Here is a 72089-nt window from a genome sequence, read left to right on the forward strand (position 1 = left end):
CCGAGTTGTTCGAGTTCAGATGATTCAAAAAATTATTTTTTTCGAGATTTATCGGGCCGAGAAAAGGCGGAGGAGGAGGGAGCGAGAAGTCATTGCAGGAGAATGAAGAACGGGGACGCGTACGTGCCTTGTTGATTAGTGAAGAGACTGTGACTCGGAGAATCGGCGCCATTAGAGAGACTTTGTGATCTCACAAACCCTAGTGTACGTATGGTTTTTTAGTCCTTTTATATAACGATGCGGATGTGCGAGAGGGGTTTTCAATTAAATTGTTTTATTTAAAAATGAAATAATAAAATAATAAAATAAGTAGTAGCTTGGCCTTGTATCACGTGTGTCTTCGAGATGAACATTGAGTTGTAGTTGTGTAATGACCAGAAAGTTTGGTAAATGAATCTAGACCAATCCTAACGAGAGCGGGTTTCTTTTAATAATTAAAAAAGGTAAAAAGAAATTGGGTAAAAAACCAAAAGTGAGGCTCGTGCCAAAATACCATTTGGCGGGAGAAACGGCTCTTTTTACCCGCTGAATATGCATAACTATCATGCGTATTCTGTTTTTTAAAAATTTTACAAAGAATACGCATGTCTGATATACGTATTTACTGCTACAGTAAACAGTGAATACGCATGTCAGACAGACATGCGTATTCATTGTAATTTTTTAAAAAAACAGAATACGCATCTGTAAAATGCGCAAATCGTTGGTATTTTGGACAGTTTTCACGCCGGTGGGTATTCCGGGGTGCGATCTTCTGAATATTTTTACAAAATACGGAATCAATCAAAATCAAAAACATATTCAACTAGTTGAATCGAGTTTTTTTGGTTGAATTTGAGATTTGATTCAGTTGCAAAAAATCGTATTTTTGTATTTTTTTTGAAAAATAATATTTTTGCAAATAAAAAGGTATTTTTGTATTTTTTTAAAAATGACAGTATTTTTATATTTTTTTTAAAATGACAGTATTTTTGCAAAAATATTTTTAGACTTGAGTATATTTAAAAAAAAACACAATTTGCAATTATTTTGGATAAGTTTAAAATGGAACAAAGGAAAATATTTAAGCTGGTTTTTTTTTAAAGTGATCTATGTAAGTTTCTCTTGAAATGAATTTAATCGTCATTATTTAATCGGATCCGAGTGCACAAAATTAAAGACTCGTTTAATTATTTGCAGCTAGTTTGATGCAAACATATTGCCAAAGAGCAAAGCCAGTTGTTTGGTGAATGTCAATGTCGAAGGCAATGGTGGAGTTAGATTTCGCAAAACAAAATTTGAAAAATTTTTAAATTCCAAATTTTACTTGTCACATTTTAAACAATGACAGTTACAAAACATAAATAAATGAGACTCTTAATTCGTTCAAGTTGTGACCAATTAAAATTAGTCAATCATATGAACGCGATAAGATAACTCAAGTGATTAAATGCTTATTTTTTGTCGTCCCAGGTTCTGATTTCGATTCCCGCGCATTCCCGATATTTGTTAGGACAAATACTCAATTGCAAGACATATAAGTCAAATTAGTCAAAAAAAAGTAGTCATCATATCATTTGATTATCGAATTTAAATGGCCTCGACTCGTTTAAACAAGCAGAGTTCGGCTTGAAATTTCGACTCGTTTAGTTAAACGAGCCGACTCGCTCTTTAATTGATTAAAGTTGACTTAAATTATGTCTCGCATGTTCGATCCAAATTACAGCCTAATCAACGCATTTCATTTAATTTTTTTTGACCCTAATTAGTTGTAATTTTTTTTTTGGTTTTCAAATTTACTAATTTCTAATTAAAAATTTAAATTTAAAAACTGAAAATTAAAATTTAAAAATGAATATGTACTTTCTAATTGATTTAGAAACTTTTTTACTTCTAAAATAGATCACCGCTCCACACGTGACACTTCACATGCCGTTAAACCAAACCACGTGCCTATAAATACAATTTATACACCACAGCAAGCAAATCCAATCTGCCTCAAAAATCCGACCGTTGCAAAATTTCAAACTCAAAACATTACCGTTTAAAACCGCTCCATTTCGATCACAAATCACATATTATTCTCCCCATCTAAAAATCCCCAAATGTCGAATCTCGAAGCCCCCAATTCATCACAACTCATCATGGACTCGAAGCCCCTCCACCCGCTCCACCAAATCGCGGAAACTCCGACACACAAACTCCTCCTCAAACAATGGCTCAAAGAGGAACAATTGATCCTCAACCGAATCTCGAACAAAGAAACTCACCTCGACTCTGTTCGTAAAGAACTCACTCAACTCCACTGCTTCTTTTTTCTGTTCCACTCAATTTCACTCACTCTTCTTTTCACTACTTCGACGTCTTTTATTAATAGTACTAGAGGCTGTCAGAGGTCCTGGATACCTTCTGTGTGCTCGTTGATTAGCTCGTTAGCGATAATTTGGGCGGTTCGATATAAGACCGATGTGGAGAACCATCTCGAGAAGCTGTTGGAGAGGGAGAAGGAGGACGGGAAGCTGTTGGGGAAGTGTGTGGAGGAGCTGAAGAAGAAGGGCGTGGAGTTTGATTTGTTGAAGGAAGTGGATGCGTTAAGAAAGGCGAAAAGTTTGAGAATCGAAACCAAGGGGGTTAAGAAATGGGAAGCGAGGGATTTTGTTACTTTGTTTTTTGTTGGTGTTTCGTGTGTGGTTCTCGGGCTTACTAGGGTCATATTGTGTAATTGAATTCGAGATTGTAAGGAGGGAGGTTCTGATGATTTGTTATTATATTTTGCGAAAAAATTATAGGTGAAGGGAGGGGGAAGGGGATAGTAGAATGCTTTATTCTCGGGCTTACTAGGGTCATATTTTGCGAAAAATTTGTATTTTTTTTTTCATATATGATATGAAAATTTTATTACTCTGCTTTCGGAATGTGTAACAAGTGTGATTGTGTTCGCGTAATGATACATTTTAACTGTCTCGCGTAATTTTCATCTCACTACGCAAGAACAGTTTACGACCTACATGAAAGATAAAATGCAGAATTGTATAGAATAAGCAAAACTTGTAGAACAATTAGATTAAAGGAGGATTTGATGTAAATTTTTCCCGTATCAATTGCTAACTTGAAAAATACATTGAGAAAAAAGATGACTTACAGGCTAACAGGCGATCGTCAAACGTGAACCAAAAAGATGAACAGATGATAGTAATGGCCAATTCATTCATAGAATCACCAACATTGTTTTTAACAAGGCAGATGAGGCAGAGACATGTAACGGGCTGTAGTTTGAATCAGTCTGCTGGCTCGTACCTGCAGATGAGCTGAATGGAGTGTTCTGATCAGTGTTTGAGGTTGAAGCGTAAGCACTCATAAAAGTTTTTGAATCTGAAAATTTCCAGTCCGCAAGGTAGCCAGGCTTTGCAGTGACTGCAGTTACTTCGATGTCTCCTGATAACATTGCCCCCACACGAGACATTGGAGGTCTTGAATTTGGTGATGTTTGAGTGCACAAGAGCGCCACATCTATTAGCCTTTTAACTTCATCCTCATTGAATGCAGACAAACGCGGATCAACAAGCTCAATTTCATGGTTATCCTCGTGCAATTGCCAAGCCTAAAAAGAGGTGAACTTAGTCAAGTAGATAGAGGCAGAGCTATAAATTTAAATTATAGCTCTAGGAATTCCAATATTTTTGTTTATTATAGCAGATGTTAGTACTAGCTATTATCACAGGGCTGTATTGAATGAAATGATAAGAAATCTTTATTAAACTAACCATCTTCTGAGCCTTAAATCGACCATTATACTGTCTCTAAGCTAGAGTCTGAATGCAAATGCATCACTAGATACTTGCAATTCGTGATTAAAACATTTATAGCTAGTCTTAAGAGTTACGAGCAAGAGGGGAGAGTGGAGCAGTTATATATACCCATTCGAGAAGATATACTTTATCATCTTCTAAGGTCGAGTCAGAATTAGACCTTCCACTTACAACTTCAAGAATTACCACACCGAACCCAAACACATCAGCTTTTTCTGTAAGGTGTCCACGCATGGCATATTCTGGTGCAAGATATCCACTGCAGTAAAAGAAATGTTTTATGAAACGCTACTTCATGCAGAGAACTGAAAATACTAAACGATAGCTATGCATACTGTTAAAAATGCATTGTATTCAAAATCGTACATAGTTCCTGCAACTCGAGTACTCATGTGAGTCTTTTTATCATCATATAGTTTGGCCAAGCCAAAGTCCGAAATTTTGGGCTCAAGATTAGAATCAAGCAATATATTGCTAGCCTTTACGTCTCTGTGTACAATTCGTACTCGTGATTCCTCGTGTAGATATGTAAGGCCACGTGCCACTCCAAGGCATATTTCATACCGAGTTGGCCAGTCAAGGAACAAACTTCCATTTCCTGTTATATTGACACAAATTAACTTTTGTTTGAATTTATCCCTGGCATTTAAAAAAATATGTGTAGCATTACCAAATAACGCTTGATCAAGACTTTTATTTTCAAGATACTCATAGACAAGCAGTCTCTTATCTCCCTCCATGCAGCACCCATATAATTTCACAAGGTTCCGATGCTGAACAGCAGATTTTGTTGCAATCTCTGCAACAAACTGACTCTTTCCATGTTGGGACGCTACAGAAAGTTGTTTAACAGCAACGGATCTACTATCACTAAGAGTACCCTGTTTATTAAGACATTTTAATTGCAACGCCACATCTTAGTCCTTATTACTACGCTTTTATCAGTGAAATGAAAAGAATGAAAACAACAGGCACAAGCATATACTGCTCTTAAACATTAATTTTCTTCTAGAACATATATCGAGTCAGATGCAGCACATTTTTAGTCATTAAAAAAAACGAAGACACTTTATATGCACTGCCACGAGCTGGTCCTTTTTACTACGCTCTATTTGTACAGGCATAAGTATTTGTACAGGCATAATAGAATTTTAGGATGTACAAGTTCGACAAATGGGATTCTTCCTACAGAAGGGCTAGAGTAATTATTACAGTTTGCACTTTTAGCCTCTCCGGTGCTGGCTCAGCAGGAAAGGTAGAGGCAGTTTTTCAGTCATAAGAAAAAAATCATTGTTTACACCTTAAGATCAAATCATAGAGATGGCAATAGCAATTTTACAATACAGGTTTCATATAATTTAATTTAGTTTTTTTCAGGGCGAAGAGGGATCTCAAAGTTATGAGTAGATATAAATTGTTTCATCAATTTAAAAAGGCTGTTCAATACAAGTTTGCCTTACCTTGTAAACAGGTCCGAATCCCCCCTCCCCAAGCATATTAGTGGGACTAAAGTCATCTGTTCCGGCTTTTAATTCTGCATAACTGAAGGTATATGGTCTGACATCAATCCCCAGGAACTCTGTTATTCAAGCGCAAATATTAGTGACAAAATAAAAGACCTCGTGATTCATATTAATAGGAATATGTTCAAACATACATATAAAACATAAGCATATTTATAACCAAGTTCTACGTTTACATATTATGATGCCAGAAACTATTATGATGTAGGACATTGGAAATAATTATAATACAGTAGAAAACATACCATAATTTACTTGGCAAAACAAAAACATAATATGAATTTTGTCAAGTAGCCTTAAAATTTCTGATGACTTCCTTGCAAACAGTCTTCCTAATATTGTTTTTCACCCTTTCTCTTGCGGCGTCGCATACAATCTAGTGTATTTAGCCCTACATACTGTATCAGCAAGTTGATTTCAGACAATTTAAAGTTTTGTTTACCATCCGAAACATTCTCAAAAGTCTAGCCACTTGAGAATCCTCTAGAAATTTATCCTTGAATTAGTTCATGTTGAACCATGCAAGATGTAGCAAATCTTAATTTGTGTCAACATGCAAAAAAAAATGGTTGAAGTATGGTGCAACTAGCATGCAAAGAGCTGTCTCAGTAAAAGAACAGAGATAGATAAGTAAATAACGATATCAGGCCATAAATCAATGTCAAAATATTACAAAAAACTTATTTTGATCGCCTTCCTTCTTTACCTTCATCTTCATAGGCACTTCTCTTTTTTCTTCTTCGAAGAAAGGTAAACACAACAAATACAGCAGCAAGAAAGCTTATAACAAGAGGAATAACAATGCCCACAATCAAACCAGTGCTCTTATTTTTTGACATCATTTTGAAAGAACAATACTGAAGAACGTTAGAATTGTAGTTAATACGGAAAATTCTAATAAACTCAAAAATAATGATTGCAAAATTTCCGAAGGTCTTGCATTCAATACTGAAGAACGTTTATAAAACTTCCACATTAGATATTTGAAACATACTCCTCATTCGAGTCATCTAGGTTGCCATTTACTCTTTAAACTCAAATTGTAGCCTCTATGGCCATTGTAAGATAATAATAGTTGATTTTATGTCTCCACCTTTAAACCTCTCTGTTGAGTAACCAGCTCATCTAAAACCTTAAGGTTCGATTCCCAGCCACCCCCAACATTCTCACAATTTAATGTGGACACTAAAGGCAATTGATACCCCAAAGATGGGTGCCGGTGTTTCCACTCTTCGGCCCATAAATGGGCTTTCGAGTGAGGGGGAGTGTTAAATATATGATCCTATTGGGGCCTTCCTCTAATACCTTAAGGTTTTAGATGAGCTGGTTACTCAACACTCTCAGTGACGGAGCTGCCCTCGTGTCTTCACCTATGTCAACCCAGTCTAACTGGATGGTCTGACCCAAATACCAGTCCAAGTGTCCCCACCTTCAGGAACCTGACTCAACCAGGTGGCCTGAACTAAGTCTGAAAGATGTTTTGAGGTGGAACAAGGTCTTATAAGATGTCACATGAATTAAGACGTAATGATTTCCAGCACAATTAACATTAACATTAGAGACAATCCTCGATGTTCGTCAAGATCATCTAAGAGTTACAACATAAGAACAGGCTTCCAAGAAATGAAGGTTGGGTTGGGTTATATGGAGAACTATGTTACTTGGAGAACTTAGAAAACACTTCTTGTTTTGTTAAAACTATCACATTTTTTAGCAAAAATACACGTGTAGTGTAAATAAAAACACAGTTATGAGAAAATTTATATGCATTTGGAAAAAAACAGTGATTTTTTTTACAAAATACATGCATGTTATGTACAGAACGTACTAGTTTCCCACTTCATGTTTATAAAATTATCATATGATCTTTCATAACAAAAAACATGTGTTCAATTAATAAAAACAGAATTATGAGAAAAATCATGCTTTTGGAAAACCAATTCGTCAAAAAATGCTTTCAAAATGCATACCTGTTGAACTAGTTCTCATTCGAACCCTGCCAATATTTGGATATACATATATAACCTTGAATATTTTAGTATATTATATGTGAAGGCAATTCCACAAAATCAGCACATCACTTAAATCACAGCAACAATTAAGTCTGTTCTTATTTGAATTCAAATATAGCTTTAGTTTAGGGTCTGTTTTGATTCTGTAATTACACCAGTTTATTTCACATATACTAGCTCCTGTAATAGTGTCCGTAATTATTCATGTACTCTGCTATATATTGTACAAACTATACATCAATGAAAGATAAGGAAATACAATTTCTACATGGTATCAGCCTAGGTCTAGGATCATCTTTCTCTCTCTCTCTCTTTCTCTCTCTACCTCCCTCCCTCTCCCATCATCTCTTTACTTTTCTATCATGGCTTCTGCATTTTCTTCACATGTTTCTTTCCCTTCTCAAAACACAGTTCAGTTCACCAAACTAACTGAAACAAATTACTTAATTTGGCTGAGACAAATCAAGCCCTACCTTCATGATGCCAAATTTTGGGGATATGTTGATGGCTCTATACCGGAACCTTCTCGCACCATAATGACTGCTGCTACCGACACTGCACCAGCAAAAGAAATTCCCAACCCAAAATATGAGAAATGGTTCATTGTAGATCAGCAAATAGTCAGTCTCATCACTACTTCTTTGTCTGAAAGTGTCTCCCAGCTCACAATTGGCTTTGATACCTCAAAAGAAATTTGGGACTGCCTAGGCAGCCACTTCTCTCAGCGTTCTGCCGCTAGTGCATCTAGCCTCAAGCTTCAATTACTTGAGATCAACAAAGGCTCACAATCAATTGATGACTATCTTCGCCATGCTAAGTCACTTGCTGACCAGTTAGCAACTATTAAAAAGCCAGTCTCTCATGAAGATTTAGTACTTGCAACACTACATGGACTTGGACCAGACTACCTCATGCTTCGAACGGCCCTCTCGCAACACTCTTCTCTTCCCAGTTTTACTGAGCTACGCGCTCGAATATTAGCCTTTGATGCCCAACAACGTCACCAAGATCAAGGGACATCAACTGCTTTGTTTCATGGAACTAACGCCCGTCGCGAAAATCAAGCTCAGAATAGCCGCAATAATAATTCAAATGGTTGAAATTTCAACAGGTCCAAGCGATATTATTCAGGGCGCAACTTCGGAATACAACAAAAGGGCAATTTCTCATCACCGCAATTCCTGTAAAGATGTTAATCATCAACCAAAAACTATCTACACCACAAGCTCACAAAAACTGAACCCATGTGGGTAACAACAACTGTTTGTCCAGTGGGAAAAGTGACAGTTATGGGTGCAGAAAGAATGTGCACATTATGCATAGAAGCTATATCACACCACATGTGATTCGTGGCCCCTGTATCAAGTACCCAAGCATGTGTTGATAATTGTGCAGAAGAGGAAAATGAGAAGATAGTACCTGCAATATGAGTAGCTAAGCTAAACTGATTCTCAGCAACTGGAGGATTACGGATATAGGACCAGAACCACCTTTACTTAGGCATTGCATAATTGAGTTTAGTTGAGACTGTAAAACATCCATTTTGGTAGTCAGTTGTTGATCACTGGGAGAATCAGTCTGCACAACTTGTGATTTTGCAGTAGCAGCAACTTTGGTATTGGAGTTAGAGTTAGAAAAACGACGTTTTCCTTTGTTGTTGGGATGATAAGGATGGTCCACTGGATACCCTACCAGCTTGTAACATCTATCTTTTGTATGTCCTTTAATGTGACAATGTGTGCATTCTTGCACTGGATGAGTTCTATCACTGAACCTGTTTGGAATATATGAGGTAGGACTAAACTGTGGCTTGCTCATGTTCACCATCATAGCAACAGGTGATGGAGAAGAATTGTGAATCTGACGCTGTCTTTCTTCCTGTTTTAACAACATGAAAGCTTGATTAACAGTGTACCATGTGAGGGACACGGGGAGCTTGCAAAAATTGACTGAGATGATGCACTGCATAGGTAATGTCTGGCCTGGAACAGACAGTGGTGAGATTAAAACATCATCTGCATCAAAATGTGATGCGGTAGGTGGAATAAAAGGTGGAATATGAAGACCTGGCAAGTCTGTAGCAAAAGGGAAATGATTTTCAGTGAAAGTAACATGTCTCGAAACATGAAACTGACGTGTGAGAGGATCAAAAAGCTTATAGCCATTCTGTGTCATGGAGTAGCCAAGAAATACCGTTTTAACAGACCTGGGTGACATTTTGTCAGGATTATGGACAGTCATATAGGTCAGACAACCAAATACTCGTAAATGTTCATAAGAAGGTGATCGATTGAACAGTTTCTCATAGGGTGTTATAAAACCGAGAACTGTGGTGGGAATGCGAGTGATTAGGTAGGTAGAGGTAAGGATGCAATCACCCCAGAAGGAGGGAGGTAAATGTGCTTGAAACATCAAGGCACGAGACATTTCCAATAAATTTCTGTGCTTGCGTTCTACCCTCCCATTTTGTTGGGGAGTGTAGGGGCAAGTGGTATGATGAATAGTTCCATGTTGCAACAAAAAAGAGGTTAAATCCTTGTTTATGGATTCTCCTCCGTTATCAGTACGCAAACACTTAACTGTAGTGTTAAATTGAGTAGAAATATAAGCAAAAAAATCTTTTAAAGATTGAACGTGTTGTTTGGTAGGTAATAAAATGGTCCAAAGAGCTATAGTAGAATCATCAACTAGAGTTAAAAAGTATTTACATCCAGTGTATGTAGGTGTCCTGTACGGACCCCATACATCACAATGTACAAGTTCAAAAGGAGTGAGAGCATGTGACTGACTAGAAGAGAAGGGCAGCTTACATTGCTTAGCCAATGGACAAACACTACAAGTAGGTAATGTCTGAGGAACATTACAAGAAGTACCGACAATAGAAATTTTAGACATTATTCGAGATGGAATATATCCTAAACGTTTGTGCCAAATTGAAGTGTCTGGAGAAGAATGAGTCACAGCAAGAGCAGAATTGACTGGTGTGTTTAGAAGTTGATATAGCCCTCCAATGATGTTACCAAGAACCAATCCCTTCTTCTGGTATTGGTCCTGCAGATAACATTCAGAAGGAGTGAAAAAAATGGCTGAATGAAGCTGTGTGGAAAGTTTACTAACTGACAATAGACTAAAAGTAAAAGCTGGAATAAAAAGAACTTCATGAATGTTCACAGATAAAGGATGTAACCAAACTGAACCCATGTGGGTAACAACAGCTGTTTGTCCAGTGGGAAAAGTGACAGTTATGGGTGCAGAAAGAATGTGCACATTATGCATAGAAGCTATATCACAACACATGTGATTCGTGGCCCCTGTATCAAGTACCCAAGCATGTGTTGATAATTGTGCAGAAGAGGAAAATGAGAAGATAGTACCTGCAATATGAGTAGCTAAGCTAAACTGATTCTCAGCATCTGGAGGATATAGGACCAGAACCACCTTTACTTAGGCATTGCATAATTGAGTTTAGTTGAGACTGTAAAGCATCCATTTTGGTAGTCAGTTGTTGATCACTGGGAGAATCAGTCTGCACAACTTGTGATTTTGCAGTAGCAGCAACTTTGGTATTGGAGTTAAAGTTAGAAAAACGACGTTTTCCTTTGTTGTTGGGATGATAAGGATGGTCCACTGGATACCCTACCAGCTTGTAACATCTATCTTTTGTATGTCCTTTAATGTGACAATGTGTGCATTCTTGCACTAGATGAGTTCTATCACTGAACATGTTTGGAATATATGAGGTAGGACTAAACTGTGGCTTGCTCATGTTCACCATCATAGCAACAGGTGATGGAGAAGAATTGTGAATCTGACGCTGTCTTTCTTCCTGTTTTAACAACATGAAAGCTTGATTAACAGTGGGCGATGGGATCATCATGAGTAATTGACCCCATGCTGCAGTGTAGCTTGAGTGCAGGCCCATGAGAAATTGTATTAATCTTGTCTTCTCAAGTTGCAACTCCCATTCTTTAGTTGCACCACACTTACAATTCACAACTGGTTCCAAAGCCTTAATCTCATCCCAGTATCCCTTCAACTTATGGAAATAGAATTCAATCGAGTCGTTGCCTTGTTCAAGTTTGAACAGATCTCTTTGAGTTTCATAGTACTTATGACCACTAACAGAAGCAAATCGTTCATTGAGTTCACACCAAACATCAAACGCACTATCCATGTAATTCATACTATTACTGATCTCCTCTGAGACGGTGTTTAAAATCCAGGTAATAACCATATCGTTCACTCTCTTCCAATGCGCAAACAGAGGTGAATCACTTGCTGGAGCAGTAAAATCTCCACTGACAATCACAAACTTATTCTTCGCAGATAAAGCGATCTGCATAGAGCGCTTCCACGAAGCATAATTCTCAGAACCTAACAATTTCTTGGAGATCAAGACCATTCCTGGTTGATCATTGTTGTGCAAGTAAAGAGGATGCAAATTATTGTCTATGATTTGCGAATATGACTGTGTATTAGTGTTTTGAGTAGAATTTGTGTTAAGAGGTGTAGAGTTGTGTGGAGATGAGGTGTTTGTAGAATTGCGAGTCATATTGTTTAGTACAGTGTTAACATACGACATTCAAGTACAGAAATGTCGATTAATCATCGAAGATCTAGTGAAAACGATGAAGATTACGAACGAATTGAATAACACAAAGGCTAATCAACCATGAAATCGTAATAACAATCAACAAAACAGTAGTATGAACACTGAATAACAGATCAAAACAATAGATTTGGCACAATGTCAAATCAATCAGTAGAGAAAGATGAGAAACAACAATTGCGATTCTTCAACGATGAAGATATGAAGAAAATACTTACAAATCGCAACGAGCACGAAGAAGACGAAGTTCATCGATAATTTGCGGAAGATATGCTCTGATACCATGTAAAGATGTTAATCATCAACCAAAAACTATCTACACCACAAGCTCACAAAACTGTACTTTACATTATTCTTGTTTTCATTGCACAGAGACTACAGAGAAATATTACAGAGAGAGAGAGAATTTGTGCAGAAAGAAAATTAATTTCAGGATTTCAATTTACAGCTAATATAACTGAATTCTGTTATGATAAGTGGAGTTATATGATAAGTGGAGTTATATGATAAGTGGAGTGGTGATATGATATGTAACTGAAACTCCTATATCCGTAATAATTCCATCAGCAACAATTTTCTACATTTAGACCCTACGCTTCTCCGAGTTGGGCTCCTCATCCTCAACCATCCAGTGGAATACTCGGTCCGGCTCCAACTTGGTGTTCTAATTGTCACACAAACCAGCACTGACAACAACAATGCCCCCATAGGTTCACAGGCCCAACCACTTTTGCACCCTTCGCAGGAGCTCATTTTGCTGCTGATCCAAATTGGTACCCGGATACTGGAGCGACCCATCATATATCCGCCATGCCTGTCAACAATCCAGAAGAGTATAGTGGTCCTCATAATGTTTATATGGGTAATGGGAACTCAATGTCTGTTTCCCATACTGGTAACCTACCAACATCCTTGGGATCTTCTCATTTTACATTACAAAATGTCTTTCACATTCCTTCTATTCATAAAAATTTGTTATCTGTTGCTCGTTTTACAAAAGATAATCAAGTCTTCTTTCTTTTTGCCCCTGATTTTTATCAAATATATTGCTTACAATCTGGCTGTCTCTTATTTCAGGGCCCTTGTAAAGATGGGTTATATCCGCTTAAGTTATCTCACACATCTTCCAGTCCACAAGCCCTCGCTGCTATACACTCTTCCATCTGGCACAATCGTCTTGGCCATCCCTCATCTAATGTCTTGTCACGTTTAAGTCCAAGTATTGATTCTAAAATTTCTTTTCGTAGTTTTTGTCATGAATGTGCTCTTAGCAAGTCCCATAAATTACCTTTTGAATACAATAAATCTTATGTTGATTCACCTTTTTATGTTGTTCATAGTGATGTATGGTATTCATCTACCTCTTCCACTCGTGGATTTAAGTATTATGTTCTTTTCACCGATGAATTTTCTCGCTATACATGGATATATCCAATGCATCGGAAAAATGAAGTACTCTCTCACTTTAAGAAATTAGTTGCAAAAATTCAAAATCTCTTTGGCATCACCATTATATCAACTTAAATATAGTATATGCGGTTTCCTAGTTGGCCTATACATGTATCTGTATAAGGACCTCTCATAAACTATAAGGACCTCTCATAAACTATAAATCACATGATAATAAAGTATTTCTTCTACTAATATTACACTGAATCAGAGATTTTACTTTCCTATATCCATCTCAGCTATATATAATACATTATAGTGATTTCAGGTCTTGGAGAAAACGATAAAATAGATCTTATAAATAACACTCCCACCAAGGGGCACGAATTTATTAAGGAACAATAACAGACTGTATTGAATTATGAGAACATTAGAGGTAAAAGGGTTTGAACTTATCTAATGCTATGTTAGATGACCAACTCTTCCAACAACACAAGGGTTTGGAGAGAGTTGATCATCTTAAAATTAAGTTTAAAGTTAAGAATACCATACACCACAAGCATGTTGAACCCTAAAAAATTTTACAATAAAATTGACATCAATGGAAATGACCCCTACACGTACCTGAATATATACATCAAAGATCCGCTTTCCGATACTCTTCCAAGTAGGAGGATTTGGAATAGTTAACTCTGCAAACTGAAGGCTCACATTATAGTTACAATTCTGAAGCCCTAAGCCAAAGTACCGCAGAGACCCAGCAGAAATTCGTGCTTTCTGGAACAGCTCCGGGTCCAATGTATTTGTGGATTGAGATGAAGTTGAGCTTCTATATTGTGGATTACTGTTATCTGCATGTCGGCCAGCATTACTGACTGCCCACCTGTTTGTTTTTGTAACAAAGTATGTAGCAGGACCAAGGGTCTCGTTTTCACTCTCGTATACAATCTGGTTCACAGTCGCGATTGATGGACCACCACACTTAATCGAAAAGTTATAATCTGTAAGATTATGTAACCAAAAGAATGAGTAGTCATACTTAGATATTAGAAAAAACGCATCTTGATAGGTTATTAATCTACCACCATATGTCAATTGTTTCTTTTAGGCCTCGAAGCTAAATTTGTTTCTCTTTGATTTTGAGTTGAATCCTACTCTTCCTTCATTATTTTTGTATTTAAACTTAAAAATATAACTTAATATCCCCAGATCTAACCGGGCTGCAAATTAGCAGTGGATCTGTTCTTCTAAAACTCTGTAGTAGCATTCGATATTTAACGTTGTATTTTTTGAATCTTTGAGCAGATAACTGATAGACCACTAGCTTTCTTAATTCATACTATAAATATTTCATATCATTCTGGAGAGTGTGTACTGATTTTTTAGACTTCAAATCTTAATCCACGAGATTGACATTTTTAAATAAATACTTTTATTAAAAAAATGTAAAATAAAATATTTGAAAAGATGATATTAGAAAAGGCTATACCCTTTTATCTGTATATGTATATGCTTTCTACACTTTTAAAATAACACAGCACAAGAGTAATAGATTTTAAATCAAAGTTCTAGCTTTAGGATTGACAATGGACCGATTTCAAGTAAACAAACAAAAAGGGAAGTTGGTCAAATTCCCACGAGACAAACTCAACAGATCAGAGTTGGGGATGAGAAACAACTGAACAATGAACTGATAAAAGAGTCAAAAGTTTGATCAACCAACAAAAAACACATAATAACCTAGGAAAAAATGTACTCGTGGAAGTGTTCAATGTCTATAATTGGATACCTTGAGCACCAACAATAAAATTTTGATAACTTTTCTGTTTTTACCATTTTTATTATACTCCAAATAAAATATAACGCTGAACTTACATCTTGGAGGATTGCGATTGCAAGGAAAAACCCTCTGCAGACAGTTCAATCCAGAAGGCAGAAATCTGACAGCAGAGAATGCAGGTCAATTAGTGATAACATAAATACAGGAATGAAATTTTAATCATAACACCAAGGGCTTAAGCCAAGGAAGTGCTACCAAATTTTTTGTAAATTGTGGCCACTAATATTGCAATATTCATGTTATGGTCCAAAGTTCTGCTTCTGTAGCCATAAAATCACCCATATCTAATCTGCGACTACATTTATCTTTTACTGGATTACAGACAATGATTTCACAGAAAATCTTTGCCTATACTCCAAGACAAAGCGTGTGACTAATCTCTAATCTATGCACACACAATTTTGTAATGCTCCGCAATGAGAAAAATTTTGATTCGCCAATTAGATTAATATTTTATATCTATGTATGATATGCTATTCTTATCAAGTATAAAACTGGTGCACATGGATTACTGTCAATCTTACATCTGTGGTGTTTTCCTCAGCATACCTAACAAGACACATTTAATCAACATTCAGCAACACTATGCATGCTGCCTACTCATACAAACGTACTTAACATGTCAAAATATAATAGTCAGAAAAAATATATATATATATCGGGAACATTAGTAATTAGTCCATAGATGTGTTGATCATAATATATTCCCAACATATTATCAACACTCTTAAATCATAACTATAATGCATCAGAAATAGCAATAAGATAACTGTTAATATATAATTGAGTAGGAGAAACTAGTGCATCAAGAGAATCACCTGCTATTTGATTCTTCAATTGTGAAGTTGTTGACAACCAAATTACTGCGTATTACACCACAAAGCTTTCGTAGTTAGTTTGGAACATTACATTTTCCGCGGTTTTTAAATATATCAATGGTAACTGTAGAGCAGCAGAAAGCTAAAATATGTATATATATGGACATACAGTTGTATGTTTGATTCCTGGATCCATGAAGGAAGTGTTCCAGATAGGTAGTTGTATGACAAATCTCTGCAGATATTTGAGGATGTCATATTGTCAATTAGATTATTTACCCACAGACAACTAACCTTGCTAATATTCTTGTCGACATACAGTTTGGTGTCTACCTAGATATTGTACTGACAATCATAATTTTTCACATAGGTCAACATGATCACACATATAACAATTTTTTTAAAAAGTCATTTTGCCGAATACAAATAACCATATTACTTAAGTTTCTCTCCTTCTGTAATATATTAAATGCGTAACACTTGCATAACAGACATGTAACCTACTAATGTAATAATATCTAACCATCCAAATATTTAATGTAGAACCCTGGGTTAATCAGAAGGGCCCTTAATCATCAAAGTCTATGAACCGAGGAAAAGAAGAACGCAATCAACCTTTTAATATGACCACTTGAGAGGCAAAGTGGCAAACTACTTTGTTGAAGCTAAAAGTTGATGTACACTACTTGGCAGAAAACAAAAGAAGTTGATCTGTGATCTTCTATAATATTAAACATGAAGCAGGTGGATGATATTTAAAATTGCACAAAGCACAAGAAGTCACTCGAATGATGATATTTAAAATTGCTCAGTAGTCCATTCTCTTCAATATTTAACACCTCACTGACACTTACTCACATATTCTTGAGTAATGCGCCCTTTTGTGAAGGTAGAGTGCCAGAAAACCTGTTGTTTCCGAGAAACCTGACAACATACAAACCAAAATATGCTTTAGTTCAACATATATTAGTGCAAGGTAGAACTCAACAATTTACTACAGATCATGTGACCAAAAAAGAACAAGTTGGAGATGCGTATTACAAGAATGAAAGTGAACCCAAATTATATAGTGAGTTTGGAATCCGTCCACTGAAGCTGTTGAAGCTTAAATCACTGGCAAATAATATAATAAGAAACATTAATTAAAAGATAAAGCCGTTCACGAGTATTCATGTGCACATATGTGATGCAATTTGATCATCAACACAATTTTTGTAGTTTGATGAATCTGGGTATTTTCATGTCATCTATTGACAAAATTTGATACACTTTCGCAGTTTATGTGTTTAGAAGCCAACACGAACATCCTAAGGAAAACAAGTCAAGTATGAGCACAAGTAAAGGGTCTCATGTCTATCTGGAGCTAGTGAAAACATGAATGAGTTGCATGACAAAAAGGAGTCATGGCCCTATGGACGACCTCCTAGGATTACTGTCATGCAATGAAAACCCCCTTCACAGATGCAGCTACATAGAGTCTAATGTTTAAGGAGCAAAAGGCATAGCAGTGAATTGCCACGGCAGTGACACAAAGCAAAATTCAAATTGGGGCTCCGTTTAACATATCCATTGGACTTTCTCGTTCAAATAGCAAACAAAGAGTTACAATAAGGAAGAGGGATATATACATAAATTTATATATTGTGAGAATTTCTACAGATATTCCTACTTTGTTAGTCAATTCCACAAAATGTAAAAGCTCAGGGAAAGGAAGTCTTCTTGAATCTCCACCAAAGTTTTATAGCAATTCTAATCGGAAGTTGTATTCTTCTATACTATACCCTGTAGACAAGGTTGAATTATATAAGACAGGTACTTTTTTTACTTCATTGTCAGTAGTTTATCTACAACTTCAGAAATTAGAATATAGTTCTTTCTTTTTCTGTAGTTCAATGGAATTAAAATCTTGAATGGTTTAATATAATCCTGTATTGACCTATCACTGGATAATTCATTCCGGTAAAAGACCAGTGAGTTGTGAATTTTGCTGAATTCATCATGACTTGTAAATGTTCAAAAGACGGTTCTATAATTACAACAAAAGATACTAGCTTTTGTTTTTCCATAGATCATTGGTGTTCGTTAAAGGGGTTCATATCTTCGTCCATTTTTCAGATTCAGAATGAGAATCGTCAGCTATGAACCTGTTGTCAGGAAAAAACCCAGCTTCAACTTGAAACTACTGGGCCACTAATCTCATATGAAGAATCATTCAACTTCAACAACTTACAGTTGCTCCAAAATTTGAATCCACCAATATCGGAAGGGATAGAACCAGACATATTGTTATTACGCAAAATTCTGCAGAAAGGAAAGAAAAGAACAAATCAGTCATTATATATGTTACAGAAGAGTAATTAGGAAATTCAGATAACTATTGCAAAGAAAATATAAGCACATGCACACACACATACTAGGAGCTAGAACAAATTTCCTTACAAGGTAGTCAGAGACTTCATTTTCTTAATAAATTCCAGGGTAGAGCTCCCATTAGCTAAATCACTTATTCTCCTGTGCGATAATTTTCCAAAGGTATCCACTCACAGAACATAAGCACATTATAATATTACATATATATGAATATATGTAAACAAACATCTACTTAGCTAGTACTCACAAGTCTGTCAGTGATGTCAAATTAGAAAGCGCCATCGGTATGGGACCTTCAAAAGAGTTTCCTTGAAACCTCCTAAACAAACACCAGGACATGTCTATAAACTGAGTTCGCAATAACATATTTACTAGTCGAAAATCACATTTTTATATAATTAAAAGAAATTACTACTTTCGAGCATGATTTGAATGGAATGAGAAGAAATAAGTCATACAGAACATTAAGCTTTGACCTTCTCGTGAACTGGATTAAAGAATCAGTTGACATGATAGTACTCTTGAATTTTTTGCTATTATATCCACAAATGAGAGGAAGATCTTACATAGTAGCCAAATTTTGTAGACTAGCGAATGTTGAAGGTATTGGACCGCTCAATCCAGCACTATCAAAGTAACTGACAATTTAAAATAACTCTAGCTCTGATATTAATATTCTCATAATTAAAATGAAGAGCAAACATGACCACTGCAAACAACAGAATGGTTGCAAACAACTCAAGATCAGCGGATAAAAGTAACTAAGATGATGGATTTATCTCTCCAGTACTTCAAAATGATGATGGTTACAATTAGAATGGTCAGTATCTGGCAGACGATGGTTAGTGCTATAGTACATCAGAAGAAATACTAAAGAAAGCAAACACTTACATATATTTAAGAATTTTGATGAGTTTAGTTTACAGAATTTTGATGTACATTATTTTATGTATAGGTAGTCTATATAACAGTTCTGGCCTATCTATTTATTAAAATATTTGAAACAACAAGCTCAAATGTCCTCCGATTGGATTGAAATCCTATATGATTAACGAAATCCTGACTTGTTAGAATTACTAATTGACTTAATAATGAAAAGTTACTTAACTAAAGAAGTGATTTCTTATAATCGGTGTTAATGATCAGTATTACTCTCTCTTCTGTGGTTGAGGATGAATTTCTGTGGTTATTTCACCCAACCTATCTTTCTATAGTTTTTCCATTACAATGTACCTTCTTAATCCTGGTCCTACACCCTATCAAGGGTATAACTACCAAGTTCCAGATCCCATGGTCTCGTTACAATCAATACCAAGGACTTTTACTCTCTAGAACATCCTAGATCTTTCAATCTTAGAATTTTTGTCTGGCTTCATGTGAATATGAACTTGAGTGTTCTTTGATCACCTGTCAACGCATTGCCTACGTGTAAAACCTCAAATATTTTTTTACAACAAGAGTATAGTTGTCTTTATTCATACAATCAATTTAAAGCTTTATATAACAAACATTCACCTAATATGGATGCTTTGCTAATTCCTTAGTTCCTCTCTAGCTATCTTTCAGGATGCAATGTGGAATTAGTACTTAAGTGAAACACAGCCTTCTGACTTCGAAGTCCTAAAGTTTCCGCATTACTTGCAAATATTATCTTCCAGGTCGTCTAGTTCTTCTCAGTTGTATACCACACATAAAGATTTTTATATAGTAGAATATAACACCTTCAAAGAACCACAACTATTTAGGTGTAAGGAGCTCTGTCTCAATCGTCTCTAAACAATTCCACGTGATGGTAACCTATGCCTTCTGTAGCTAAATATACTCAATTCTAAACCCAAGCCATCAGATTTCTTGTTTTATATTCATTAGATCTATAACCAATTTAATCTTCTAGGATCGGGTAAAAACCTCACTCAAAGTGATGTTCTGCTGCTTGTGATACCATAGCATAAACTGATCAGCTCAGAACTGAAGTGAAAAATATTCAAGCCATAATAAGACAAACACAGCCGTAATCTGAAAATTGGACTGGTTTTCGATGCGTTGAGAAAATGGATTAAGCACTTACATCTGGTCTAACTTTGTTAAACTCCCCAGCTCTGACGGCAGAGGGCCACTGAAATTGTTTGAGCCAAATGACCTGCAATATGAAGAGGCAAGTAAGAAAAATTTCACAAACAAACATAGTTTAAATATATTAAATGATCACTAAAAATTGATTTTATATAATACTGTTAAAATGAACAAAACCATACAATGATCTCAAATCAGTTAGCTTCCCAATTTCCTTTGGAAGCTTCCCTGACAGTGAATTAATGCCCACACTCCTAAAGACGTCATATAAGGTATCAGAGTTCTATAAGTTTATCAAAGACATAAATCTATAAACCAATAAGGAATTTGCTTACAAGTATTGCATGCGAGCTAAATTTCCAATGAATGCGGATAAGGGACCTGTCAAATAATTTTGGCCCAAATTCCTGCAATACATAATTGAATAAACTTTACAATGATTCACACCAAAGAGATGCCACCGGGAAAATGTTCTAGTGCATGCACTATAGCTTAATAGCTGTCGAATAAACCATAAAACCGAAAGAAATCTTCACTGCCTAGGTTTTAAAAACATACAGATTAATGAGGGAGGTCAAATTCCATAGCTCATCAGGGATGACACCCTCGACATCCATTGCAAAAACCTTCCTGTCAAAAACATAGTAGAATAACAAGAAATTTACTTACACACACGGTTGTCTTGGATCATATGTCAAACAGTTGTAGTACTGGCAGAGGTTCAACTGAACTACGAGATTATAAGTGAATCATGATGATAAAACACTTACAGCTGAGTAATGTGGCAAGGACTAGAGCTGCAGTCGCATTTGATGCCAGGGTTAAAAGCTCCGTTACCATCCATAGTGGTCGAGTCAATAGCAGCTCCGCTACATAATTCACCACTAATGTTCCAGTTACTTGATGCTGATATTCTCCATTTTTGAAATATTGAATTTAATATTCTTCCTGCAACCACAGGACATATCAAAACGTTTTGGTTGCGGTAAGAACTTAAAAACAGTGCGGATCAAAGGCTTCGCGCTACAAAATTCGCATAACTGGCTAATGTACAACCTCGATAAATAAATATTTTCCTTCCTTTAATTAATAATGTTTACGGATCCTAACGTAATACCAAAAAAAATTCTCAGGTCACAAAGAAGATATTCATTTATCGAAGTTTAACTCTCCGTATAGAATTTCGAATCCTACATACATACACTCTCGGAGTCTCGGTCTCGACCAGGGGAGGATTAAGGAGCCCCGAGGGACATGTGTCCCATATAAAATTAAATTTTACGTTTTTTCATCATTAAATTTTTTGAAAATATATGAAAGTGCCCCTCAAAATTCAAAAATATAAAGGGTTTTCTCAAAATTTGTCCGGTATCCCCCTAAAATAAAATTTCTGAATCCGGCCCCGGTCTCGACTATGGAAACTGAACTAATCAAACTATTCTTTTTCGTGATATTCCAAATGACCATAAATTATTTCTTTTGGCGGGAAAACAAAAGCAATTTATTAAATTATGTCGAAAATAAGTTTGAAAAGATGATAAGAACAATAATTATTCAACTAAAATTGATTAAAATAATTGTTTTCAAGGCTCGCAACTAATATTAACAATTGGGACAAGTAATTGTGATATCCTTCAGTAAAGGGTAAAATGGGTATAAAAAAGAGTAACGCTACATATCCCGTAAAAAAATCCAAAAAAAAAAATTTCTCAAATGACACCTAGCATCATTTGAAAAACGCTTTTGGGGGACTTAAACATTTTCTATAAAAAAATTAGAAAGTATTACATAATTCATCACTTATTTTTCACGTAAGAAGTGTTGGATAACTCACTAACAAGTATAGCAACATAGAGGCAAGTGTATAAAGAATTTAACAAGTTTAGGCCAAGACCACAGTTAACAAAACAAAGCATGCAGGTAAACAAAATCAGTAACTGAAATAACGAAGAGAGAAAGAAAGATGTACCCGAAACCATAGTTTTCAACAGTGTCTGAAATAAAGGTTTACAGATACAAAATGCCAAGAAAATAATCACAGCTGAGTCACCAGGCTTTGCTCGAAGTCCTGGCTGCTCTTGAAGAGATTATTGCCCCCTACCTGCTGCGTTTGGGATGTGCGCAATATCTCCACCAGGATAAAACAGCTCGGAGTTTATGTTAACAGCAGCAACAAAAGCTCCACTTCGACCAGCACCTCAGTCGCCGGAAAATATCAGCACTTCAGGACTTGTGGGAGAGAAATGCAGAGAGGTTGAAGAGAAGAGATGAGAATGTAGTGTGTTGTATATTATTCATTCAGTTTAGCCTCTATTTATAGGAGAGGAAAAATGAAACTGTCAACCCACTTAATGTCTGAATTAAACTGCTCCATTAATGAAAAAATCAAAACTGATCAGATTTTTAAATTCATTAATGAAAAAATCAAAACTGACCAGCTTTTGAATTTAAATTATTTGTAACAGCTTTTCACATTAACACCCACATTATTATCAGAACTTAAGTTAAGTTCTGATTTGACTCATCAGTACTTAAGTTCTGATTCTGATATCAGAACTTGTTAAGTTCTGATTTTATTCATCAGTTCTTAAGTTCTGATTCTGATATCAGAACTTGTTAAGTTCTGATTCTTATATCAGAACTTGTTACAGATCAGATTATTTGCAGGACTTAGCCTATTTCAGTACCCAGCCCAATAATCCAGTCACCGATAAATAAATTCGAATTAAAATAATTCTCAAATAAATCGCCCTTCGACCCGACCCGGTCCGGTGCGTGGCGGGGCGCGCGTGTGTGTGTGCGCGTGAAGCACATAACAACACAATGGACCATCACACACCTTAGTAGTTGTATACTACTCATGTGGGTAATACCATATAAAGCACACAACCCCCTTTATTTATTTCAATGTGGGACAAACATTCTCAAATTTTCCAAGCTTTTACAAGCTACTTTCAACTCTCATTTCATATGGATTTCATTAAGAAAATTCTTAAAACCATACATGAAAATTTAAGTTCAAATATCATTGAACAATTTCCAATCATTAGATTTTAGGATTAACATCAAGAACATAATTAAATTAAGCTCTAAAATCCTAATTTTCTAACAAGAAGTCTGCAAATTTGTGTCCTCGTGCCCATTTGGGAAATCTTAAAATAACTTATAACTTAAACCGAATAAGTGACTGATAAGTGATAAGTTGATAAAAACTTATAAGTCATACAAGTGTTTGGATAATTTAACTTATAAGTCATTTTTTTTAATTTAAATGAACGAAAATGAATATTTTTAAATATAATTATCTTAATTCTTATAATTTAAGTTAGATTAACATTTTAAAAAATATATTTTAAAACTAAAATTGATAGAAAAACAAAAAATCAAAAATAAGTTGAGAAAAAATACGTCGTTACTAACATTCAACTTATAAGTTGGGTCGACGAGACACTCGTGAATAAGCTGTTGCGGACTTATAAGTCAATAAGTTGGGTGTAAACGAGCCAAACTGTTCGTGAGCTCGTGAGCTCCTCGAGCTCGGCTCGTAAAAAATTCGAATTCGGATCGAAAATATAATCGAGCCGAACTCGAGCTCGAGCTATTCGAATTTTTAACCGAGCCGAGCTCGAGTTTCAAATTATTCGGCTCGTAAGGTTCGCGAGCCTTATTGAGCCTCTATTATTTTTAATTTTTTTTATTATAAATATATTTTTATGTAAATATTTAATATTTATTATATATTATTTATTTATTATCGAGTCGAACTCGAGTAGAATCAATCATATTTCGAATTTTTGTTAACATTTAGTGAATTAATTCGAGCTTTCGAGCCTGCCGAGTTTAAAATTAAAGGCTCGATCGAGCTCGAGTTCGAGCCCGAACTATTTTAATCGAGCTCGAGCCTGACAGTATTCGACAAGTCTCGGCTCGATTACACCCCTTGGCTTATAAGATTTGCCAAAGAGGCATCTCGTCTTTTAGCATACTCATGTTTGCCACTTTTCATTTAACCAAGTGAAAGGCTATTATATTACAGATAAAAACATGTTTATGCATTTATAAGAAATTGGCATATATGACGGCCGCATTGGAGGAGATAGAATTACAGAGAGAGCGGGAGAGAGGGGGAGAGAGAGAGAGAGAGAGAGACGTATACCTTGAGAAGGATCGACGGTAAGATTTGTTTGTGATTGAGCTATTGCACCAAAACTTAAAGAGAAGAAGATGAAGATAAAGGTGGCAAGCGGATACATATTGTCTCCATTCATCGGCTTTTGTTTTAGAATTTAGATTGAATATTTGATACGAACCTTGCTTGGAACTACTAGTAGTAGTGACTAGTGAGTAATCAAATAAGTGAAGCTGTATGTATACATTCTGCTGTACAGAACTGTACGAGTATTTATGACCATTATTATTATGTACCTACAGTGGTCGGTATATATTAATGCTCACCTATATAACTTTCATTTCACCTTTTTGTCAAACTCCAAGAGTCTAAAATGGGGGATTTTGACTTGGCCTGTATATAGATATATTTTTTGTTGTGATTAATCGAAAATCGGTGATTAAATTAAATTTTAATTATAAATAATTTAATTTAATAAATGATACAAAAAATATTAACTTTTTTTTTATTTTTTTACGATTTTACTATTTTCTAATTTTTTTGCAAAAATACGGAATCAACCAAAATCAAACAGATATGTAACTAATTGAATGGAGTTGCATATAGTTGTAGAAACTGTCAAAATTTGCATGCAGTTGATTACTACCAAAAACCGTATTTTTGTAAAAAAATAATTGAAAATAGTATTTTTACAAATTAAAAAGTATTTTTGCAATTTTTTAAAAAAAGTGACAGTATTTTTGCAAAAATATTTTTAGGCTTGGGTATTTTCAAAAAAGACCATGATTTTATATAATTTTATTTAAAAACACCATCAAACTTTTTAAAGATTCATAAAAAGTACCTGTTAATTAATTCTTTTCGCAAAATTAAATTTTACAGTAATAACTCAAACTCTTGAAAAAATATATTATTTTAGCGAGTTTATTATTTTATCTGAGAGTATAAATAAACTGCCTCCATTATTTTGAAATCGGAAAAAATATATACATTTTTTATTGTGATTATTATTTTATCGGTAATTACTTAATCGAGGTTCAACAGTATAAGTCCCGTAAATTTGATGAAAAAAAAGTCAATAATTTGAGTACCTCATTATGTTTTATTCATTGAACGATCGCCAGTTAAAACTGTTTTTCTTTAGATATTGAAATTTGTTTCATGTATATAAACTCCTCTCTAGTCCATAATCTAAACATGTATTTCGTTATCTGTATCGGCATGATCTAAATGTATTCTTCATATTAAAATTTCTTTACATTTATTATAATCTTTCTTGCTTCCGTTATAACGGATTCCTTTTACAGTGAAATAGAGCACATTTGTGCTCAGTCAAGTGCATCATTGATGAGCTGAATGGAGTATTCTGATCAGTATTTGATTAAATTTACATCAGCTACTTCGGATTGGATATTTTGGTACGGTTGCAGATCTGTACTACCTATACAAATTCTTCATTCTCAGACAATGCAATTGTGAAGTGCCATAGAATAACAGTACCAATGTACAGATATAGTACAGGCTTGTGTTCAGTTAAGTGCATCATTGTACCTGCTACTTAATAAAGCAGACGACGCAGAGACATGTGCTGGAGTAACATTTGGATCAGTTACAGTTAGCTGGCTTTGATCTGCAGATGAGCTGAATGCAGTATTCTGATCAGTATTTGATGTTGATCCATCAACACTTTCGAAAGCTGTCATATCTGTAAATGTCCAGTCTGTAAGGTATCCGGGCTTTGTAGTGACTGTGCTTACTTCCATGTCTCCTGATAACATTGCCACCACACGAGACATTGGCGGTCTTATATTTGGTGATGTTTGAGTGCACAAGAGTGCCAGGTCTATAAGCCTTTTAACTTCATCGTCATTGAATGCAGACAAACTCGGGTCAACTAGATCAATATCACGGTTATCCTCGTGTAGTTGCCAAGCCTAAAAAGAGATAAAAGTTCTGTCACTACACCTGATTGGCTAATATGTGAATTCTCCTAGAAAAGGCTTCAGATTTTATTTCTCCCTAAGCTAGAGCGTTAACTATATGATCCTATTGGGGTCTTCATCTAACATCTTAAGGTTTTAGATGAGCTGGTTACTCAATAGAGTTCTTAAAACATATGCATAGTTAATAGCTACAATCAAAAAATCCTCTGTTGAGTCATAAGAGCAACAGAGAAGATAGGTAAAGTAGAATTACCCATTCCAAAAGATAAACGCGTTCATCTTCTAACGTTGAGTCAGAATTGGACCTTCCGCTAACAACTTCAAGAGCGACGACACCAAATCCAAAGACATCAGCTTTTTCAGTAAGATGTCCACGCATAGCATATTCTGGTGCAAGATATCCACTGGAGTAACAAGAAATATATTAAAAACAATGACTCCATATACTGTAAAAAATGCACAACTGTCGAATCATACATTGTTCCTGCAACTCGAGTACTTATATGAGTCTTTTTATCATCGTAAAGCTTGGCCAAGCCGAAGTCTGAAATTTTGGGTGTAAGATCAGAATCAAGCAAAATATTGCTTGCCTTCACATCTCTGTGTACAATTCGCACTCGTGATTCCTCGTGAAGATATGCAAGACCACGTGCCACTCCTAGGCATATTTCATAACGAGCTGACCAGTCGAGGAATAAATTCCTCTTTCCTGATTCATCCACAAACAATTTAACACTTTCTAAATTTTTGTCCATTACATGTGTAAGAGCTGCGAGTCTGCGACTGCTTACCAAATAACGCTTGGTCAAGACTGTTGTTTTCAAGATACTCGTAGACCAGCAGCCTCTTATCTCCCTCGATGCAGCACCCATATAATTTCACAAGGTTACGGTGCTGCACAGCAGATATCGTTGCAATCTCCGCAACAAACTGACTCTTTCCTTGGTGGGATGCTACTGCAAGTTTTTTCACAGCAACAACTCTACCATCACTAAGAGTACCCTGTTGATTAGAAATTTTAGTTATACTGCCATACTATAGTCCTAAATGTGGATAGATAGTTGCTTAATTACAATCGCAAAGGAGACAGGCGGCATTTTTACATCACAATTTATATATGAATTCATTTTTGTGAGATTTGTTTTCTATAATCAAGACGGGATTTAAAATATAGGGGCAGATACGATCAGTTTAGCCAATTTAATTACGATTGTTAACTACAAATGTAACTCACCTTGTAAACAGGTCCGAATCCCCCCTCCCCGAGCTTATTAGTGGTACTGAAGTCATCTGTTCCGACTTTTAGTTCTGCATAACTAAAGGTATAAGGCCTGGCGTCCATCCCCAGAAACTCTGTTATTTTGGCACGAAAATGAACAATAATTAATAAGACCTTGTAACAACAGGAACATATTCTGTAAAACTTAAGCATATAAGGATTAAGGACGCTTGAGAGCATTGAATGACAGCAAACAACGAAACCTCCCTGTCACGTGAAACATAGTTTCGTGCTAGCATCCAAAGAGTAGTTCCCAGTAATAGAAAACGATAGGCAGACTATGATATCAGACGTTTAACTGTTGTCGATATTACAAAAGTATATTTTGTGCCAGCACATTATAGGAATGGTTCAAGTATAGTGCATTTACACTATCATATAAAGAGCGGTCCAGTATAAGTATAGCACGAGACAGGAAGATAACAATATCAGATGTTAAATCAATGTTAAAATTTTAAGAATTCATATTTTGATCACTTTCCTTTATTACCTTCATCTTCAAATGTACTCCGCTTTTTTCTTCTTCTGATGAAGAAAAACGCAACAAATGCAGCAGCTAGAAAGCTTACAATTGTAACAGGAATGGCAATCCCCGCAATTAGACCTGTCTTGTTCTTTTTGGCGGAAGGATTGGCAGAAGGATTGTCAGGAGGCTTGTTACTAACGGTAGGAATGAAATCTGAAAGATTTGAGATCATGAGTGAAATTCAAAGAAAAGAAAAAGAAAAAGCAGGGTTCAAGCTACTTTGTTGAGTGTACTGCATTGTGTAAATTACCTGGAGTGGCACTGATTGCTGAAATCAAAGGTCCATATGTACCTGGAGCTGGTATACAACATGACCCTTTTCCAGCCCAAAAAAAATGGATTTCGATGTAATTTTCGGAAACCTGTACCTTATAATCTTTTATAGCTGGACGAAATGAAGCTCTAGCTTCCTTGCTTATATCAAAATCTTTAGAAACTCGGTTCCCCTGACACAAATAAACTAATGCATCAGATGTATAATTTGATCCAAAAAGGAATAAACCATAGTAAAAACGCCGCGAAAACCTAGGATATATTCTATGCAACCTTTAATTGCAAGGAACAGGGTTTTATAAGATGTCATATGCAGTTTCTTGGTTTTATAGGATTATTAATCAAAGTATCCGAAAATGAACATACACATACCTGGATATATATATCAAAAATCCGTTTCCCGACACTCTTCCAAGTTGGAGGATTTGGTATAGCTGTCTCTGCAAACTGAAGTTTAACAGTATAGTTACCATTCTCAAGCCCTAAGCCATAGTACCGCAGGGATCCACCAGAAGTTCGTGCTGTCTGGAACAACTTTGGATTCAATGCGTTTGTAAATACTTGAGATGAAGATGTGTTTACAAAATCTAGACTATCAGTAGATGAACGTAAACCAGCATTACTGACAGCCCATCTATTTGATGTTGGAACATAGTATGTGGCAGGACCAAGGGCCTTGTTGTCTGTCTCGTATACAATGTTGTCTGAAGTCTTAATTGATGAACCACCACACTTAATCGAAAAGTTAAAATCTGTATGATAATGCAACACAAGAAATGATCAAAGAAAACGTGTACCAAAACACACAATCATACTAAATTTTCTATGTACTCATGTACTAGTTAGAAAATTTGATATTTTCTGTTTTCAGCATGTATAAGATACCAGACTAAAAAGATTATGCTGCACCTACATCTTGGAGTACCGCGATTGCAAGGAAAACCCCTCTGAAGACAGTTCAATCCTGATGGCAGAAATCTAACATCCGAGAATGCACAAAATGTGACTAATCTGTAATCTATATGCAGGCACAACTATAAAATGTGACGGCAATAAAGAAATATGCTGATTCATGATTCTGATTATCCAATTACATAAATATTTTATATATATGTCTGGTATGCTATTCATATTAAGTATAACACTGGTCTACATGAACTACTGTCCTTCTTGATTCTTGTATATGAGGTGTGTTATCACTCCATAGATGTAAAATATTTATTTCATAATGACAACATACTATTAACAATCTAAGAAGCATAATTATGAATTTATGATGCATCCGAGATAGCAAAAGGATAACTGTTAATAAAGAATCAGAGTAGGAGAAACTAGTGCATTATGAGAATCACCTGCTATTTGATCCTTCAATTGTGAAGTTGTTGACAACAAAATTACTGCACATTACACCATATGCTTTCGTAGTTAGTTTGGATTATCACAGTTTTCGTGATTATTAGGTATAACGATGGTAATTATGGAGCAGTAAGGAAGCCAATATATTTATATGTACATACAGTTGTATGTTTGATTCGTTGATCCACGAAGGAAATGTCCCAGATAGATCATTGTAGGACAAGTCTCTGCAGAAATTTGAGGTTGTCAATTATATTTCCACCCGCATATAACTAACAGTGTTAATCTTCCTCAACAACATAAAATCTATTGTCACTCTCTAGATATTGTACTGACAATCATAATTCTACACATTATAGGCCAACGTGATCAGGCAGATAATCATTTTGAAGATAACTACAAGTTTTTCTCTTTCTTTTATATATTAAACGGTTTCCTCTAGCATAACAGACTGCACAAACTTCTGATGTATGATAACTAATTTATGTTCCGACCAAATATTTAATTTACAGACTGGCCCTTAACCATAATAATCCCTTCTTCTTTTGAAGTTTAAAATTGATCTATGCACTTCTATCGTGTTAAACATGAAGCAGGGCCACGCAAGTTTGGCACACTATTGCTTCAAAATGGAAAGAAGCTGCCTATAATGCTGCACTTGGTAAAGATAGGGGATGAAGTTCAAAAGTGAAAGGATTGCATAATTCTTCTATATCTAGTAGGTAGAGAAACAAGAAAAAAAGGAAAGGTCAATGGTTAGGATTTCGAACTTAGCGGTTAAGTGAACCACTTATCTCCTTGTAGCGGGTACAGAATTTTGTCAATAGGAAGACATCAAATAAGGGATCTCAATAAATTAAGCTCATAATAGCATGTGTGCGCATTAAGATAAGGATGTTAGGTAAATGTGAATTGTTTTATCCTACCTTTGGAGATTAATAAAATTTATTATGTAAAAGACTAGGATCAGAATACCAAAAGAGATACTAGAATTACTCAATAGTTGATGTAGGGACTCTGATTCTCTTAAATGGCCAACATTTGACAGAAGCTTACTCACATATTCTTGAGAAATTCACTCTTCTGCAGAGGCAGGGTGCCGGATAACCTGTTATTTCCAAGGAACCTGACAGAAGAAAAAGAAAAGCAGGCTTCAATTCTACAAAAATTAATGAACTGAAACACTAAGCAATTTATCATAGATCATGATTCAAAAAAGAATGACATGGAGATATGTAGTACAAATATTGAAGTGAACTCAAATTGAATAGCGAGTCTGGAATCCGTCCACTGAAGTTGTTGAAGCTCAAATCTCTGAGAAAAAAATATTAAAATAATTAACATCCATGGAAAAACTATAGATGCTTAGTAATATCCATGATTACATATGTGACACTTCTATTCTATATCATGGATTCAGTTTCCATTGGTTGGATTTCTCTGGCATATTTTAAGGTAAACTTTGGAATATAATTGGTACACGCTTGAAGTTGATGTGTCGAGAAGCCAACATGATCATCATAAAGAAAGAAAATTCAAGTTTCAGTAAGATTAAAGACACTTGCAGTTCTGATGAGCAACTGAGAACATGACAAAAAGGAGCAATGGTCCTAGGATTGATATCTTGCAGATGTGTTACTTCAACAAGTCTACTGTTCCATAAAGGGCTTCATATTTTACTTTCAGATTTTAGATTGTCAGGACAAAACCAAGTCTTATCTTGGAATCACTGGCCCCGAAATTCCATGTAATAATCATCCAACATATAACTTACAGTTGATTCAAATTTTGATAATCACCAATGTTGGAAGGGATAGAACCAGAAATATTGTTATTCCGTAAAATTCTGCCACAGGGCAAGAAAAGAAGAATTCAGACATAGCACATCATATTATCATTATTGTTGAATTGTCGCATACTAGAACCTTGAACCAATTTCCTTACAAGACAGTCAGAGACTTCAATTCTTTGATGAATTCCAGTGTCGAGCTCCCATTCAATAAGTCACTAATTCTCCTGTGCAGTACAATTTTGAAGGTCCGCAGAAAAGTAAGGGAAAGCAGATAACAGATATCTAATTATTAATAACATACATTGTGATATTAATGTGTGTGTATAAACAAAGATATACTGAGCCAGCACTCACAAGTCTGTCAGTGATGTCAAATTGGAAAGTGCCATAGGTATAGGACCTTCAAAAGAGTTTCCCTGAAACCACCTAAACAAACACCAGGATATGTCTAAACGTTAAGTTTACGATACCATATTTAATAAGCAAATTTTATCTTCATAGAGTTCAAGTTGAGATGAATTTGCCAGTTTCCAGCATCACTAGAATGGAATAAGAAGAAATAAATCTTACATTTCTTTAAGATTTGACCAATTCCCAATAAAGTCAGGTATTCTCCCTGTGAGTTCGTTTCCAGAACCATGTCTGCAATCACAATAGTTACTACTTGTGAACTAGATTAAAAAACACGTGTCATGGTAGTCATCTTAATTTTGCTCTGATAATATTAAATAATTACTGAGGATCTTACACAGTAGCCAAATTTCGTAGACTAGCATATGTTGAAGGTATTGGACCGCTCACTCCAGAACTATCAAAGTAACTGGCAAGATGAAGAGTGCTAATGTGAGTAAACGGTGTAATCATCCAAAGTGATGTTCTGTGGCCTGTGCCTTTATAGCATGAAATATAAGCTCTTGCAAAAGTGAAATTGGCAATGCATAACAAGGGAAATGCAACTGTTACATTAGCACTTACATTTGTTCTAACTTTGTAAAACTCCCAAGCTCCGGTGGCAGAGGGCCACTAAAATTATTTCCGCTAAAAGAACTGCAATATTAACCAGTAAGACACATTTTACCAACCTGCAAAGAGTCTAACTAGCTTCAAGGAAAATATATAACTAAATATCTATTTTTTACTGTTAAAATGAACCAGACCGTACAATATTATCATATCAGTAAGCTTCCCAAGTTCCTTTGGAAGTTCCTATAGACATTGTGTAAGGTATCAGAAATCTATAAGATTTTCACAGATGCAAGAATATAAATCAATAAGAAATGTGCTCACAAGTACTGCATGATAACTAAATTTCCAACAGATGCGGATAAGGGACCTGTCAAGTAATTTTGGCGCAAATCCCTGCAATATATACATGAAGCGAAGAAATGTCACTGTTGGCATGTCCACCTTGTGCGACATTTGTGTGTGTTCGTGGGCACACTATAGCTTAACAGCTGTTTCATACTTCACTGGCTAGGTTAAAAAACTTACAGATTCATGAGGGAAGTCAAATTCCATAGCTCTTCAGGGATGACACCGACAACATCCAATGCATTAACCTTCCTGCAAGTATCTCGGGATAAAAAGAATATACATTTCACTGTCTTGTAGCAAGTAACAAGAAGTTGCAGTACTTGTGAGCTTAACAAAACTAAGGGATTATATGTGTTGATGAAGTTGATAAAGAGAGGACATACAGCTGGGTAATGTGGCAAGTAGTAGAGCCACAGTCACATTTAATGCCCGGATTATCTATAGCAGTTGAACCAATGGCAGATCCACTGCATAATTCTCCACTTATATTCCAGTTACTCGATGCCGAAATCTTCCATTTGCGAAAGATGGAGTTCAAGATTTTCCCTGCTTCAGTAATAGGTAACTTCGTCGAAAATGTATTTTTAGCCTCAATAAACAAAAAAACTCGCAAAATGAATATAATTTTCCGGTCCTCGACATTTTCATTGTCGAGGTTTAACTTATTGAAATGATGTTTTAGACGTTTTTGAATAATTAGACTTTATGACTTACAAATTAGAAATTAGTACTAACAAATCTCGCCGAATGACAAAAAGGGAACTAAAGCTGGGTGTTTTTAAATCCGTATTTCAATTTAAATTTTAGATAAACGGATTTACTTATGACCGCTCGTTCACAAAATTATTAACAAAAAAAATAATTTATTAATTACTTTGACCATATAAATGATCCATAACTTAAATGTCACCGGCAAATTACCTAAACTAAACAAGTGGTAAAAATTTAACATCTAATTTCTCAAAAGACAATTATAAACAAACAGGCTTGTCACTAACACAAATTTCAACTTGATATAAATAACATAAATTTTGTCAGCTTTGAAAGTAACTTTAGCTTAGTTAAATCTTACATACCAAAACAATTGTTGCCTTTTGCTTATTCTACACATGAATGTGTCACTCTCAATTAGACAATAATTAATGCCATTAATGAAAAGTCTAATACTGTGGTAGAGGGGACCAAAATGTGATGATCAGTAATTAATAATTACATGAAATAAAATTACTCACATGGACGGTAAATAATTTAGCTATAAAATAATATGAAAATTATCAAAACAAAATGGGTGATGGTCCAAGTAGGCCCATTCCCAAATTTAATGACCCTAGGTGTCCCATTTTAGTGCCCAAAATATCCCGCAAATACGTATTTGGGGCTCGTATCTTCTAATTATATACACACTGTCAAAAATGAAAAAAAAAAGATAATTTTTATTTAGCAAAAAAAGGAAAATGCTTGATATACAGAATAATGTATAAAATTTTGTATATAATGATATGTGATATGTTTTAATTGGAATGAGTCTCATGTATTCACATCAGCAAAACTAAACTAATTAAAACATGTCATATCAATTATCATGTCATTATGTACAAATTTTTTGTACAAAATTCTGTACAGCCCCCTCGCAAAAAAAGGAAGAAGAAGGTAACTTAATTGTATATATCACACATCAAATATGTGTAAATATGGGTTTTGTAATGCATCACACTTCCAAAATTCTATTCCACTATCCGCTATATGCTGCAATATAATCGAACCTTACACCGATCTCAGTTTTCGTCACTAGACTAGAACTTCTCATTTTAGCCTGAACAGGTACATGTATATATCTTTGTGTGTGCTCTAGTATAATAGCATGACAAGGGGAGAGAGAGTGTACGTACCTTCTTCTGGATCGATAGTTATATTTGTTTGAGATTGAGCTATTACACCAAAACAGAAGCTTAAGAAGATGAAAATGACAAGCTTATACATATTAGCTCCTCTCATTTGGCTTTGCTTTGTTAGATACAACTGAAGATACTTGATGAAACTTAAGCACCTGTTTACAAATGAGTGGAGTAATGAGACACAAGTGGACTGTTAGATTTTACTCAGGACTAGGAGACAAAAGTCAACGTTTTAGTAGTCTTTTGAAAAGTGTACCTAAAAAATTGAGTCAGGAAGAACAAGTCAAATATTTACTGTTATTTTCGTAATTTGACACAAAAAAATATAATCATGAAATCGAATTTTAACACCAATATTAGTTATATTTTATATCCAAATAATTTTTCATTTAACTAATTTTTTTCTCTCTATATTAGATTTTATAGAAATGACATCATTTATAGCATTAGGAGCAAGTCCAATTAGAGATGTGCTAAAAAACCCGATCCGATTAAAATCCGGTCAAAACCCATCCCAGAAAAACCGGATCCGAGCTTAGGGCCTCGACGACCCTATATTTTTAGACAGAACACGGTCCGTCCCGACACGATTAAAAGCCCAGGCCGGCCCGGTCTTTGGCCGACCCGATTATTCTCATATATTTCCTTATATATTTATGTATTTATATTTATTATAAATATTAATAATACTTTAAATACATATATATTTACATATTCGTGACTAATAATACTATTTATATACTTTATTGTATGATTCATGAAAGAATATATAACAAGTACACTTTCTATATTAGGATAACATTTATAAAACGTAATATTCAATAAACATGTTCATTTTTTGCCGAAATTAAATATTTTCATAAAATATTCCATGCAAATTAATACATTTTTACAATGATTTAGCTGCTAACATATATAATCTTCAGAATCTCAAATAAAACTCGATCCAATTTAAATTACAAAAAGGTCTGACCCGATCAGACCCGACCGGAAAAAAATCACGGCAAGACCCGTCTCGAGGGCCTAAGCGGGCTCTGGAATTTCTCGGAAAGCCCGGCCTAACACGGTCAAAGTGAAGGCCCGAAAAGTTCGGCTCAGTCAAAGCCCGAACTTTTTAAGGCCCGATCAAAACCTATCTCGGTGGACTTTTTGTGCATCTCTAAGTACAATGCAATGTTATCCTTTGTGCTATTGCTATATTATAGCACAAAATGCAAAAAAACTCAACTACAAACGAGTGTTATATTTATATATGTTGGAAGTTGTCCCACATCGTTTGTGAGAGGGGCAGTTTGCTAGCATATATAAGCAGCTAGACAACTACAATTAGTATGAGGCTTTTTGGGAGTTGATAACTCCTGGTGGCGGGGCCGCTCCTCCGTCGCCGTGCCAGGATCCTTCGCCGCTGTGGTGGGGTTCCTACAAAACAACACTGGAAGGGGGGTTTGGGTCCCGCAGCGCCTCCGGTGTGAGAGTAAGAACTCGCTTTTGGGGAAGATGAAGATAGATATGAAAGAAAGGTGGTTGTGTGTGTATATGAGTGTAAGAGAGTGATTAACCCCAAAACCTTACCTTCTTGGGCTATTTATAGCCCAAGGATAGGGTTTTGGGGTTGGTACCTTTGAATCGTAGTCATTGGTTCTAGGAGCGGAGGACAACTGGCTGGAGTGGATGCTTCACACCTGGCAGCGCGGGACTGGCCAAAGAATGTTCTGAGGATCCTCTAACACATGCCCTGATTATTCCCATGATTGATAGGTGACAGTTGTCCCTATCATGTGCTTAGGCAAGTGCCTCGCGTGTTGGGATTTCCCAAGATTGGGCTTGCGGGATTGGGCCAGTCAGGACTAGTAGTGTGCGGGACTTGAGTTCGGGCCTAGTCCTTGCCCCGCAGTCCGGATTGCGTTGAGTTCAGCCAATCAGGACTAAGGTTGGTTGTCCTTGGAAGAATTTTGAGCTTTTCTTGCCCCAGTCTGGATTGCCTTGAGTTCAGCGATCGGGACTAAAGTTGGTGGTCTTTAGAAGAATTTGTGATTTTCTTGCCCCCCAGTTCGAATTGCGTTGAGTTTATCTAATCAGGACTAAGGTTAGTTATCTTGGGAGAATGTGAGCTTTGCTTGCTACCCATTCCGGATTGTGTTGAGTTCAGCCGATCAGGACTAAGGTTGGTTATCCTTGGAAGAATTTGAGATTTTCTTGCCCCCAGTCCGGATTGCCTTGAGTTCAGCGATCAGGACTAAAGTTGGTGGTCTTTAGAAGAATTTGTGATTTTCTTGCCCCCAGTCCGGATTGCGTTGAATTCAACCAATCAGGACTAAGGTTAGTTGTCTTGGAAGAATGTGAGCTTTGCTTGCTACCCAGTCCGGACTGTGTTGAGTTCTTCTGGTCCGGACTTGAAGACGAATCGTTTTGTGGTTTCCCCCCATGATTTGAATTTTAACAGCTGTAAATCTCGTGGAGAGACGTGCCTCATCATTATCTGTATTAATTACAATTGTTATGGATTAAAACTAATATGTATAATTGCTGTATCTAATAATAAGGAACGTGAGCTTCAAGGCTCGATTTGGCTGCTCTCGTGTTTCGTAGCTTAACTCTGCCTTTACGAGATGCCTACGTATCTCTGTGAATTAGAGAATCAAGCCAAAAAACATAGTTCTGATCTGTGGGGTGAGGCCCCTTATATAGATGTTGGGAGTCCTTGAATTGGACTTGGTATAGGAGACTTGGTGGGCAAGTCTCATAATTAGAATGGACTTTGAAGTCCTAGATAGTAGGAAACTGATTCCTTATCCTTTTAGGTCCCCTTGAGGCTAATCTATAAGGATTTATATCCTTATCGGGACTCTTCTTAATAGCTGATTTTTCCCATATTAATTAATTACGAAATTAATTAATAATCAGGGTTTTTGGGCTTTCTTTGATTAGGTTTCGCAAAAGTTAAGTCTGTTCAGTCCCTTGCAGGGTTTCGTTTTTTGCGTAAAGTGTGGAGCGACCTACACGTTTACAACGATTGTTCCTTTTGTTCAGGAATTATCTTAATTTCCAGGAACTTTTCCCTTAACTCCGGGATTTTTCTCTAACTTTCTGGATTTTTCCCTTAATTTCTGGGATTTATCCTTATTTTTCTGGGATTTTTCCCTAATTTTCCGGGTTTTTCCCTAATTTTCTGATTTTTCAGATTTCCAGCCTTTTTTCGACCAGGATCCTAGTCGAAATTTCGACCTGGATCCTAGTCGAAATATAGGTCAGCCTTTCCATCCTGGTCGAAGGAATTCGACTAGGATCCACGACCTGGAATTCGACCAGGATCCTAGTCGAACTTTCGACCTGGATCTAGGTCGAAAACTCCCCACCATTTCAGCCCCTGGTCTTGAGCTTATCGACTAGGATTTCGACTAGAATTCTAGTCGATACTTCGACCTCAATCCTATTCGAAAATTCTTTGATTCTCTTGCTTCCTGGTCGAAGGATTTCGACTAGGATCCACGACCTGGAATTCGACCAGGATCCTAGTCGAACTTCGACCTGGGTTTTTAATCCCCATTCTTGAAAGATGCTTGGTTTATTCGACCTCATTCCTGGTCGAAGTTTCGACCTCAATTCAATCCCATTTTTTCCACTGTTTTCGTGTGTCTAGTCAAAAAATTTCGGGCAGGATTCACGACCTGGATTTCGACCTGAATCCTGGTCTTTTTTACCCGTTATTTTTGGGTGCCTGTTCGAAAGTTTTCGGGCAGGATTCACGACCTGGATTTCGACCTGGATTCTGGTCTTTTTTACCCGTTATTTTCGGGTGCCTGTTCGAAAGTTTTCGGGCAGGATTCACGACCTGGATTTCGACCTGGATTCTGGTCTTTTTTACCCGTTATTTTCGGGTGCATGTTCGAAAGTTTTCGGGCAGGATTAACGACCTGGATTTCTACCTGGATTCTGGTCTTTTTTACCCGTTATTTTCGGGTGCCTGTTCGAAAGTTTTCGGGCAGGATTCACGACCTGGATTTCGACCTGAATCCTGGTCTTTCACTAACCTTTTTCATTTGGTTTTAATTTAAGGTACTGTATTTTCCAAATCCTAATTGGATTTGGGTCGTGCCTTCTTTATTGGGCCTTATTGGGTTTTTCCAAATCTCACTGGGCCTCTGCTATTGGGCTTTTCCAAAATCTTACTGGGCCTCTTTTATTGGGCTTTTCCAAAATTTTACTGGGCCTCTTTTATTGGGTTTTTCCAAAATTTTACTGGGCCTCTTTTATTGGGCTTAATATTCCCTGTTTAGAATCCTCTAGAATTCCTAGGAATATTCTGGAATATTCCTTCTTCTGGGCTTTTTCCCATGGGCCTTTGTCCCTAATGGGCTTTCGTCCCTTCAACTTCCTTTTCCTCTTATATAAAGGATTGAGGAGAGGCTACTACTCCTCACCTTCTCATTTCTAAGTTTTCTTCTTTCTCCTCCTGCTAAGATTCTCAGAGCAATAACAACAAGTCGGAGCTCAAGGCCTTTTTTAGGAGCGTTTCTTCAGGTAAAATCCCTCCTTTTACTTTTCGTGTCTATTTTTCTATTGTGTGCCCTTTTAAGATATCCTGTATGTCCTTTTTTGCAGATGGCTGACAAGAAAATGACTCGCTTGGCCAAAATGAACGTGGCTAGAAAGTCCAACGAGTTTCCTATCCGATCGAGGTACACTTCTTTAATCGACATGATCAATACCCGAGGGGACGAGTACCCGTCTGATTCGCATCTGGACGCGCATGATCATATTAGTGCCTTAAGGGATCCCAAGGAGCTGGAAAAATTGAGCAGCTGCTTCAAAATCAAGGAACCTTTTAAGCTGGTTCTTGCAGGTCCGGCCGACAGGGCCTGTCAGTGGAAGAAGGACGCGCTATGCGTTTATAGGGATACTCTAAGGGCAGGTATCAGACTCCCTTTTCATCCATTCATTCCTTTGCTACTAGCTGATGTGGGCATCAGCCCTTGCCAACTCCCCCCTAATTCCTGGAGGCTGATTCTGTGCTATCTGTCGCAATGCGCCAAACACAATGTCCCCACATCTGTTGCTGTCTTCAGAAAAAATTTTCAGTTCAAGAACAGCCCTGATAAAAGTCCGGGTTGGGTTTCTTTAAATCAGCGCCCCACTATCCCCCATATCGTGAATGGAAAGTCCATCCCTGACAACAACTTGGGGTGGAAGAAAGATTTTTTGTTCATTGTTTGGGAAGGTGGAGATTGGGGCTCCCTGTTTCGATCATCCTTTGGGCTGGCCGTGGACGGGAGCCCAAATGATATAACTTTGTCTGAGGAGGAGGCTAGAGCTTTCAACCTTCTTACGGAAGACAATGGCACTTCCCATTCTTGGGACCTTATCCGGGAGACCGTCCTGGTAGAACGCGGCCTCTCGCCCGTTAATAAGAAAAGTAAGTTCCCCCTTTTACCCCTTTTATTTCCTTCATTTTCTATTCCATTGATTTTTCAATCGACTTCGTTTGTTGCAGTGGCCGAGAAGATTGAGGAGGCTACCAAGCCTAAGGACCTGGAGACAACCAGGATGAAGAGGGCTGGGAAGGTCTTTAAAGACCCTCGACTTGGTGACCGCTTCCCTGAGTTCCTCCTTCAGGCAACGGAGCCAAGCGAGGAAGGCCCCAGCCAAGTTTTGCGCACCAAGCAGAGGCCAGGGGCCTATTTTCAACCTGCTTGGGGGATCCGGGGCAAGGATTCAATCGTGGGCAGCACGGCGCTGTCCAAGGAATGGTCTAAGCATTCCATCTCCCCGGTGGACTATCAAGATTTTGTCCTTCAACAGGACTTAAAGGGGAATGAGCTTTTTGGAGCCCAGGCTCTGGCGACGGTACGTCCTTTACCTATGCTCTTCATTCTTGCCTTAACATATTTCTTTTCTCATACGTTTGCTGTTTCTCTTGCAGGCTAACGCCCATTTCCAAGGGGAAATTCACCAAGCTAAGGCTTGGAAGGTTGGCCTGGAAGATGCCAACAAGAAGTTGGAGGAGGCCAACCAGAAAATAGAGGCCCTTGAAGCTCAACTGGCCTCTTCCACTTCTGACCTGGGAACGGCCCGGGCCGAAAATGTTATTCTGAAGGCACAGAAGGACAAAGCTTTTGATGGCTGGATGGACACCCAGGAATTCAAAGACTTGATGGTGGAGCATGATGCCCTTCTTCACCCAGTTAGCTACAAAGAGGGCTGGGATGCTGCTGTGGAGGCCATCCAGGATGATTTTCCAGATGTCCTTGAGCAGTCCTCCTTTTCTTGCCCTGTGCGAGTTCCGGAGCTGGGGGGCGTTACTAATAAGCTTGCAGATATGATCAAGGATGGAGAGGAGGAAGATTCTTCCGAAGAGGAGTTTGAGCCTGTCGCTAAGAAGGCCAGGGTGGAAGAGCTTCCAAGAGCAGCGCCTCAACAGCCAGCATCTCTCGCAGAGGGAACCTCTACAGGGACTTCGGAGGGGACGGCCGAGACGTCCGAAGGAACGACAGAGACATCCGAGGAGACTTCGGATAGTGGTTCCGAGGAATCTCAGCCTTCCAAGGCCTAAGTTTTTTTTGAATATCTTCTTTTTGAACTTTATTCATATCAGAACTTGTTACCCTTCGGGGTTATATTTCATATGCTACTTTTCTTGCCTCCTTCTATTTTTAATGTGCATTTGAACTTTAAACATCCTTAGATTAAATAATTTCAAACTCTTTAATATGAAGTCTGGTTTTCCAAAACCTTACATAACATGGGTTCGACCCTAATCAACAATAACTAGATAATGCAAATTCTACTGGAATATAAAATCCTACGCAAGCAAAGCTTCAAGGTGCTTTTAAACCTACTTGTCATAATGACAAGTGAGAATCGTACTTCGACTATCTTACACGTAATAAACCTTCAGGTTTTGTGCGTGCCAGGTTCTCGGGACTTCAAAACCATCCATAGTCTCCAGCTTGTAGGTTCCTCTACCCTGAATGCTCTTGACTCTGTACGGCCCTTCCCAATTTGGGGCAAGTTTTCCTTTCTATCCTACACCAGAAGCTTCCACTTTCCTTAATACAAAATCTCCTTACTTGAAGAATCTCTCTTTAACCCTTAGGTTGTAATAAAATGAAGCTCTTTTTTGGTATTCCACTATCTTTGCATGTGCCTCATCTCGCACTTCATCAATTAGGTCCAGGGCTAACCTCTGCCCCTCCTCATTTTCTTCAGCATTGAAAGCCTGAATCCTTGGAGAGGAATGTGATATCTCCACGGGAACTAATGCTTCCGCCCCATATGCCAACATGAAAGGAGTTGCTCCTGTCGTGACTCTACAGGTAGTCCTATAGGCCCATAATATGGGAAGTATCTCATCCACCCAATTATTTATTGACTTCTCGATCCTCTTCTTTAGTCCATCCAGGATTATTCGATTTGCTACTTCCGCTTGCCCATTGGCTTGTGGGTGAGCCATAGAAGTGAATCGTAACTCAATTTTATTTTCTTCACAATATTTCTTGAATTCCTCATTGTTGAATTATGTTCCATTGTCAGTGACGAGGATACGGGGAATTCCATATCGGCACATAATGTTTTCCCACAGGAATTATGCGACCTGCTTAGTTGTGATCTTGGCCAAGGGTTTGGCTTCGATCCACTTGGTGAAATAATCAATGGCTACAATCAGAAACTTCCTTTGTGCCGTGGCCATGGGAAAAGGCCCCAGAATATCCATTCCCCACATAGCGAAAGGAATGGGCGAGTTGATAGAGGTCAGCATCTCGGGGGGTTGTCTAACAACAGGTGCATGCTTCTGACAGCGATCACACTTCTTCACATATTCTTTGGCATCAGCCATCATTTCTGGCCAATAGAAGCCTAAACGGGTTATCTTATGAGCCAAAGCCCTGCCCCCCAAGTGTTGCCCACAAATACCTTCATGCACTTCCTCAAGAGCCAAGCGTGCCTCATCGGGCCTGAGACACCTTAAGTAGGGAATCACGAAAGATCTTTTGTAAAGAATCCCATCTATTAAAGAGTACCTTAGTGCCCGAACAATTAACTTTCGTGCTTCAGTTGCATCGCTTGGCAACCAACCGGTTTGAATATGAGCCTTAATGGGATCAATCCAGGACGTTCTCAGGCCTATAGGAGCCACAAGCTTAACATCTATGCTTCGTGTCTTCAAAACACGGAAGTACACACTTCCTGAACTTTCTTCTATCTCAGATGAAGCAAACTTTGATAGCGCATCTGCTTTAGCATTTTCTTCCCTTGGAATGTGTTCAACATGGCATTCATTAAATTGGGTCATCACATCCTTTACTAGGCGGACATACTTAGTCATCGTATCATCCCTTGCCTCAAATTCTCCCTTTACCTGGGATATGATCAGCTTCGAGTCTCCACGGACTTTTAAGTTTTTGACTCTAAGTGTCCCAGCTAGGCCAAGGCCAGCTATCAGGGCTTCATATTCTGCCTCGTTGTTTGTGGTTGGGAAGTCTAATTTCATGGCATATTCAATCAAGAACCCATCAGGGCTTTGCAAAACCAACCCTGCTCCACTGGAATTTGTTTTTGATGCTCCATCAAAATAGAGAACCCAATATTCTTTCTCCTTGTCTTCCTTCTCTCTGTCCCCATTATCGACTCCCTTGTCTTGAGGTACGGTATCTTCCTGCCCCCCGACTTCTTAATTGGGTATGGTACATTCCACCACGAAGTCAGCTAGTGCCTGGGCTTTTATGGCCGTACGTGGCTTATACTTGAGATCGAACTCTCCCAACTCTATTGCCCACTTAATCAATCTCCCACTTGTCTTGGGACTGTGAATGATATTTCTCAGTGGCTGATTTGTTAGCACCTCAATCTGATGAGCCTGAAAGTAAGGACGCAGCTTTCTTGAAGCCATTACTAAGGCTAGAGCAAATTTCTCAATAGTTGAGTAATTCAATTCAGCACCATGCAGAATTTTGCTGACGTAATACACGGGTTTCTGGACTTTTAGCTCCTCCTTAACTAACACCGCGCTCAAGGCGTTCTCTGAAACAGCCAAGTACAAGAATAAAACTTCATTCAAAGATGGTTTGGCCAACAACGGGGCCTGAGCCATATATTTCTTTAACTCTTCGAATGCCTTCTGGCTTTCTTCATTCCATACAAAGTTTTTGATATTCTTTAGTGACTTGAAGAATGACAAGCACTTGTCTCCTGACTTGGAGATGAATCGTCATAGTGCAACGACCCTTCCTGTGAGCTTCTGAACATCCTTGACAGTTTTCGGTGGTTCCATGTCCATGATTGCCTTTATTTTATCGGGGTTAGCCTCAATTCCTCTCTTTGAGACCATCAATCCCAAGAATTTCCCAGATCCTACTCCGAAAGCACACTTCGTAGGATTCAACATCATCTTGTGGTACCTCAGGATTTCAAAAGCTTCCCTCAAATGGGTTATATGATCAGTCTTTACTAGACTCTTGACTAACATGTCATCAACATAGACTTCCATAGTCTTACCAATAAGATCCTTAAAAATTTTATTTACCAACCTTTGATAGGTGGCTCCCGCATTCTTGAGACCAAACGCCATAACAAGATAACAATAAACACCAAAATCAGTGATAAATGATACCTTTGGAATGTCATTCTTATGCATTTTGATCTGGTTGTATCCGCTAAATCCATTCATGAAACTCAGCATCTCATGTCCAGCAGTGGCATCAATCAAAGTATCAATTCTAGGCAGCGGGAAACAGTCTTTGGGGCATGCATCATTCAGATCAGTGAAGTCTATACACATCCTCCACTTTCCATTAGCCTTCTTCACCATTACAGGGTTTGCTAACCACTTCAGAAATTGAATCTCCTCAATGAAATCAGCCTCTAAGAGCTTTTCTACTTCCTGTTTTATAGCCTCTTGTCTTTCCGGGGCAAAATTTCTTTTCTTTTGTTTCGCTGTCTTCCGGCTCGGGTCCACGTTTAACTTGTGAGTAATTAGCTCCGGGTCTATGCCTGGCATATCAGCTGCTGACCATGCAAATATATCACTATTTTCTTGCAAAAATTTCACTAACTTCCCTCTAAGGGGCTCCGCTAATGTAGCTCCAATGAAAGTCATCCTCTCAGGATTCTCGGGGTCTAAAGGAACCGAAACCAATTCTGCTGGCCTTCCTCTATTCTCGTCATTTTCTCGAACATCCATATCTTCAATAGGAAGAACCTACCCCCCGACTCCATCCGCCCTCAAAGAGGCCATATAACAGCTTCTAGCCATTTTTTGATCTCCTCTCTCTTCTCCAATCCCGTTTCGGGTGGGAAACTTCATGACTGAATGGTAGGAAGAGGGGACTGCCCTGAAGGCATGTATCCCTGTTCTCCCCATAATAGCATTATAAGTTGAACTAGCCTTTACCACCACGAAATCCAGCATCTGCGTTGCTTGCCTTGGTTCTGTACCTATGGTGGTTGGCAACTTGATTATCCCTTCTACAGGACATTCTACTCCAGCAAATCCATATATCGGCATGTCGGTTGGTGTCAACTGGGAGTCGTTATACCCCATCCTTAGAAAGGTGTCGTGGAGCAAGATATCCACAGAAGCACCATTATCCACAAGGACCCTTTTAACCGGGCTATTTCCTATTATCGGCGTTATGACCAGCGGGTCGTCATGAGGAAACTTTACACCCTCTAGGTCAGAATCATCAAAAGCCAATGTTACTTCTGTCCTGGCCCTATTCGGGGCTTCTCCAACAATATGCATAACCTCTCTAGTAAATGCCTTTCTGGAATTTTTGGACAATCCAACAGCAGTTGGACCTCCAAAGATCGTGTTTATCACCGGCCCTCGAGGTCGCGGCCCTCCAAAAATTGCATTTATAACCGGCCCTCTAGGTTGGGGATTCTCCCCTGATCGTCTTGGTCCCTCCTACGATCTTCAAAGTTCTTCCTTCCATTATTATTCCTGTCCCCTCCTTCTCCAGTATATTTGTTCAATCTTCCTTTTCGAATCAAAAACTCAATTTCGTCTTTCAATTGCCTACACTCATCGGTATCATGGCCAACATCTTTGTGAAATCTGCAATACTTGCTCTTATCTAGTTTGGCGGGATCAACCTTCAAAGGCTTAGGCCAGCGAATATCTCTATCTTTCTCAATCTCCATCAAAATCTGGCTTCTAGGAGCATTCAGCTTAGCATATTCAGTGAACTTTTGCCCAGGTCCTCCCTTCTTGGGGGTTGAATCAGAATTTTGTTCGGTTCTAGGATACTTGTCCTTTGCAATATATTATAAATCAGTTTTCCTCTTCTTGTTTCCAGTGGGCTCATTACTTACTACGGTCTTTCTCATACTTTCTTCAACCTTGATATACTTCCCTGCCCTCTCTTGGAGCTGCAACATGCTTTCAGGGGGACGTTTGGCCAAGGACATCTTGAAAAACCCATCCCTAGTTCCTTGTTGCAGTGCTATCATGGCCACCTTATCATCAAGGTCCGGGACTTTTAAAGCCTCCTTTGTGAAACGATTCAGGTAATCTCTCAAGGATTCCTTAGCTCCCTGCACAATACTCATAAGAGATGCTGAACTTTTCTCATGGACTCTCCCACTGATGAACTGCTTAATAAAAGCCTGACTTAACTCTCTGAAAGATCCAATAGAGTTTGGGGGCAAGCGACTGTACCATCTTTAAGCCATACCCGACAGGGTTTGAGGGAAGGCCCGACACTTTATAACATCATTCACGGGTTGCAGCAGCAGTGCATTAGAGAATGTCCTAACATGACTAGCGGGGTCTCCCGTGCCATCATAGGCTTTGATAGTGGGCATCTTGAATTTCCTTGAGATATGGGCATTCATTATCTCTTCTGTAAAAGGTGGAGTTGGATCATCAGGATCTCCAAGGGGAAGGAGATTGCTTGGATCAGTTCTTGGGGCGATAGCCCTTCTTCGTACCGGACCATCCAGGTCTATTACAGGAGGAGGATTTCTCCCCCTGGGAGGTATCTGGGGTCTGGTGGCCTGGTGAGCTTCCAAGTCACGCCTCAGCCTTTGGATCTCAGCCTCATGAGCCCTGATCCTCTCCTGCACTCCTTGGGGATTCGCCCCTTGGGTGCTTTGAGGGCGTTGCCTTCTATCAGCCATTGGCTCCTTGCCAGGACGCCTCCTTCTTGGGGCCACTTCATCATCTGAAGATTCGGAGTCTCCTTCATCAGTGTAAGGACCAGAAAATTCCCGATCCTCGGGGATAGGAGCCAAACCTCTTATATAGGGGGGTAATTACCCTCGTGCTTCGCTTCGACCAGCATGTCCACTTCCTCCAACCTCGGGGTAAAGGGGCATCCCATAAGGGGGTTAGTAGTAACAACAGTTGAATATTCATACCCGACGGGTCGAGAAGTCACAGGTACATGTACTTGTTGAACTTGAGGATTCGTACCTTGAATATTCGGGGGAGCCGTCCCTTGTGACTGAGGTTGAGTTGCCCCTATCTGGGCTTCCCCTTGAGTGGATGCATAAGTTGAGTGGGGAGGAATCTCCACGGTTGATGAGATCACCTGGGTTGTCCCTGATGGTGTTCCTTCCTCCAGAGCTCTAATTGTTCTCCATGTTCTCGCCATGGTTGTAGTTGCTTGCTACCCAGTCCGGACTGTGTTGAGTTCTTCTGGTCCGGACTTGAAGACGAATCGTTTTGTGGTTTCCCCCCATGATTTGAATTTTAACAGCTGTAAATCTCGTGGAGAGACGTGCCTCATCATTATCTGTATTAATTACAGTTGTTATGGATTAAAACTAATATGTATAATTGCTGTATCTAATAATAAGGAACGTGAGCTTCAAGGCTCGATTTGACTGCTCTCGTATTTCGTAGCTTAACTCTGCCTTTACGAGATGCCTACGTATCTCTGTGAATTAGAGAATCAAGCCAAAAAACGTAGTTCTGATCTGTGGGGTGAGGCCCCTTATATAGATGTTGGGAGTCCTTGAATTGGACTTGGTATAGGAGACTTGGTGGGCAAGTCTCATAATTAGACTGGACTTTGGAGTCCTAGATAGTAGGAAACTGATTCCTTATCCTTTTAGGTCCCCTTGAGGCTAATCTATAAGGATTTATATCCTTATCGGGACTCTTCTTAATAGCTGATTTTTCCCTTATTAATTAATTACGAAATTAATTAATAATCAGGGTTTTTGGGCTTTCTTTGTTCCATCAGGCCTGATCTGGTCCATCAGGCCCGATCAGCATGTTTAACCTTTCTGGTCTGAATGCCATACATCTTCTCATTGGGCCCAACAACCCATACCTTGCAATATTTAATTTATACAATCTGGATTTATTTATCCCTATCAACAGTTTTGATGGACGATCCTGATTTCGCCCCGTGGCGAGAGCTTTTGGGTTTCATTGTGCCTATAAAAGGCACCCCTAACTCTTCCATTTCTTTTTTACTTTCTTTCGATTTCTCTTCTCGGTTTCTTTTTTCTCTGAAGGTTTGCCGAAGTTCGTCACAGGAGGTTTCGAAAGTTCACAGCTGTTGATCGATTGTCCTCAACCTCTCCGTAATCTCTATACTTGTAAGCTTATTTGTTCCTCTTTACTTTTCTTCGTTGATCATTGTATCATGAAACGCTTCTGTTGTTGTATTGTTGTTTGTTTTGTGTTTATTCGCTTATTTTTGGTTGTTTTTGCTTCTGTATATCTGTATGTATATGTGTTTGTATATGTGCGTATATTGTTCTTGTTGTTGTTTTGGTGTTTGATTCTATCTGGGGAGTGTTTCTGGTTTTAGGGTTTGTAGGTTGGTCTGGACTTGAATGTCAAGTCCAGACTTGTAGCTTTGTATTTGGTTTCGTGATGTTCTTGGGTGTTTGTGGATTGAGTCCGGACTAAGATGTTACTTGTAGGGTTTTTGTAGTCCGGACTTTTGCTGGTGGTTTTTCTGTTTGTGGGTTTATATTGGCTTTTGAGCTCCGGGTCTCCGGACTGATTGCTTTTAACTTTAAATAAAATTTAACATAGGGTAGTCCGGACCATGTAGGTTTCAAGATAAATAAACTGTAAGGATTTAGACTAACCTTTATCACTTGTTTTAGGTTTATGGTCTGGACTAAAGCTCGTGCAAAGGCTTACATCTCCTGCTATCCGAGGCCATCGGGTTCAGATTTGTCGTCTGATTATGAGCGGATTGATATGGGGAAGAAGGCATCTACATCTGGTATCACTGCCGTTACTAAGCTTATTGTAGAAAGGATTTCTCCTAGAAAGGTGCCCTGCACTCCGGAAGGGTTGTGGGTGGATGTACCGGGTATTTTCATCACAAAAAGTGAGGAGATAGAAAATAGCTTGTATTATAGGAGTATCCGGTCCGGTTACGCGAAACAACCCAATTCTGCTCTGGGGCCATATGATCGCGAGGAATTTGACAGGCGGTTTGCGGGTAGTATTGTGGTCAAGGAGTCGTATGAGCTGAAGGATGAGTATGCTGCCTTGGATCATGCGGCGCAGGACCCATCAGTCCGAGCTGCTTTTCAGTTGGACCCCCGGATTGAGTGGAGGTGGCCGGAGCCAGGTGAGCGGATCTATCACAGATCGGCTGATGTCTGTGCTCTGGATGGAATCCACACTGGCATCTTTTTCTGAAGCATCTCTGCAAGTATGAATACCAGTTGTCTCTGATGCAGATAATTCCCAATGGGATAAAATGGCTGACCTGGTTCATCGCTTACTGCAACCAGTTTAAGGTGCAACCGACGTTTAAGTTGTGGAATCACATGTTTAGTTTAGTTGGGTCCAGTCAGATGCCTCTTCAAGAACTTCGATTCCGGGCTGCAGAGTGTGGTTATGGCTCCTCCTATAGGCCCGTTATTCAACAGTCTTCCTTGAAGCATTGGAATGGGGAGTTTATTATGCTGGGGGGATTGGATTTAAAGTATCTTTCTCACATTGCTCATGAGGGAGTCCGGACCCGGTTCCCGCGAGCTACTCTCCGGGGAGATGCAATCTGAATGGTGTTTATTTTTTGTGAATGTTTGGGTATTCAGCTGACCCGAGACACATTCATGATGTATAAGACTATGCATAGGCTGGGCTGTAAGTTTTTTCTTTTTAGTCCGGACTGGTTTACGTGTCTGAACTGTTTATTAGTTCTCTCTCTTTGTAGTGTACTTGTGTTGAGTTTATTTTCGCTTTGTGTTCTTGCAGGTTTACCTCATTAATTACAATCCAGATATGTCTTCCTCGGCGTACAGTGATGCCTTGAAGGGTTTGGGGAAAGCTTTCAAACTGTCCAAGACAGCTTCAGCTGGTGGGTCCAGTTCGAATCCCCCTCCGGAGGAAGGGTCTCAGAGCAACGCTGTCTCCAGGTCGGAGTCTGATGGGAATGAAAGGGTTCTGGAGCAGAATGTTGAGGTAGAAATTGGTGATAAATTTGAGAAGCTAGAAGAGTTTGAGCCTCTTGGGGAGGTTCCTGAGGTTGAGGTCACTCGAAGGAGGAAGAGGCTCCGGAGTGTTGGTTCTAAGCCTCCCCGGAGTAGAAAAGTTGATGTTGGTGTTGGGTCCATAGTGGACAAGGGTAAGGGCGTGGTGGAAGGACATCCGGAGAGATCTTGTCCGAGACTTGAGTTGAAAGTTGCACGTTTCATGGCTGAGATTCCCTCGGTCGCCGACTCGAAGGAGATGAATGCCTCCGGGTTCGATTCCACGATGAAGGAATGTACTCGTCTCTGGGGCCAGGTATGCAATGCTCTTTTACTTTCTCTGTTTCTTCTATCTTTGCCTTGTTAATTTTTCCGACGTTTGCAAATTTTTTCTCTGTAGCTTGGTGGGTATATGGTCGGGGTTGCATCCCTTGCGTATAATGATTTGAAGAATGCCCGGACTGCTGTTGCTGATAAGGACACTGAGATTGGTCAGCTCAAGGATCAGATCATTGTTAAGGATACATCTCTCTCCAGACTTAATAAGCATCTCACCGAGGTTACAACCCGGGCTGAGAATGTTGAGAAGGAAGTTGCGGATTTGAAGTCTGATTTAGCTGAGCTCCGGAAGCAGCTTTCTTCTGTAAGGTCAGAATCAGAGGTCATTGAGGCGTATAAGAAGTTCGAGGTGTATGATAGGGCCATTGCGAATGCTGGTGCTCCGGAGATTGGTCGCTGCTGGGTCATTGCTGAGAGACATATCAAGAATAATCTGGAGGCAAGTTGGGATAGTTTTGTTGAAGAATTCATTAAGGCCAAGCAGAACATTAAAGCTGGACTCGGTGATCCGGAGCCCTTCGATGGTCTTTGCCCCAGCTTCCTTCTGCCAAATGCTCCGGAATTGTAGTTTTATTTTTGAATGTTTGAATTTTGATTCTGTACTTGATAGACTTATTCGTACTTTGTGCTTGTAATATCGTACTTGGCTCCGGATTTTTCTAGTTCGGTTGACTCTGTTGTGTCATTGTTTTGCTTTTGTTTGCTTTTATCTCTGCTTGTTTACTTAGAAAATTAATTCTAAGTAAATACGGTTGCTGTAGTCCTAACTAACATTTTGTCCGGACTAGTGATGGCTTGTTTACTTAAAAAATTAATTCTAAGTAAATACGGTTGTTCTAGTCCTGACTAACATTTTGTCCAGACTAGTAATGGCTTATTTACTTAGAAAATTAATTCTAAGTAAATATGGTTGTTCTAGTCATGACGAACATTTTTTCCGGACTAGTAATGACTTATTTACTTAGAAAATTAATTCTAAGTAAATATTGTTGTTCTAGTCCTGACTAACATTTTGTCCGGACTAGTAATGGCTTATTTACTTAGAAAATTAATTCTAAGTAAATATGGTTGCTCTAGTTCTGACTAATATTTTGTTCGGACTAGTGATGGCTTATTTACTTAGAAAATTAATTCTAAGTAAATATGGTTGCTCTAGTCCTGACTAATATTTTGTTCAGACTAGTGATGGCTTATTTACTTAGAAAATTAATTCTAAGTAAATATGGTTGCTCTAGTCCTGACTAATATGTTATCCGGACTAGTGGTGGCTTATTTACTTAGAAAATTAATTCTAAGTAAATATGGTTGTTCTAGTCCCGACTAATATTTTGTCCGGACTAGTGATGGCTTATTTACTTAGTAAATTAATTCTAAGTAAATATGGTTGCTCTAGTCCTGACTAATTATTTTTTCGGACTAGTGATGGCTTATTTACTTAGAAAATTAATTCTAAGTAAATATGGCTGCTCTAGTCGTGACTGATATGTTGTCCGGACTAGTCATGGCTTCTTTACCTAGAAAATTAATTCTAAGTAAATATGGTTGCTCTGGTCTAGACTCGTGGTTGGTCCGGACTAGTGGATAGTTTTAATAGATGTAAAGAGAGAAATGCTTTTCATTTATCCGGAGTTTCATTCGTACAAAACATAAGGAAAAACAAACTGGTTGCTTGCTATATTGGCTACAAGATTTTGGTTACTTTGTTTGCTCTCTCCTATTGGTAGATTTTCCTTAGTCCGAGTCCATGCCAAGTATTGGGGATTTCTGAGCCATCCATGTTTAGGAGTTTGTAGGTTCCTGGCCTCAAGACGTCTTTGACCTTGTATGGTCCTTCCCATTTGGGCATTAGCTTTCCAGTGTTTGTAGGATCTGATGCTTCTATGTCTCGAAGAACTAAGTCTCCCACTTGGAAGTTTTTGACTCTGGACTTCTTACTGAAGTGCTCTCTGGTCTTCTCCTTGTATTTTTCCATCCTTTCTACAGCTTGGTCCCGGACCTCATCAATTAGCTCCATGTTTGTTTTGAGTCCTTCTTCGTTGGCTTCTTCATCAAAATTTATTGCTCTGTGAGAAGGAGATCCCACCTCAATAGGAAGCATTGCTTCTGTTCCATAAGCTAGTTTGAATGGGGTTTCTCCGTTGCTTGTCTTGGGGCTTGTTCTGTAGGACCATAGTACGCTTGGTAGTTCTTCTGGCCATTTGCTCTTGCTCTCTTCCAACCTTTTCTGCTTAACAGCTTCTGCTTATTTCTTATTATCCCGATCCTTTTTGTTTTTCTTTCCCTTAGCTCCAATACGGTCAAAAACAGATCTTTTAGATTGCTGGGAGTCCCCGGACTCCTCCGACTCTTCCTCAAGTTCGGTTTTTTCCTGGAGTCGGGTTTGCTCCTGCCTGTAGAGCCGGATTGCTTCTGCTAGTTCATCACTTGTAAGGTTGACCATGTGCTCTTCGGCCACCGGGACATTAGTGTATTTGTATAGGTTTAGCTCAATAAGGCTTCTGGCGTCCCGGGTGTTTACAATTCTCTCCACAACGGGAGTGTGTTGTAACGGTTGCTCCTGGAACGCTTCTCTGTCGGCTCCGGGGTCAAGGGCCTGGGAGTGGTTCGGCTCTTGGACCTGAGTACTAGCAGATGGTCTCCCAGAAGTATGTCTTGCCATTTCTCAAAAATACCAACAACAACTAACAAAAATTTCCAACTAACAATATGAATCTAAGGTTGCTTTTCGAAAATCGTAGAAACTATCCCAAACAATAAGAAGCAATAACAAATGGCTTTTTGGGACTAGTTTAAACAATCTTCTGGGACTACTCAACAATGTGGTAGAATAAGTGTAGCGGGGTTTTAGAACCCAAAGGCAATATTCAAACTAGAGTAAAATCGGGGTTCTAAAACAACCAAAACTAACAATAGCACACATAAACATGGCTTAAATCAACAAAACAGGGCTCACACAAACGTGGCCTAAAACAACGAGCACACACAAACGTGGCTTAAACAAATAACATTCATATTTAAGAGAGAGTTTGGTTGTTTGGGTTCTTACAAGTTAAAGAAATGGACTCTTTCAAGAGTTTGCTGATGAAGGTGAATCCAGGGGCACCGAGACCCAAGAATGGAGAGCCCCTCCTTCTAGCGCCAAATGATAACTCCTGGTGGTGGGGCCGCTCCTCCATCGCCGTGCCTGGATCCTTCGCCGCTGTGGTGGGATTCCTGCAAAACAATACCGGAAGGGGGGTTTGGGTCCCGCGGCGCCTCCGGTGTGAGAGTAAGAACTCGCTTTTGGGGAAGATGAATATAGATATGAATGAAAGGTGGTTGTGTGTGTATATGAGTGTAAGAGGGTGATTAACCCCAAAACCTTACCTTCTTGGGCTATTTATAGCCCAAGGATAGGGTTTTGGGGTTGGTACCTTTGAATCGTAGCCATTGGTTCTTGGAGCGGAGGACACCTGGCTGGAGTGGATGCTTCACACGTGGCAGCGCGGGACTGGCCGAGGAATGTTCTGAGGATCCTCTAACACGTGCCCTGATTATTCCCATGATTGATAGGTGACAGTTGTCCCTATCATGTGTTTAGGCAAGTGCCTCACGTGCTGGGATTTCCCAAGATTGGGCTTGCGGGATTGGGCTAGTCAGGACTAGTAGTGTGCGGGACTGGAGTCCGGGCCTAGTCCTTGTAAGAGCTACATGTACTATCAGGAGTGATCCAAAAATAAATCCGTGATGTCTCGGCCCAAATTGGACAATATCATACTAATGTGGAGTTAGGCATGCTCAGTAAGCCCAACAAGTGGTATCAGAGTTTTAGGTTATAACGGTCTATAGCAATCTCACGTGCGCTCCAGAATGGGCCTAGGAGGAGGAAGATGGGCTACCCAATATGGACTTAAGGAAAAGGCAAGTGGGACTTCCAGTATGGGCCTAGGGGAGCAGATGGCCATTGGACTTCTAGTATGGGCCTTTTGGAGTGGCCCAAAAATAAATCCGTGAAGGCTCGGCCCAAAACGGACAATATCATACTAATATGTAGTTAGGCATACTCAGCAAGTCTAACAATATACAAATACGCATATATCCATCTTTGGTTCCATATATGAAATCAAGGATGCAAATGCATCCTTACCCCTGATTGACTATTATACAATTTTAAAGAAAGATAATTTTAAAAAAATTGCATTGCAAGTTTAAAGTGGACATGTATTACCCACTAGATATATAGATAGATATATAGATAAACATTTATTTTTGTCAAATCCTTCTATTATTAAGCACGGCTGGTACTGTTTCGACGTGTTTCGATTCTTCCGAACAAGAACAAGAGAGGTTTGATGCTTCTCAATCCATCCTTTTTCAATTGTCACAGTTTCTTTTTTAGTGGTGAAATTGATCAAGTTTTGACCAAAAATTAAGAATTACTCTAATATTAATTTAAAAAACTGAAAATTATATATTAAATTAGATTAAAATTACTTTCCCGGAATATAACTTTTTAGTTTATTTAATTAAATATTAATTAATTTTAGTCAAATTTTGATCAGTTTGACCGCTCAAAAATCAAATGTAACAACAAAAAATGAACGGATTAAATATTATTATGGGAGTATCCTCGTATACCTAGAGTAAGTCCAACCATATCTTAAAATGATATTATTAACTAAAATTTTGGGAATTTTAAAATAAATGATTACTTATGTGTGCATAAAAACACTATTACATTCCTTCTTTATTTATAAGGCACCAACACCAATATGCATTTAATTTTATTAATAAAAAAATTGTTTGTCTTTTTTCTATATTTTTCTCTCCTCTCATATTTTTTATTATTATCTTAACTGCGGTTCAAATATATTATTATTTTAATAATAAAATATAATTATATAACATATTATTGAAGTTGATATATACCAAAAGACACCACTTTTTATTATATTTATTTATATAGCATTTATAGTTGAACTTGATATAATCCTAACTACACCTGAAACATGTTTTGATTATCGATACCTAGAGAAAATTCAATACTAAATACAAAATAGTTAAAGTTATCATTATAATATAGAACCAAAAATATGTTTTGATGCCATTTATGATATGTATACATGTAGTATCATTAAATTAATATTTTAATAATAAGCATAAAAAATTTAAAAGAGAACAAAGGGAATAATATAGAGTTAGATCTAAATTATATTAAAGGTGTTTATCTATATTTTAACGGTCATGATTAATTTACTTTTGTCTTATATCATTATTATTTTCTGCATTTTTTGTGAAAAATAATTGCACAAAGAGATTTTTCTTTTTGATATTTTCATGAAAAATAACAACGGAAAGTGATTTTTTTTTAATCCATGGCTATTGAAATTCAAATTTGACGCTTAATTTTTGTCAAGTACATTTGAGAGCATGTCAAAAATTGATTTGTATTAAGTTTTGTTATTCACTGCCCTCCGTAAGGAGGACTCATGTAGTTATTCTAATGAATATGTTTGAATCTTTAGTTTTTTCCATACTTTAGCTCTATAATTTTCGAGTAATGAATAAACAGAATAAAAAAAACATTCTATAGAGAAAATTCAACTATTATTATAGGAATAATGCTAGATCCATAATATGGTATACAAATTTTTTCACAAAATGATAGGTATTGATTGAAATGAGCTTAACAATCCAATTAAAATAGGGAGCTGATATGTGCACACCTCGATTTATAAAAATACCCTCATTTCCATCATCAATCCCAAACTCATTCATATGTTTCTATTTTTGGTCTTATAACATCCAAACCCACAATCAAATGTATACCGGACCCAACAACCCACCACAGTTCAGTTCGAAAAAGCTAGCAATTTGATATACATTAGTTGTATAAAGGCCTCAAACACTCTTATGATTATCGATGCGGGATATTGCAGGTCTAGAGACTACACGTACTGGTGTGCAAATATCAGCTCTTTTAAAATATCACAATGTGTCATATTATTTTGTAAATTTTTTGTATACAAAATTTTGTGCAAGCTCTTGTTACAAATCATAATTTCTTTTGTCTATTGTCTGCCGGGTCAAATAATGCAGCTAACACAACCAACATTTGTACCTCACAAAAAGACAACATTTGTACCGAGAAAAGTGAAATTATCATTTTTGATTTTTTTTGTAAAAATAAAATTTGCAATCAAAATTAGTAAAGTTCAATACAGATGCAATGATAATCACTGTGACTAGCTTTAGTGAGGAATTTTTTGGCTTTTAAATTAGTTGAATGATTAGTGGGATAAGTTGAGTTCGACTCCCTGCTTGACGGTATGAAGACCTCGTCCTGATGGGATAACTTGAGTTCGACTCCCTGCCCTCCGATATTCTCACAATTGATCGTAGACACTAAAGGTAACAAAATGTAACTGAATTCGAGAACATAAGGAGGGGAGGTTAGAAAGATTTTGTTATTATAATTTGCGAAAAATTTATAGGTGAAGGGAGGGTGGGATAGTAGAATGCTTTATTCTGCTGTTGGATGCCTATTTGAATTCGGAAATTAAGTGTTCGAAAATATGTATTTTTATATGGTACATGAAATGAAAATTTTCTTATTAAGCTTTTGGAATGTGAAATAACCTATGTGATTGTATGGAGCTAATGATAGAGGCATAATAGCCTGCAAACCACGTGAATCAAGGTAAACCGTATTTAAGCGACAGACTCTGACTCAAGAGGCATAATCATAAATTCTCCTCCCGTGGGATTCGAACCTGTGACCAAGAGGATAGTTATCCCCTCTTTAACCAGTTGAGTCGATTACTGTAACTTGAAAACAAGCTGAGAAAACCATGATGTGTAATCTCTGTCAGAGCAACATTGTAAGAATTTCATCTTGTTTCGCTATATGGCTAAAGGTTTCAATATTAAGCTTACTATGCTTGACATCAATCTGCAGATGAGGCAGAGACATTTACTGTGGTGTAATTTGGATCAGTTTGTTGACTTGTACCTGCAGATGAGCTGAATGAAGCATTCTGATCAGTATCTGATGTTGAAGTATCTTACTCATGAAAGTTGTTAAATCCGTAAAGTTGTTAGTTATAGTGTTTGGGCTGTTGTATTTTAAACTGAACAGAGAACTTCAAGTTCCATGGTTTTTGTAGTTACCACAAAATAAGGGAAGTTAGTTATCAAACTCCATCATGCTCACCACAAGTTACATAGCTATTTAATATAAAAACATTAATTACTTACTAAAATTAATTACGTAACCTCTAGTTACATATCAATAAACCAAATACGTATACTTTAATTATCTTGGAACTTGGAGTCGTAACTAAGTTACGGAGAAGTTCAGTTCCCGTGTAATTACAAAAGTTGACGAAACAAACGAGCATGCGGTGCACATAAGATCCTCAACAAATTTACTCCTCAAGACTTACCTTAACAATATTCCCTAATCTTGTTTGTTACAAAAGTAGTAGCAAATTTTCCTCAATCATGTTCTAATTTTTTTCTTAAAGAATTAGAGTAAAGGTAATATGATCATAGTAAAGGTAATATGATCAAAAATTTGAAACATGCCAAAATAAACAAAAGGAAGGAAGTATGCAAATAAGGAAATTGAATTTCTTTTCTCACCGCACCTCTATTTATATATTAATTCACACAACAAGCTCGCATGAACAATTAAGCTAGCATTGAAAGCAGTAGGGCAAAAAAGATGAAAAAACAGAGTTCTGATCTGGTTACAGAAGCTGAATTCTTTTTCCCCGAAGAACTCGTGTCCGAGATCTTGAGCTGGTTGGAAGTAAAGTATCTGTTGAGATATAAATCTGTGTGCAAGTCATGGTATGCTTTAATTAACAACAAACGATTTGCAGGCTTGCATTCGACACGTGATGGATGTCGTAGTTTTCACTATATTAACGTTAAAAGTATCGATATTAATGATGGTATAGAAAGAACCAGGCTACTGGATTGTGCTCCTATGGGGCTTTGCCTAGTTGAACAATCATCCTTGGCTGCCTCTGACGATGACATACCCTCAGCCATATATCGGATAATTACTCCATCAACTAAGCGTGTACTTGATCTTCCTCATAATCCGTGTAAGAGAGTGTGTTTTATGATGCTCTTTCGAAGTTCTTCTACTAATTCATATTATGCCTTCTCTATATACTTAGATGAAAAGGACGAGCTCAAGTCTGGACTTCTTGATCTCGGAGGTCAGAGTAGCGATCCATGTCCTAATGCAAATCTATCCTGGAAAACCTCAAGTATTTCAGAATTTCACAGGCACTTACGCAGAGGAAAAATAGCCTTAGATATTGAAAATAACGATATCCTCTATTTTCTTGTTTTAGGTAAGGTTAGGTTAAGCAACCCTAAGATCAGTTGTTATGATTTAGTCAAGCAGCAGACCTGTACAACTCCTAAAGTGCCTCATCAGACCTTGGGTTTGAACTTGACGACGATCCGTTTTTCTAACTGGAGAGGCAGACCAGCTGTAAGTGTTGTTTCAGAAGAGAAAGTAAACATACGGGTGTTGGAAGATTACAAGCAGCAGAAGTGGGCTGAGATGATCCAAATTCCCCTGCCTTCCCCTAAAGAGTATTCGAGTTGGAATGAGCTTCAATCTTACGAATATTGTACTGACAGGCAGGGGTGGCCCTGACCCTGGCTACAGGCGAGCAAGACTTGCACTTAGGGTTCCTGACACATAAGGGTCCCAAAAATTTCTAACTTATTTAAGTAAATATATATGAATTTCCATGATATATGTATATTAGGACCCCGTAAACTGATTTCAACTAGGGTCTCTGGAATCTCAGGGCCGACCAAGCTGACAGGAGATTTTTTTATGAAATGGGATGGAATTACCATGCTGGATTTATGAAACAAAATTAAAAAAATGGTGTAGGATTACAGCTCTGCCGTTTGGCGTGCCAGCTACATTGGTCTCCGTTAAAGGTATGCAACCTGAGAAGCAAAAACTGCACAACTAAACGACGAGGCTGGATTTTGGCTTGGATGGTCTTTTTCGTGGTTCGATAGTCTATGAAATAGTAGTATGTATTATTAGCATTTATATTTAAGATTCTCGTTTTAAGTAGTATTATCATGGATCATTGTTTAATTTGAAATTCTATGTATGGTTCAGGACTATTTCTGATATATCTGATATAAAATCAAATCATAACGTAGATATCTGAATATAGATAACCATCATTGCTCTTGAATTGCCATAGAATAACATTATACTAATGTACAGATATAGTACAAGTTAGTGTTGAATCAAGTGCATCATCTTATAAGCTACTTAATTACCTAATAAAGCAGACGACGCAGAGACATGTGCTGGAGTAACATTTGGATCAGTTAGCTGGCTTTGATCTGCAGATGAGCTGAATGGAGTATTCTGATCAGTATTTGATGATGATGTTTTCTACACTTTCGAAAGTTGTTATATCTGTAAATGTCCAGTCTGTAAGATAGCCGGGCTTTGTAGTGACTATAAGGTTTTAAATTTTTTAGTCCCTCTACTTTCGGGGGCCCTGTGCGGTGGCTCACCCCGAGCTCCCAGCAACCCTGACTGTGCTTACTTCAATGTCTCCCGATAACATTGCCACCACACGAGACATTGGAGGCCTTTAATTTGGTGATGTTTGAGTGCACAAGAGCGCCACATCTATTAGCCTTTTGACTTCGTCCTCATTGAATGCAGACAAACTCGGATCAACAAGAAGGATCTGAATATTGTGCAGCAGTTGCAACAGCGTACTCACTTCCTTTACACGAGATTCGTAGTTTAAGTATAGAAGACAATGAAAGTGCAAATCTACCAGCTGCTGACCACGATGATGATCAAGCATTAGAGGTTGTAGTTGGTCGTCCTTATTCATACGCGATGAAAGGAAGGATAAAAGTAATACTACATGTACAAAAATTAGTGCTATTAGTGTGAATGCAGGTTCGTATTCATTTAGCATATAAAAGTCTGATACCTGACATTTTGTAATTATTTTGTGAATCAATTTTATATCATAGTATATTCCGAAGGATAAAGCTCCGATTTATTTTAGCATGAATGTAATTTTTTAAAAATTTATTTGAATGATTGGAACTAGTTGTTGGCACTTATCTGTTTGACATTTTGGATAACTAACATAAACATTAAAAATATATCTAATCAATTTGAATTTGAATTACTTAAAAATATTTATAAGTTATAAAATATTTAATATTGTCCCTGCTCAATTTCGATTGAATATCAATATATGTCCTAACAAATTTCAGGTATGAGCAAAAACTGAATCCATCCAAAATCAGAATCTGATCCAGAATCAGAATCTGGGACGATAAGAGATAAACTCTTAAACATTTAAGTTATCTCATCCGGCTCTAATCCTGTGTGTTTCATCACAAGAAGGAAGAGTTGCAATTTACATGCATTACAAACACTAGAAAAAGCCCAGAAGCCTGTGATGACCTGATAGGTTATGATGTTATAAATAGAGATATATAATCAGTAGTAGGGTTCTGCAAAACAACAAACACAGTAGAGCAAATTACACAAGATGGACAACAACGCTGATAAAACCAACGAACCAAAACTCAATCCGAGAGGCCCATCACCATTAAGCACAGATTCAGTGATTCTCTCGTGGCTCGAATCGGGAAACATACCTGATATTGGCTTTTTAACCTGCATCTGGTTTTTCCAGTTGGTGCTCTTGAGTTTCTTCATATTCGTCCTATCATACACAATATATATTGTCATCAAATACAAAGTCCAAGATATCACGTTCAGAGCCATCACGGTTATGTGGTTTTTTCTTGTTGTTTTGATAGTGGGCTTATGTGGTCAATTTGCAGTAACAGAGACAAAGGCTTATATTAAAGTTACAAAACTGATCCGAGAAGAAAAGGACTTGGATATCGTAAAAGCAACGATAAAATCATCGCTTCCTTTATACAAGGTTCGGGGTTCAAGTACTACTGTCCAACACAACAGAAGTGCAATAGTACCGGTTAGGTCCGAGCACAATGATGAGACATTGAAGGTCGTAGTTCAGCAGTTGTAGTTGGTCGTTCTTAATTTTTGATTGAAAAATAATATTATGTATCGTTTTAGTTAGAACAATGATAACTTCCTCGCTTCCGTTTATACGAGATTCGGAGTCAACTATTGTCCAAACACAACAGAAGTGTAATTCTGCCGATTACCGACCACAACGATGAGATATTATATAGCGGTTGTAGTTGGTCGTTCTTAATTTTATCCAAATATAACACTATACGCATGATCAGCAGGGATATTTTTTTCTTTTAAATTAGTTGAATGAGTATTTGTTGATCTTTTACTTAAAGTTTAAATTAATTGAATGATTGGTATTTACATTATTTTAAATTAGTATATTATTTTTTTTGTTTTTGTTGTTTTGATAGTCTGTGGGCTAGCAGCACTAGCAGAAACAATGGTTTATATTAAACTTAAAAAATTTATCCGAAAAAGATTTGAATATCTTTGCAGAAATTGTATCGTCATCGCTTCCTTCAAACGATGTTTAGATGAGTATATTTTTCTTCTAATAATGTAGTTGAATAATCGGTAATTGTTTTGCGGTTGTATTCTTTTTAATTGGGCAGCATCTTGAAATTTTGTAATAAGTTGTCATTAATTAACACAATTCTGTAAAGATTGGATATTGGGATGAATTTGGTTGGTTGTGCATATAATAACTTGTTTGTTTAAATGTCTGATTGTATAACAATTCTGTAGGATGAATTCTCTTGTTATCATTTGTATTTTGATGCTGAGGAGCTGAAGAACAGGGTTTCAGTATAAATTTACTTCAAGAAAAGCGGTTTAAATCACTACAAGAAAAACAGATAAATATAAATGTCAGTGCAGTCGTTGTGATATCTTATAAACTTACTAGTAGAAAGTGTTATACGAGCAGCAGTATACAGGAATAAATATCGAAAGATTTTTTATATGAAAAATATGGTCTGGTCTGTTATATAATATTGTTTCTGATTTTTTGTATCTATCTTACAAATTCATATATGATATGATATATATAGATACATCTTAGATGATTAATCTAGATGCATAACTAAATGCTGTACATGAACATATACAGGATACATGAACCTGCATATACATTAATCTGAACATTCATAAATATTTTAGAATTTTCTGAATTACTTTCCAACACTCCCCCTTAATTCTGACAAATTCAGTACTCCTAGCTTGTCACGAAAATAGAGATCTTCTCTCGAGATACAGTCTTTGTAAAAATGGCTGCCACGTGGTCTCCGGTCTTGCAAAACTTCAACTCAATCTTCTTGTATTCAACCAGTTCTCTAATGAAATGATGAAGGATTTCAATGTGCATTCTTTTTAATTTACTAGCATCTCGAAAATTTGTTAATAAGTTGTCATTAATTTACACAATTCGGTAAAGATTGGATATATTGGGATGAATCTGGTTGGTTGTGTGTATAACTTTTTTTGGTTTAGGTGTGTTTCACTATAACACATGTGTTTCATGTCTTTTTTTACTAATTAGACTTACATATCTTAGAATTGAGCATATGTTCTAAGAATTCTCGGGTTGAGCAAAATTTGGGACGAAAAAAGATAAACCTAGCTATCTCATCGCACTCAGGCTTTCGGTACCAAGGAAGAGTGTAGCAATTTATATGCATTAATTACAAACACTAGCTTTCTTATGCATTGAAAAAAAGCCCAGCAACCTATTCTGAGTGGGCTGACCGCTGAAGCCTGTGATGACCTAGAAATAATAGGTTACGATGTTATAAATAGAGATATATAATCAGTAGTAGGGTTCTGCAAAACAACTAACACAGTAGGGCAAATTACACACAATGGACAACAACCTTGATAAAACCAACGAACCAAAACTCAATTTGAAAGACCTTTTCAGTACAGATTCAGCTATTAACTCGTGGCTCGAATCGGGAAACATACCTGAGATTGGCTGTATAACCTGCATCTGGTTTTTCCAGTTGGTGCTCTTGAGTTTCTCTATATTCGTCCTATCGTACACAGTGTATGTTATTATCAAATACAAAGTCCAAGATGACATGTTCAGAGCCATCACAGTTATGTGGTTTCTTCTTGTTGTTTTGATAGTGGGCACATTTGGTCGATTTGCATTAAGAGATACAAAGGCTTATATTAAAGTTACAAAACTGATCCGAAAAGAAAAGGACTTAGATATCGTCTACCGGTTACCGACCACGACGATGAGACATTAGCGGTTGTAGTTGGTCGTCCTTAATTTTATCGAAAGATAACACTTTGCATGGTTAGTGGAGATATTTTTTTCTTACAAGTTAGTTGAATGAGCATTTGTTGAACTTTTACTTAAAGTTTAAATTAGTTGAATGATTGGCATTTGTTCATCTTAATTAATACCTCTATGGGTTTTAGTGAGGATTTTCTTTTCATCTTTTAAATTAGTTGAATAATTTGTTTTTGTTGATCTTTTATCTGCACCTAGACAATGAAGGGAAGGATAATATCATAATACTACAATACACTAGACTAGTACTGCATATATATGAGATCTTAGCATAGTGACGCAAATTTAAGTGATATATATATATATAGTTAAATATCAAAGTGGTCACTCAACTGAAAGTCATATATCACTTTAATCATCAAACTTAACGGGTATCATTTGGATCACTAAACTAATAATAAATATCAAACTGATACCTCAAAATATGTGTTCGAGAATTAAAATTTATTTTATGGAGTTATAAACATTTTTTTAAAATCTTATTACAACCAAATGAAAAGTTATGAATTCATAATATTTTAGATGATTTTTTGAGATTTTTAAAAAATTATCTACTAATTATTTTTTATTTAAATAAAGCAAATGACTACAAAATTAAAAATAAATAGTTGATAAATTTTAAAAAATTCTTATTAAATTATAGAAAATACTAGAATTCATACATTTTCATTTGATTGTAATAAGATTCAAGAAAAATATATAGAACTCCATAAAATAAATTTTAATTCTCGAGCGCATATTTTGAGGTATATGTATGATGTTTATTATGACTTTAGTGATTCAAATGATACCCTGTTAACTTTGATGATTAAACTGATATACGGCGTTCAGTTGAGTGACCACTTTGATATTTAACCCTATATATATATATATATATAATGTCACACACACTTTATTTCTCCTTTCTTTTATGATTTGCAAATCATAGTGTTCAGGGTTAGATTTTTGCAATGTTGGCCTTGTGATTTGGTTTTTTTGGCTAGTGACGAGTGTAGTTATGAAGATTGCTGAGGCGTTTCTGAACCAGGAACACAAGAACACTCTACTAACAAATTTTGAAACAGAACAAACATGTGAAAGGATGAGTAATATTTTAATTATCTAATGTAAATAACCGTCGTTCACTACCTTAAGGTTAATTCAGTGGTCGAGATTTTGATTTCTCCCAGAGATGTCAAGTCTGAACTCCTGACATGTGCTTGAGTTTAACTATCAAAAGAAAAAAGAATAACAGCTGATCTTGGCTTCTCTGTTCTCCCTCCCCTTCCACGGTTCCTCATTCTTTCTCCTCTGCGTATCTGTAATTCTAGTTTGTATAACTCTCGGGGCTTTTTTACCGGGTTAAATATCAAATAGGTGACTGATTGCGTCCAAAAAATTCAAGTAGGTAACTCATTGCAAATTTGATTCAAAATGATAATCAATTAACTTAATTTGATCATTTCGTTAAAGTCGAAAACTGAAATTAGCCCAAATCGAAAAATGTTAGTACTGGGGAGTAGGACTTGTTCAGAGATTCAATATAGTTATTAAAACTTGTTATTTGACTCACAAAATAATGATGAAATCTCGTTTTTGATTTTGAAAATCCCAAAAATATCTCAAGTAAGGGGAATCAAAACCAGATTTCGTCATGATTTTGTGAGTTAAATAGAAAGTTTCAGTAGCCATATTTAAGCCCAAAACGAGCTCTACCATCCTATGTTACCATTTTTCAATTTATTTCAATTTTCGACTTTATCGGAATGATCAAATTAAGTTAATTAATGATCACTTTGAGTCAAATTTACCATGAGTGATCTATTTGAGTTTTTTGAACGCAATCAGCCACCTAGTTGATATTTAATCATTTTTGATCTTTAGAGTAATGTTGTTGGATGTGTATTGTAATTTTATACTTTTATTAGTTGGCTCATTTCCAGTTTCTTTCAAACGTGCTACTTGACACTTAAAGGTTATTTCATTTTGCTTAAATTAATTAGTTGTTATCATTCATCACTACACAGCTCTTAAATTTTTTCTATATTATGAGTATTCACTTGCACATGTTCAATTAAAATCTGTCACATTCAAATTTAAAACATTAATAATATGTAATTTAGGAGACAAGATAGTTGACACAGAATCTATTTATTTATAAAGTTCTAAATCACTAAAAATCTAATTATTTATTAGGAATGCACCAGTCTCTTGGAAATGCTAAGGTCGCATATATAGCTGTAATTCGGGTTGAGCAAACCGAGTTTCGAGCCGCGCGTAATTCGAGCCGAGATTAATCGAATCGAGCCGAGCCGGCTCGTTTAATTAGACGAGCCTAAACCTCTGCCCGAACTCGACTCGTTTAATTTCACAAGTCGAGTCGAGCCGGCTCCGGTTTTAATGAGTCGGGCGAGCCGACTCGTTTAATTTTACACTTAATCGAGCCTAAACCTCTACCCGAATTCGGCTCATTTAATTTTACGAGTCGAGCCGAGCCGGCTCGAGTAATTAAACAAGCCGGAACCTCTGCCCGAACTCGGCTCGTTTAACTAAACGAGCCGAGTCGAGCCCACTTAAACGAGTTTGAGCCGGACGAGCTCACGAGCCGCCCGCCTCGAATTACAGCCCTAGTCGCAGAAAAGGTTTCATCCTCTTTGCTGAAAGCAACCAGCAACTCCGGGCAAATTGCAAATCTCTGTTGGTCAAGTACAAAAGACTAAACAGTTATTATCTGTTGACGGAGGAATTTGGTATCAACAAAGTTTGACGTTCATCGCCGGAATCAAGATCTACGATGGTGGTTCTTCGCCTGAAGTGAGCGGAGTGTGGTGGTTGTGATAAATTGGGGGATGAGATTGCTTAGGGTTGGTGGTGGCTCCTTATGGCTCTCGCTTCTGACCCCTTAAAATTTGCCTACGTATCCCTATTTATAGGGAATCAAACCCACGTAGTTCTTGGGGAACAAGAAATCTAATTGGCTTAGACTTCTTATTCCCAGGCCTGGTCCAGAATCCATCTTCTGCTAGCTTTAGGAATGTCCAACTATGAGGCCCAACCGCGAAGGCCCAAGGCTCATTTGTAATCACAGGACTTCACGGATAATGCATCTCCCTGCACAAGGATAACATTCCGCTACAGCTATCTCCCTTGAATTATGAACGCAGGTATAGCCACGGTTCACCCCAAATATCAGACGCATCCATGTCCCCCGAATGAGGATAACCCACTAGATAGCAGGACAGGTGATCCCAAGCTCTTGGGTGCAAAGTACAGTATGACTCCAAATTTCTCCAACGAGGACACTAGTTGAATACAAGAACAGAGTTCCCAAAGCACACACCAAAGTTAACCCCGCATCCCCAACAAGGACACCCGTTGAATACAGGAGGAGACCTTCAATCATCAGGCATACCCCTGGAGGCCTTCAAGCTTTTCACGGACATCCCCTCATTGACCGTCTCAAGGAGGGAATTCTTCAAAGAGTACCTGCAACAAATACGTTAGTGAAAATAATCCTCCATTGCTCCTTCCACGCTTGCCTTGCTTTAAACTTACTCTTGATCATGCATTCTTCACACATACGACGCATCCTGAACGATTGAGCGTGTCCTGACCCTACGAACTCCACATATTGCTATATCTTCCAAGTATCTCTATTTGCTTTGTCTTGAATGAGAACAAACTCAACCATCTCAAAGTGTGCATCTCCAGGAGGCAGGACGCGTCCTCCCCTTGTAAAATACACATATTCTCCTTACATGGAAACCTTATTACATGTACAACTCATCCCATTATTTTTACTTATCAGGGCGCGTCCTCCTCCTTTCAATATCTTCCTCCCCATCTCTTAACATGACAACCCAAAGTAGAGCCTACACAATCATGGACGCATCCTACATATGCAGGGCGTATCTTCGCTTCATACAATGTAGACTAAAACCTAATTATTCATCTTACTACCCCAATTCAATTACAATTGACCCGTATTTGACCCGAGATATGATCCAATATCAAATTTTGACTATAACACTATCCCAGTTGCCCCCGGACTCTATGCTTATTACAGCTTAACATCAGATAACGCATGTCCATATAATCTTTTACTTCATCTCTTGATCAACACACCTATTATAAATCATATTAATGCCACTCCATGAACAATCCTAGCTAGCGTAAATTTTATGACAATGGCCTTCATCCTTTTTCCGTGCTCTTGTGTATGAATAAGGACTTCAATAATTTCATACACAGAGTGCAGAAAATCAGAACATGTTCAAAGACTTTGAAAGAAGACCAAAACTTGACATTAGACACATGATCTACGCGAAAGACATCATTGACATGCGCTTATAAAAGGACTTTTGCACATATATTAACCAACAGAAACAGACCAGAGGATGCTAAACATGATCAGTATTAGTGAATTAACGATAATATATAGAGGATTAATCCTCTTTATTACCTAATTAACAAAGTATATGTGCGATTATGATTGAAGCAAACTGTAAATAATGATATTATAATAGTACTCCGCAACACAGGATCCAATATGAATACAAAGCACAATTTTTGTTTATAAAGAGCAGAATCAATTAAACAGGTCTTATAACTTACATCCAGATTTGATAATAATTATACTAAAATCATGCATCACTCTTATATTTTGCCAAAAATTAATTTTGTATACTTATTTTCATAAATTGCAGTTTGCATCCCTTACTTTGAAATCTACTTCAAGTTGCACCCTTTTTACCAAATTTTGTCCATTTTTTGCCCAAATTATTGTCTTCACCAACATATATAATCTATTATTGAAGAAAAAGATGAGATATATTGTTGGAGACAATAATTAGGGCTAAAAAATTAGGAAAAAGAGAGCATATTGAAGCGGATTTTAAAATGGGGGGATCGAACTACAATTTATGAAAATAGGTATATAAAATTGAGTTTTGTCTAAATATAAGGGGTATAAAATGCAATTTTCTTAAAAAAAATTATCTTCTTGTCATCTCTATTTGTGCTTCTTGTCGTCTCCAACTGTAGCATCTGCTATCTTGTGCTTCTTCTTGTACGGACATATAATAATAGAACTCACGCGGTCACATCAATAAATAATACTGTATATAATGATTTTGAGTGCGCATGACAAGCACATAAAGTCCAATATGCAAACATTTAGCTAACATACCAGACGAAGAAGATGAATCACTCATAGGACTGCCAGAGCTTTCTACCATATTATTGTATTCTAAAGCCAGGTTCTTCAACTCCATTTCTTGAAACGGAAGCACCATCATTGACTCCATTCCCTCGACAGAAACCAAACTAGGCGTGTAACTATGACATCTTCTTAAGACATATCGGTTGCACCTAATAAACTTAGTTTCTGTTGTTTTCTGATCATAGAAACACAATCGTCCAGTTTTGTTCACCACCATTTTTAAAACACTCTGACAGCCTGCAAAATTGGTTATGAAAATTTATGAGTTCAATAGTGTACATCTTACTCCAAACACCGCTATCAGATTTCTCGTCCAAAGCATACATGTCTACTAAACTATCTAGACAATTACGTCTGTACACCATCCCAACAAGACCATCCTTGATATTGACAAGATTAAATTCATAATTACTGAAATAATCAAAATTTAAACGAGGTAGAAACCTCAGCTCGTCTTCTGTGAATACATAGACATATACCTCAATGTGGGTTCCCGAAGACCATCTTACACTCCAGTACGGGAGTCCTTTCACAATAGCACATGCAGCCCTTCCTAAGTTGCATTCCATCCTAGTTCCATCTTGCGCCACTAATAAAGGCACAATCTTTCGAGTCCAACAATTAGACCTACACGAGTAAAAATAAAGATGATTGGATTTTGCAGAATACAACGAATGAACATAGCACACTATTACCACCTTATAATTGTCTCTCAGAGGATCCCAACTAAATCCAAGAACGTGCCTACATTTCTTACAACCATGATTCGGAAAATTAATTTCCTTTGCTAGACCAGTAGCAGGGTTCCACAGCGAAAATTCTGTTCCTGAGGCTGAGGCCATACAAACTAAACCATTAATAGAACCAACCAAGGTATCGGAACGTAAAGGCCCTACAGGAACTGTAATTTCATGGGAGCGAGTAATAATGATTGCTCCATGACATGGTGTCCTAATTTTCTGACCTATAAGAAAATCCTGGTCCTTGTCGAATTGTTGACGAGTTAAGTGAGCTTTTACGAATTCAGAGGTGGACAAATTATTATTCCAAGATTTACAAACTAATCGAAATCTCACTAGATAATTTGCAGGCAGTCTAATCAGTATGTTATAGTAGATTATAGAGTGAATTGCAGATTGCACCCCGTAACTTTGGCTAAAATTCAAAGTTATATACCTGTTTTTAGAAATTGCAAGTTGCATCCCTTAGTTTTAAAATCCGTTTTATATTACACCCCTTTCGTCATTTTCCGTGAAAATTGACTGTTAACGTTAGTCAGCAGGGGTATTTTAGTACTTGCACAACTGAAACATAGTTACATCCAATCTCACTCTCATTTAACCGGCATTTTTACCCTAATTACTAATAGTATGAAACCCTAATTACCTGATAATCGAAATTGGCATCAATTGAAAGCGTAAAATGAGGGGAAGAGTAAAATTTGTGGACGATGAAGCTCCCGATTACAGTGTAGTACCTGAAGGTGAAGTAACTGAAGATGAAGGTTAGTAATTAGAACTTAAATTTTGCACAATATGTGTACATATATGTTCCGACAATTCGTTTTATGCATGTATTATGTGTTTAATTCTATTATGGATGCTATGTTTTGCTTTGAAGAAGGTTGTTGCGGTTGTTGGTGGTCCCTTTATGTTGTAGTAAATGTAAACATGAGTTCGATTAAAGAATGTAGTGGTCCTTTACGTTTTTGTTGCTTTAAAATTGTTTACTGTAGTCACATGTATGGTGGGTCATTTGCATGTAATTATATTTTACTCCATTCTGGAGTTTAGTAATTGAATTATTTTTTATTTCAGTTGGCTCTGTTTTCTTTACCATCAAAGTAAATTATGATGGAGAATTTACTGAGCATTTTAAGGATTACTCTGGTGGTAAAATAGCGTACTTCGACTATTGTAATAGCAAGAAATTTAAAATGTGTGACTTGGATGCATTGTTTGGAGTTTTGGGGTTAGAAATAGGTACCTACAATACCTGGTTATTGCTTCCAGACCATTTGTTAGAGTTAGGAGCACTACGGCTAGTTATAAATAATAATGACGTGGATATCTTTACGGATCTTATTGAAGTTGGATATTATAATTCCGTTACATTGTATACTACAATAGCCACAACAGAACCAATGAGAGATAGTGATGGTTTTGAGGACGACGATTTCTCCCTTACTCAATTTGAGTTGGATGAAAGGGAACAAAGAGTATCTGAAATGATAGAGGAGTGTAACAGAAGTAAAGTGAAAAATCAAACTAAAGGGGAAGAAGAAAAACATGTTGTTGCTGACATACCATTTGAGGCTGATACCTCAAATATAGATTCTACTGAAACTGAAGCACCTACACCAAGGAGGAGAAGGAGAGTATCTCCTCCAAACTCACCTTTTAGAACTAGAAAAAGGGGAAGATACTCAATGCTCAGAGTAAGTTTTTTTATTTATGCACTGTCATTTTGTATCTTGTTATGTGAAATTATGTGTAATGTGATATTATATGTGTTTGGTGTAACAGGGGGTGTTTAAAAATACTGAGGATACACCACTTGTAATAGATGATGATGCTGACATGCCACCTCCACCTCAACCAAGTAAACCAAGTGACACTGATGTGGCAAATGATAGAAATGTGATAAAGGGAGATCATGAGAAAGTTAAGGGGTTGACTGATGATGGTGTTCATGAGGAAGTAGGTGTGTTGGAAGATGAACAAGCTGATGTAGAAGATAATGATAAAGAAACTTACAACAGTGAAAGCTCTGAAAGTGCATTTGATAGTGATGAAAAGATGATGGCAATTAGTTCCTGTGATGAACAAGATATTGCATATCCAGAGTTTAATGAAGTAACTGATATGGATGATCCTCAGTTCAAGCTTGGAATGGTGTTTAGTTGTGGTGTT

At 37.4% G+C, this 72089-nt stretch overlaps 4 protein-coding genes across 4 annotated transcripts; 1 reads left to right on the forward strand and 3 right to left on the reverse strand.

Moving 5' to 3' along the window:
* Positions 1 to 1949: 1949 nt before the first annotated feature.
* Positions 1950 to 2886, forward strand: LOC141692269 (uncharacterized). Its single transcript, XM_074497010.1, has one exon. It carries the CDS (start codon positions 2085 to 2087, stop codon positions 2703 to 2705), a length of 621 nt encoding a protein of 206 aa, XP_074353111.1. The 5' UTR covers positions 1950 to 2084; the 3' UTR covers positions 2706 to 2886.
* Positions 2887 to 3015: 129 nt separating this feature from the next.
* Positions 3016 to 24790, reverse strand: LOC141692128 (uncharacterized). Its single transcript, XM_074496865.1, has 24 exons — positions 24579 to 24790; positions 21193 to 21370; positions 20981 to 21052; positions 20758 to 20829; positions 20605 to 20676; positions 20418 to 20489; positions 18916 to 18987; positions 18597 to 18668; positions 18419 to 18490; positions 18197 to 18280; positions 17021 to 17092; positions 16838 to 16903; positions 16149 to 16214; positions 15980 to 16024; positions 15197 to 15261; positions 13946 to 14322; positions 10837 to 11791; positions 8794 to 10736; positions 6018 to 6267; positions 5249 to 5367; positions 4459 to 4669; positions 4155 to 4386; positions 3897 to 4047; positions 3016 to 3580 (listed from the first exon to the last, which is right to left on the reverse strand). Exons 1-24 carry the CDS (start codon positions 24688 to 24690, stop codon positions 3188 to 3190), a joined length of 5823 nt encoding a protein of 1940 aa, XP_074352966.1. The 5' UTR covers positions 24691 to 24790; the 3' UTR covers positions 3016 to 3187.
* A 979-nt stretch (positions 24791 to 25769) lies between these two features.
* On the reverse strand, positions 25770 to 35099 carry LOC141692265 (putative LRR receptor-like serine/threonine-protein kinase At1g56140). Its single transcript, XM_074497007.1, has 24 exons — positions 34924 to 35099; positions 33418 to 33580; positions 33212 to 33283; positions 33008 to 33079; positions 32883 to 32926; positions 32696 to 32767; positions 32469 to 32540; positions 32291 to 32362; positions 32075 to 32146; positions 31873 to 31944; positions 31703 to 31774; positions 31171 to 31242; positions 30989 to 31054; positions 30090 to 30155; positions 29925 to 29969; positions 29486 to 29550; positions 28945 to 29324; positions 28550 to 28745; positions 28264 to 28452; positions 27729 to 27847; positions 27286 to 27496; positions 26972 to 27203; positions 26748 to 26898; positions 25770 to 26485 (listed from the first exon to the last, which is right to left on the reverse strand). Exons 3-24 carry the CDS (start codon positions 33236 to 33238, stop codon positions 26081 to 26083), a joined length of 2772 nt encoding a protein of 923 aa, XP_074353108.1. The 5' UTR covers positions 33239 to 33283; positions 33418 to 33580; positions 34924 to 35099; the 3' UTR covers positions 25770 to 26080.
* Positions 35100 to 52372: 17273 nt separating this feature from the next.
* Positions 52373 to 52756, reverse strand: LOC141692129 (uncharacterized). Its single transcript, XM_074496866.1, has one exon. It carries the CDS (start codon positions 52754 to 52756, stop codon positions 52373 to 52375), a length of 384 nt encoding a protein of 127 aa, XP_074352967.1.
* Positions 52757 to 72089: the final 19333 nt, after the last annotated feature.

This window comes from Apium graveolens, chromosome 10 (assembly GCF_009905375.1).
Source record: "Apium graveolens cultivar Ventura chromosome 10, ASM990537v1, whole genome shotgun sequence".
Lineage (NCBI taxonomy): Eukaryota > Viridiplantae > Streptophyta > Magnoliopsida > Apiales > Apiaceae > Apium > Apium graveolens.

What these genes read in the sequence shown, in the direction of transcription:
- LOC141692128 (XM_074496865.1), bottom strand. Translation starts at nt 24,690, where the DNA reads ATGAATGGAGACAATATGTATCCGCTTGCCACCTTTATCTTCATCTTC. An exon ending in GGCGCATTACTCAAGAATAT is followed by an intron (nt 16,215 to 16,837) that starts GTGAGTAAGTGT and finishes AAATATCTGCAG; the next exon opens with AGATTTGTCATACAACTACC. An exon ending in AAGTGCCTATGAAGATGAAG is followed by an intron (nt 5,368 to 6,017) that starts GTAAAGAAGGAA and finishes CTTGAATAACAG; the next exon opens with AGTTCCTGGGGATTGATGTC.
- LOC141692129 (XM_074496866.1), bottom strand. Translation starts at nt 52,756, where the DNA reads ATGCTTCCTATTGAGGTGGGATCTCCTTCTCACAGAGCAATAAATTTT.
- LOC141692265 (XM_074497007.1), bottom strand. Translation starts at nt 33,238, where the DNA reads ATGGAATTTGACTTCCCTCATGAATCT. An exon ending in TTTACAAAGTTAGAACAAAT is followed by an intron (nt 32,541 to 32,695) that starts GTAAGTGCTAAT and finishes TCATCTTGCCAG; the next exon opens with TTACTTTGATAGTTCTGGAG. An exon ending in AGTGAATTTCTCAAGAATAT is followed by an intron (nt 30,156 to 30,988) that starts GTGAGTAAGCTT and finishes AAATTTCTGCAG; the next exon opens with AGACTTGTCCTACAATGATC.
- LOC141692269 (XM_074497010.1), top strand. Translation starts at nt 2,085, where the DNA reads ATGTCGAATCTCGAAGCCCCCAATTCATCACAACTCATCATGGACTCG.